The sequence below is a fragment of the Spinacia oleracea genome, chromosome 3 (genome assembly GCF_020520425.1).
Source record: "Spinacia oleracea cultivar Varoflay chromosome 3, BTI_SOV_V1, whole genome shotgun sequence".
NCBI classification, from domain to species: Eukaryota; Viridiplantae; Streptophyta; class Magnoliopsida; order Caryophyllales; family Amaranthaceae; genus Spinacia; species Spinacia oleracea.
Window position 1 is genome coordinate 116495520 of NC_079489.1, and position 72089 is coordinate 116567608.

At 38.7% G+C, this 72089-nt stretch overlaps 3 protein-coding genes and 1 long non-coding RNA gene across 4 annotated transcripts; 1 reads left to right on the forward strand and 3 right to left on the reverse strand.

Moving 5' to 3' along the window:
• Positions 1 to 24190: 24190 nt before the first annotated feature.
• On the reverse strand, positions 24191 to 26172 carry LOC110789025 (uncharacterized). The gene is made up of 3 exons (XM_056838444.1): positions 25750 to 26172; positions 25247 to 25315; positions 24191 to 24411 (listed from the first exon to the last, which is right to left on the reverse strand). Exons 1-2 carry the CDS (start codon positions 26125 to 26127, stop codon positions 25268 to 25270), a joined length of 426 nt encoding a protein of 141 aa, XP_056694422.1. The 5' UTR covers positions 26128 to 26172; the 3' UTR covers positions 24191 to 24411; positions 25247 to 25267.
• Positions 26173 to 27113: 941 nt separating this feature from the next.
• Positions 27114 to 28049, reverse strand: LOC130470013 (uncharacterized). Its single transcript, XM_056839565.1, has 5 exons — positions 28005 to 28049; positions 27670 to 27882; positions 27502 to 27594; positions 27277 to 27375; positions 27114 to 27164 (listed from the first exon to the last, which is right to left on the reverse strand). The coding sequence occupies exons 1-5, from the start codon at positions 28047 to 28049 to the stop codon at positions 27114 to 27116; spliced, it is 501 nt and encodes a 166-aa protein (XP_056695543.1).
• A 295-nt stretch (positions 28050 to 28344) lies between these two features.
• Positions 28345 to 34220, forward strand: LOC130469311 (uncharacterized). Its single transcript, XR_008929760.1, has 5 exons — positions 28345 to 30414; positions 31069 to 31193; positions 31280 to 31380; positions 32118 to 32311; positions 33774 to 34220. It is a non-coding gene; the product is annotated as an uncharacterized lncRNA (long non-coding RNA).
• Positions 34221 to 38336: 4116 nt separating this feature from the next.
• Positions 38337 to 41806, reverse strand: LOC110778990 (uncharacterized). Its single transcript, XM_056839566.1, has 5 exons — positions 40165 to 41806; positions 39495 to 40044; positions 39109 to 39408; positions 38928 to 39033; positions 38337 to 38846 (listed from the first exon to the last, which is right to left on the reverse strand). The coding sequence occupies exons 1-5, from the start codon at positions 41804 to 41806 to the stop codon at positions 38337 to 38339; spliced, it is 3108 nt and encodes a 1035-aa protein (XP_056695544.1).
• Between the last annotated feature and the right edge of the window lie 30283 nt (positions 41807 to 72089).

The following is a 72089-nucleotide window of genomic DNA, read 5'->3' on the forward strand; positions in this document are numbered from 1 at the left end:
TGCTGTCCCTAAGAAAAGCGGAATAACAGTTGTTGAAAATAATAAAGGCGAGCTTGTCCCCACTAGAGTTCCTAATGGTTGGAGAGTATGCATAGACTATAGGAAGCTTAGTCAAGCTACTAGGAAAGACCATTTCCCTTTGCCTTTTATTGACCAAATGCTAGAAAAGCTTGCTAGACAATCTTATTTTTGTTTTCTAGATGGTTATTCTGGTTACACTCAAGTTCCAATAGCTCCTGAAGATCAAGATAAAACCACTTTTACTTGTCCTTTTGGTACATTTGCATTTAGGAGAATGCCTTTTGGATTGTGCAATGCCCCTAGATCTTTTCAAATATGCATGATGAGTATTTTTTCTGATTTTATTGAAAAAGATATGGAAGTGTTTATGGATGATTTTACTGTATTTGGTGATTCATTTGATAGATGCCTTCATAGCCTGTCTCGAGTTCTGAAAAGATGTGTTGAAACTAACCTTGTGTTGAATTTCGAAAAGTGTCATTTTATGGTTAAACAAGGTGTAGTTCTTGGACATATTGTAAGTGCTAAAGGTTTAGAGGTTGACAAGGCTAAAATTGATGTCATTAGTTCATTACCTTATCCTACTTGTGTTCGTGAAATTAGGTCGTTTTTAGGGCATACTGGCTTTTACAGACGTTTTATTAAAAATTTCTCTAAAATTGCATACCCTTTGTGTGTTTTACTTGGTAAGGATGTTGTTTTTGACTTTAATGATAAATGCAAGAAAGCTTTTGATGATCTGAAAGATAAACTGACCTCTGCTCCTATTATTAGACCACCTGATTGGTCATTGCCTTTCGAAATCATGTGTGATGCTAGTCTTACGTGATCCATTATGCTTCTAAATCACTTGATCCTGCCCAATGCAATTACACTGTGACTAAAAAAGAAATGTATGCTGTTGTTTTTGCTTTGGAAAAGTTTAGACCTTATTTGCTTGGCACTCATGTGATTATATATTCTGATCACGCAGCTCTTAAATTTTTGTTGAAAAAGAAAGAGTCAAAACCTAGATTGCTTAGATGGATGCTTTTGTTGCAAGAATTTGACCTTGAAATTAGGGATAAAAAGGATGTAGAGAATCTGGTTGCTGACCACTTAAGTAGGATTGTTCCTAGAGATGATTGGCCGTTAATGACCAAGTTCTTTCCTGATGAACAATTACTTTCTTTATGTCGTATTGATACTCCTTGGTATGCTGATATGGTGAATTACTTAGTCACTAGAACATTTCCTCCTACATTGTCTAGAGCTCAAAAGGAAAAGATTAAATCTGAATCAAAGTATTATTTTTGGGATGACCCATACCTTTGGAAATGTTGTGCAGATCAACTCATGCGCAGGTGTGTCGATAAATCTGAGTTCACTTCTATTCTCAATTTTTGTCATTCGTTGGAAGTTGGGGGACATTTTGGTCCTCAAAGGACTGCATATAAAGTCCTTCAGTGTGGTTTTTATTGGCCTATGTTGTTTAAAGATGCTTATATTTTTGTTAAGTCTTGTGAACCATGTCAGAAAACAGGTAATATCTCTAAGAGAAATGAAATGCCACAACATGGAATTATAGTTTGTGAAATATTTGATGTATGGGGCATTGATTTTATGGGTCCCTTCCCCTCATCCTTTAGTAATCTTTACATTGTTCTTGCTGTGGACTATGTGTCTAAATGGGTGGAGGCTATTGCCACCATAACTGATGATGCTAAGACCATTGTCAAATTTGTTAAGAGTTACATTTTTAATAGGTTCGGCATGCCAAAGGCCATAATTAGTGATAGAGGAACTTGTTGTGGGAAATTTTACGGTGCTGACGTGGCACGCGCTCCTCGGAGGTATCAAGTATGACCTGGCACGAACTTCTGGCAACCTGCAAAACAAGAATATTCCCGTAGGAATATTCCCTCCGATGCTTAAGTAAGTGTAAGCTAGAGAGATAAGTAATTTGTAGAGAGAAGGCAGAGCAAAGATAGGTTTGTTGTTGTTGGGCAAGAATTGAATGCCCTTTTACCTAGGGATCTGCACTATTTATAGTGCTAGGGTTTCTCGGAACTGGTCCTGCATGATTGGGTGTTTACGCAAGATTGGGACACGTGTCCTGCATTAGTTCTGGAGGCTTGTTTAGGCCCAATGTGGACCTTTTAATCGCTTGGGCCTAGGCCTTGTGAAATTTGAGAAATGCCCGTAGGCAAGCTTTTGGGCCCTTTCTTCTGGGCTTTGATGGTGCTGTCAGGTGGTATTCTTTTAGGCCACATCATTTGCCCCTCAAGGAGGATGCCCCTTGTCACTGTGGGGTAGGCTGCTTGATCGGAAGGAGCGCCACGTGTGAGGGCTTTTCAGAGCTTAGATTTTCCTTTAAAAGCTTCAATTCCTCTTTCGTTTTTCTTTTGTTACTTCGGAGCGATTTTTTCTTTAGAGAGAGAAAGTGAATTTTGTTCTGCAAAAGATCTGCTGGTGCTTGCGCTTGAGTGTTCTTGATTTTGCTGTCCAGTGTTCTTGAGGGTTTAGAGGATTTACCAAGACTTCTCATCAGTTTGATCATTTTCTGGTAAGTTTTCTATCAACACCTTGTTGTTTGTATGCTTGTGGCACCTCTCTCGTTTATTGTTTATAGTATTCTGTGGAGGCGTCTTGGGGGTTATGACACCTATCTCTTTCATTCTTTTGCTAAAGTCAGACGTCCTGTCCCTTATGCAGGACGGCATGGCTCGAATTAGACAGACAACTAACGTGCGTGCATGGGCTGCACCGCGAGAGGGGGACGATAGGGTTCCTTTTTCGAACCCGTCCCAAGGAAGTAGGAGTGGAGTCCATTCTTCCCATAATACAGGAGACGGGGCTATTAGAACAACACATTCTCATAGGAGAAGGAAGAATGTGGCTTCCCGTCCCCGCGTTCCACGCGAGGACTTTGAAGATGACTCCTCTAGCTCCTCAGACGAGGAGTTTGCAAAAAAATCTTCCTCCTATGGTCCGGGGGAAGGAGGACGTCAATCTGTTTCTGTCGGATATCTTTCCCAGCATGAAATGGCTGCGGTACCCGAGGGAGCAGGGACGTGACTTTGAGCGTTTTCTGCTCTTGCCCCCAGGTTTTAGCCTTAGGAGCCCTCGGCCTCATGACTCCGTGGACCAACTCTCCCAAGGAGAGGTAGCCGTTTATACTGTTGCCTTCAGGTTGGGCCTTAGATTTCCATTGCACCCCTTTGTGATGGACGTTTTAGAGGGGTATGACATTGGCCTAGCTCAATTGACGCCCAATGTTTTTGGTTTTATCGCCAAGTGTGCTTTGAGCGGCGTCACCCCTTCCTTTCCTGCTTTCCTTCGTCTCGTAGTTATTGCCCCTTCCTCTCGTTCTCCCCAGGGGTGGTTCACCCTCTACAGCCGTCGGGGATATAAGACGGTGGTGGGTAAGACCTCTAGTTGGGTTTGGTGGAGGAAGAGGTGATCTGTTGTCCGAATAGAAGACCTCTCTCTTTCCAGACGTCTTTCTCGTTGGAACCGTCGGCCCCGTTATTTGTCTAGAGCTGACGCCTACCCTCGCCTCTCGTCCAGGGAGTGGGGACTAGTGAAGCCCTTGTTCCAGGCTGAGATGTATCGGCTGTCATCAAAAAGCCATGCCTGGGTGCCTAATGCTTGGCTTCCCCATGTCGGCCAGTTCACCAATATAGTCTTTCTTTCGGCCGTTGGTCTTTGTTCTTATTTGAGTAGAGGTAGTTCCCCAGTAGATTTTCAAACATGTTTCTTCCATCTCTTTTTTTTTTATTTTTTTTTACTAACCCTTGGCTTTGTAGGTTCTGCCATGGATCGCTTATCTCCCGAAGACAAGGGTGTAGTGGAAGTACCCGCTTGGCTGTCCGAGGTATATACCGAGGACATTCTCAAGGTCGTGGAGGCCAAGAAGAAGGACTCCTCCAAGAAGTCCAGTGAGGGTGCCTCTGGCGACGTCGCCAAGGTAATATATATATATATATATATATATATATTTTTTTTGCTTCTGTTCATTTCCGGTCATGATTTGGTTGCTGATTTCTTTTATCTTTTAGGAACCCGCCTTGCCGGCTACGAAGAAGCGTCCGGCATCTTCGACGGAGGCTCCTAAGCCAAAACGGCCCTTCTTTAAGAAGATGGGTCCAGCCGACGCTGTCACCAAGCCGTCGGTACCAAAACTGTCCGCTCCCCCGGCTGAGGGGGAGGTTCCTCCTATTCAGACGCCCATTCCTCCTCCTGAGGAAAAGGAGGTTCCTTCCCAGGTGGACACCAAAATGGATGGTACTGCCGGAGCAGCTGCTGACGAGGCAGCAGTCGATCAGACTGCGGCGGCTGACGCCACCACCTTGTCCAGAGAGGACAAGGGTAAAGGCAAGGAGACGGAGGCTCCTTCTACTGATAATGCCTCTACTCCTCCTGCAGCTTCGCCAATTGGTTAGCGTCTCTGTACTTTAAATCTGTTATATCAGGTTGGGATTTGCACGATGTTTGTTAATCTTTGGTGTTTGGTTCAGTTGAGATGTTCAAGCGGATGCGTCGGGCCGAGGTGGCGAGCATCCCTCCTTCTGCCGGTTTTAGCTCAGAGGCGAAGGATAAGATCCTTGCCGATGTGTATGTGGCCATCCCTGAGGAATACGTGAGGTCACTCCCCGGGATTGACTTGGGATTCTTTGGGTCCATTAAGTCTCTCGTCCTTGATGTGAGATACTTACCGCTGGATTTCTGTGGTTATGATTATATGTGTACGCTATTTTTAATTCTATATTGTCTTTTGGCAGCTTTTCATTCGCTGCGCTGAGAGTAGGAACTACCGCTTTGATATGCACAATGAGATGCTCAAGCACAAGGACCAGATCGAGAATCATGAGCAATATGCTGAGAAGACGGCCAGGTTGATCAACTTGGACGCGGATAAGAAGATTGCTCTGAAGACGGATGAGCTGAAGAAGGCCGAGATGGACGCTGAGAAATATGAAGAGAAGCTGCGGGAACATGAGGGGAGGCTTACCGTGCTGAGAAAGGAGTACTCTTCCGTCTTAGAGCGGGTGACTGATTTCTCTTCCAAGGTGAACATTCTGGAAGGTCAGCTCAAGGCCATGCAGGGGAAGATCGAGGCCGTGCGCAAGGAGGCTGCAAGCTCTTTTAAGTTGGGCGAGGAGTCCATCTTGGAGAGTGCCCAAAAGGCGTGGGATCAGTCTATGGACGGGAAGGATTTTTCCTGGTTCAAACGCCGTATCTCCCACCAGATAGCTGTTTCGACGGCTAGGCGCTTGGGCTTAGATCCTCCTGAGTTCGTTAGTGACGGGGAGGAAGACATAGAAGAAGACGAGGTGAACTCCCCTAAGGCCAGGACGTCCAGGACAGGAGTTCCATTGCCCCTCATCCTTGAGCAGTTTTTCTTGCAGTTGGTTTAGACGACGCCGTGGGCGTTTGTAATAACTTTGGTGCCTTCGGGCATTTATTTGATTTGGTTTGTTTGCGCTTTGGGCGCTATGTATAAACAATTTGTGCCGTTGTGCACTGTATTTTAATTCTATCAGTTCGGTACTGATTTCTTAGAAATTTTTCTTTGGGTCCAATTGTTGGACAGAAACCTCAGTGTTTTAGGTGATCAGCCTAATTTGAGGCGCTAATCTAGGCCACTTCTCAGGCCGTCAAACGATTAGTCTTTTTAGACAGCATCCAAGGGGGAGGTCTTATGTCTGAATGTTTTGCGAGCCTAATTTGAGGCGCTAATCTAGGCCACTTCTCAGGCCGTTAAACGATTAGCCTTTTTGGACGCCATCCGAGGAGGAGGTCTTAGGTTTGATTGTTTTGCTCTTGTTTGAGTCTTTTTTGGGCGCTTTTCAAAGAAAAGGCGTCATGCTGGATGTCTAAACCCTTCGTGTTTATTAGCACGGGGTACATCCAAATCCCCCGTGTTTATTAGCTGGGTATTGTTTATTTAGCGGATAGGGACGCCAGTTTCGGAATTGTTTTCTGGTGAGTTTCTTTCAACAGAGACTTGTATTCGTCAGATAAGTGTTAATTTACTAAATTGCTTGTTACATTCACCGCGTCTTAGACGAGTATTTACAGGCCGTTTTGTGGGCTCTGGGTACAATAGCTAGGCCGTTTTGTAGGCTCTGAGTACAATGGTTACCCTAATGATGTTCTACTCAGCCACTTTCTTCAATTTTGACCGCTTCTATTTGGACGGGTCCAATTTCTTTGGTGACCTGGGGTTCATCTTCATGCTTTCGTTTTCCTCTGACTTTAGCAGAATCTTGCTTCCATGCTGACGGGTTGAGGGTCGTCAGGTAACAATCCCTAGCCTATTGTTGATCTCCATGTATGGTGCTTATAACTCCATCATCGCACACGAACTTCAGAAGCATCAGATGGGTGACGACTACAGCCTTGATCTTGTTTAAGGTGGGTCGTCCCAGGATGACATTGTATGCCGTCAGGTCTTTGACGATTAAGAAGTCCACCTCCATTTTCCGCCCATTCTTCCTATCTCCAATTCGAACTGGCAGAGTGATAACGCCAACAAGATGAATGATACTCCCTCCAAAACCAATGATGGGATAGTGAATTCTTTCGATGGCTTTGGGATCGTGTGCTAGGCGATTGAGGCATTCTAGACTCATTATGTCGGACGAGCTTCCCGTGTCTATTAGTATGCCTTTAACTCTCATGCTAGCTATCTTGAATTCAACCACAAGGGGATCATCGTGCGGCGTGGCTATCAGTCCACCGTCTGACTCACATATTTCAATCTTTGGGAATGGATCCATGGGTGCTTTTGCTGACAGCAGCCCTTGTCCTAAGCGGCGGGCATAATCCTTCTGTCCTCTCATGGTAGGTCCTCCAGCGGCCGGTCCTCCAGATATGACGGCTACAAACCCTCCGTCGCTGTGTTGTCCCTTAGTCGGCGAAGCAGGGGACTTGTTCCTTTTGTATTGGTTTTTTCCAAAGCCATGAGCATTCTTCCGTAAGTAGTTCTTGAGATGTCCTTTGGAGGCAAGACCATCTAAAGCCCTCTTCAAGCTTCTACAATTCTTGGTTTCATGTCCTATATCTTCATGGAACTGGCAATATAATTTGGGATCTCGAGTCTCAGCAGGGGACTTCATGGGGAAGGGTCGATCAAGGTCGTACCTTGCCCCCACGTCTTTTAGTATGGTGAGAAGGTTTGTGTTGTACTCAAAATATTCCCGTTCTTGCGGTCGTTCTCTCTTGTGCCCCGGAAAGTTGGTATCATGCTCTTCTGAGAGAGCCCATGTGCCATTTACCCGTGGAGGTTTTCGGGCCACCTTATCCTTCTTCCCGGAGGAGTCTGTTGTTTCTCCAATCCTCCCTTCCTTTGACGCGCTGCATATTTCCGTTGCATGGATGAATGCTTCAGCCTCGTCTAGGACCTCTGCCATAGTCCTTACACTCTTCTTAACTAGGTCAAACTTGAAGGAGCCCTTCTTCAATCCTCTGATAAAATTATCAAAAGAGACACCATCGGGCAAGTCTGGGATCTGTCCCGCCTCCAGATTGAAACGCTTCACGTAGCTTCTTAGGGACTCGTCCTTCCCTTGCTGGATCCGTCCTAAATGCATGCTAGTTTTCCTTTCTTCCTTGTGTGCCATGAACCTTGTAGAGAACAAAGTCTGTAATTCGCTAAAAGAGGCAATTGATCCTGGAGGCAGCCGCTCAAACCATTTAGACGCTACTCCCTTAAGCATGGCTGGGAAGTACTTGCACCAAGTGGCTTCATTGGTTCCCTGTACGTACATGTGGTGGCGGTATGCGACAAGATGCATGTCGGGATCGGTGGTCCCGTCATAAGCTTCAATGGTAGGGGTTTTTACTTTGAGTTCCTTCGGGGCGTTCATGATTTCGTCAGAAAAAGGGGTACTCATGTGCCTTATCGTCAGGTTGTTGAGTCCTTGCTATGATAGGTTGGCTCACGGCGGCTTGATAGCAGGCGGGGGCGCATGCTTACCCTATGGGGCGTCATCTGGGTTGGTCCACGTGTAGTGGGATAAAATGGCGGGTCTTCCATCACAGGGGTGGACCCGGTGTCTGATAGTTCAGATTCAGCCTCATAGTGTTCTTGACGCCTTGCAGCTGGTCGCAAGACGGCTGGGGGACTTCCCCTAGATGATGGTCGTATGACCGGGTCCCTTCGAGGTAAGAAGGTGGGTAGGTCACGGTCATCTTCTGAGTGCTCAGGCACAGGGCTAACTCCCCTGCTTGCTTGTGGACGAGAACCTTCTCCAGCTCTCCAGACGTTGGACCTGAGCGGCATTCTGCTTATCCGATTGACGCCTAGACTGAGGGGCCTCTGCGGAGCCGTCCTCTCAGCGCAGTAGATCAACATGTTCTTCCGAATTTCCTCTTGCAGTGTAGTGCTCATCTGTTGTCGGAAGGTCTGATTCATTTGCTATTGGAATCCTGTTAAAATCTCGCGTAGGGAGCCCACTGATACTGGCAAATCTAGATTCTCATCCAACACGACATCTGGGACGTTAGGGCTTAGATGGCCGCCTGGCGGGGACGCCTCGGTTATTGGTTCTTCTTCCACCACCACCTCAGCTTGCATTCGTCCTGGTGTGTTCCCTGCATTTGCAATTCGATTGGTCTCTTCAATGTGCCGTCTCTCTTCTTCTTCACCAGCATGCTCTCTATCAGGGTGTAGTTCGGCCATGACATTGTACCTCCCCACAGACGGCGCCAAATGTTGTGGGAACTTTTACGGTACTGATGTGGCACGCGCTCCTCGGAGGTATCAAGTATGACCTGGCACGAACTTCTGGCAACCTGCAAAACAAGAATATTCCCGTAGGAATATTCCCTCCGATGCTTAAGTAAGTGTAAGCTAGAGAGATAAGTAATTTGTAGAGAGAAGGCAGAGCAAAGATAGGTTTGTTGTTGCTGGGAAAGAATTGAATGCCCTTTTACCTAGGGATCTGCACTATTTATTGTGCTAGGGTTTCTCGGGAACTGGTCCTACATGATTGGGTGTTTACGCAAGATTGGGACACGTGTCCTGCATTAGTTCTGGAGGCTTGTTTAGGCCCAATGTGGACCTTTTATTCGCTTGGGCCTGGGCCCTGTGAATTTTGAGAAATGCCCGTAGGCAAGGTTTTGGGCCCTTTCTTCTGGGCTTTGATAGTGCTGTCAGGTGGCATTCTTTTAGGCCACATCAGAACTCATTTTTGCAATAAAACTTTTGGTGCTCTTCTTGAGAAATTTCATGTGACACATAGAGTAGCAACTGCTTATCACCCTCAAACAAACGGTCAAACTGAGGTGTCTAATCGGGAAATCAAATCAATATTAGAAAAAATGGTGAGCCCTTGGAGCCTTAGGCTAGATGACGCATTATGGGCCTATAGGACAGCTTACAAAATGCCTTTAGGGATGTCACCATATCGACTTCTTTTTGGGAAAGGTTGTCATTTACATGTGGAAATCGAGCATAAGTCTTATTGGGATGTTAAGCAATGTAATATGGATTATGATTTGGCTGGGCAGCAGAGAAAACTTAGTTTGCAAGAGCTTGAAGAAATCAGATTAGAGGCTTATGAAAATGCTCAAATGTACAAAGACAAAACTAAGGCATTTCATGATAAAAGGATAGTCAAAACTACTTTTTCTGTAGGACAAAAAGTTCTTTTATACAATGCTCGTTTGAAATTATTCCCTGGCAAACTTCGATCTAGATGGCTTGGTCCCTTTGTTATTACTAATATATTTGATCATGGTGCAGTTGAAATTAAAGTGTGGATTCTGGTAAAGTATTCAAGGTGAATGGTCACAGATTAAAAGCATTCTATGAGTATGAACAAGCAGGTATGATTGAAGAAATAAAGCTTTCAAAAGACTAAAGAATGTTATACGTCGAGCCAACGGCGGGAAATAGAGGCGCTGCTTGGGAGGCAACCCAAGGCTTAGAGCTATTTATTTTCATTTTCCTATAATTTCAATTTTTTGTTTTCGTTTTTGTTTTCTTTTTCTCAGCTTTAGTTAATAACTTAATTTTTAATTTTAGCTAAAAAAAAAAAAAAAAAAAAGGTGGACGGGTTATTTTTTGTGCTTTTCTAGTACAGGCAGACCGAAACAAGAGGGACATGATTCCGCTTGCACCTGATGCTATTTTGTTTATTCTTTCCACAGATTTGTTCAGGTCGTTTTAAACTCTCACACAATGCAACCACCTAACTTCTGAAATCTCTGATGCCATTATCGTGGGGTGTGCTACGGTTTGCTGAACAACATAGTTCTCATCAGATCTCTAATACAACTTCACACCAAATATGTAGATCTTGTTTTCTTCTAGCACCTCCCATAACCAGCTAAGTCTCTTCTAACTTTTCTACATTTTTTTTTCCATTTGGGACAATGCAAAGTTTCAGTGTGGGGGGGAGTGGTTAGAAATCGTCATTTTTAAAACGAAATGCTGTCAAAATTTCAGTAAATGTCTCTCTGTCATATTTAAGCATACTGTACTTGTGACATAGGAAAATAAATGTTGGTTCTTTTGATTTCCAAACCAAATGACTGATAAGTGGGGGAAAAAAAGTTTTATGGTTTTGTCACAAACTAGCTTGCATTGGATCAATATGAATGGTATTAAAGATTGCATAAACCCCTCTTTGACATGGTTTGTGCTGCATGGTTTCGCTTTCCCTTTGTGCGATGAGACCCGAAATGGAGGGCCACGAACCTCGTAAGACTCACTTATTTATTTTCCTCCTTATTGATCGCCCAACTTGGTACTTGCATTTTAGCTTCCCGAGATCGATGACCAAAGTGTAGAGGAGAAATGATTGAGGCATTTTATTTTTCATAATTAGAGCTTCCAGATATTTAGGCCTTATTCACAAAATTCCATTTTCTTAGCCCCGTTGAGCTTCAATATCATTTTTTGGCAAACCGTACATTACAAGCATGTGACCTCCAACATATTTTACCTTAAGTCTTGCTAAGTGGAGTAATTATTATTGTTAGATTTTCAAGTATTATGTTACAAAAGAGGTAAAAAAAAAAAAAAAAAAAGGTGGAGGATACGGTTAAACAAAGTCGTTCGGGTATAGTATTACTTGTATAATTGGAGTTTCTTGTGACCTTAAGGTTATATATCATGTATTTTTGCTCCACTTAGCTTGAATATTTATACCACCACATTTCTAAATAAATTTCCTACCCTTAACCCTAGCCCCGTTACAACCATATAAAAGTCCTATTTGATCTTCTAAGTACACTTTTGGTCCCTAAATGGTGAAGAGTAAGATTTTGTGCAAGTCCTGACGAGGGTCATCAAATTAAGTGAGGCATGAGCTAATATGGTTGCGCATCTATAAGGGAAGATTCAAACTTAGGGGAAAGGAAGCGGTAAGATTGGTTGGTCAACTAGGGTGCTAAATTCTTGTTATATATTATTCAATGATCCATGCTTGTTGGTAGTGATATAAAATACATTTTGAATTAAAATTCTTAAAAATATTCACTTTTCTCATTGGTTTGGATTGTCCAAAATAACAGGGTTTTATTTCTTTATTCGCATAGTACACCTTAGTGTTGTTTATTTTGATCGAGGACGACCAAAAGCTAAGTGTGGGGGAATTTAATAAGTGCATTATTTACCATATTTTTATTCCCTTATTTTAACGATGTAGTCATCTTTTATTTATTATTTTAGGTCTTTAATTACTTTTAATATTATAAGTATATTTTTTCTTAGTCTTATAATTTATTGTTAAAGTAGCTTAAATAGTACTTGGTTATGTAACAGGTGCTAAGCTCGTGAGAAGCCGTAGCCCGTTATTTGGTCACGGGTCATTACCAATTACAACAATAAGGGGAAGTGTAGAAGAGTCCAAACTTGTCAAGTGAAGCCCATGTTTAAAACAATTGTGAAGGAAGAATGGCCCACTCAAATTAAAGAAATCCCATAAGATGGGAATCTCACATTAATACGTGAGGTAATTAAGAGTCATCACTTTGACTCATTCTTTCCTATCACCTGCCTTTCTCGCTATTATCGCTACCACAACCCTTCATCTCCTACTTCTACTCCAAAGATAGATACGAATCAGTTGGAAACAAAAGCAAAAATCTCGGTTAATTTCCTTGTTCTCCACGCACTTAGAGGTATAAATTCACTTTCCCTGTTGAGTTTCCATACACAACAAACACGGCAAAGAATAAGAGGCTTTGATAGATTCCATTGGTGAATTGACGGTATTGAAGGTGGGCGACCTCCATTGACGGCGAACTCGAAGGCAGCTGCTGCGGTGTAGTTCCTAATCAATGAGTTTTCTCTTTCTCTATTTTCAATTGAGAGTACTTGTATTGTTCTTTTTTTGGATTTACAATTCATTACACTCAAATTTAATTTTAGTTTTCATGTTCCTGGAAGTTTGTCTTACTCGAAATAACGCTGAGTATTTTCTGATTAATGTTGAGTTTGGTATTTATTCAATTCATATGATTGTTGGATTCATTTATCTAGGTTTAATCTTCATATTTGTGATAGTGCACGATTACAGTGTGGAGTAATTAGACTATGCTAGATTACTACTTGACGCGGCGTTAAGCGGTTATTAGAGTAAACGACTTAGTATTATTAGGAGTGAGCTGATCACTTTAACTTTATTAAGTATATGGATTGTTCTAATGAAACTAGTTTATTAGGGTTAGATTTATTGCGGCGGTAAGTTCACAACCTATTTCCCAAACTAAGTGTTAAATGAGATTAGGCTGCTTGGAAAATGGACTTTAAATTGTCTGGCCTTCCTATAATCAAACCATACCAATTGGGCTTGTTTGCTTGGCACTTGTAAATAACTAGTTTAGTTAGTTCTTTAGCTTTTACATAGATCTTTTAAGTGAGTTTTAAATAACCACCTCTTTGTGAATAGGTATATAATTGTATATGCTAGGTATGCTATAACTATGTCGGATTGGATGTAAGACTCGTTTGTTTAGTTAAACTTTGATGTTAGAAATTAGTAGTCTCTTCGTGGGATCGACCCTTTCTTATCCTTTTACTACTTGTTAATATTTTTGAAGGTCTAAGATAGGTTTTTAATTTAATACGGGAAACGACACGTATCACAAGTAAGGGTTGGTTTGTATATGGGTTCATATGTGGATGAGATTCCTTGTGATGTTATTCCTATGGATGCTTGTCATATTTTGTTGGGTCGTCCTTGGCAGTTTGATAGGGACGTGGTTCACAAGGGGAGAAGCAACGAGTATGAACTGAGAGACAAAGGCAAGAAGATTGTGCTAAAGCCTATGTCATTACAAGCGGTTCGATCCATGAGTGTGCAGCAAAAAAAGAAGCCGAATCTCACCATGTTAGCTACTGAACGAGAGATTGAGCAAGCTCTAGATCGTGGAGAGTTGGTGTATTTGCTCGTGGCTAAGGAAAGTTCGATCGAAGGCCAAAATTGGAAAGAAGGCAGTCCCATTGCCGAGTTGCTTTTTGAGTTCAAGGATGTATTTCCCGACAAATTACCACCAGGTTTGTCTCCTATTCGTGGTATTGAACATCAAATTAATCTTGTTCCAGGAACTTCTTTGCCTAATAAGGCTGCTTATCGTTGGGATCCCGAGGAAACAAAGGAGTTGCAAAAACAAATTGATGAACTTGTGAGTCGAGGCTATGTTAGAGAAAGCTTGAGTCCATGTGATGTTCCGGTGTTGCTTGTGCCTAAGAAAGATGGGACATGGCGTATGTGTGTTGATAGTAGGGCTGTGAATAACATTACCATCAAGTATCGTTTTCCAATTCCGAGACTTGATGATATGTTAGATGACCTCCATGGTTCGAAGTTGTTCTCAAAAATTGATTTGCGGAGTTGTTATCATCAGATTCGGATGCGTGAAGGAGAAGAGTTCTTTCAAGCCCGGTTTGTACTCACCATTACCAGTTCCGGTTCGTCCATGGGAAGATGTTTCTTTATAGTGGCTTTGCCTCGTACTCAAAGAGGTAAGGATGCTATCATGGTCGTTGTTGATAGATTTTCCAAGATGGTTCACTTTGTTGCTTGTCACAAAACGGATGATGCTTGTAATGTGGTTGATTTGTATTATAAAGAGATTGTTCATTTGCATGGAATTCCCAAGACTATTGTTTCGGATCGTGATTCCAAGTTTTTGAGTTACTTTTGGAATACATTGTGGAGAAAGGTGGGAACTAAATTGTTGTTTAGCGCTTCACATCACCCTCAAACTGATGGGCAAACGGAGGTTACAAATCGAACCTTGGGAATGTTGTTACAAGGGTTGGTAAGTAAGACGCAAAAGGATTGGGATGTCAAGCTTGCTCACGCTGAATTTGCTTATAATTGTTCTCCTACTTATGCTACTGGTCATTCTCCATTTGAAGTGGTATATGGGATTAATCCATATTTTCTATTGGATCTGATTCCATTGCCAAAAGATGACTTGGTTCACAAAGATGCCGATGCCAAGTTGAAATCTATGATGAAATTGCACTAACAAGTTCGTGACCGTATTGAAGCTATCAATGCCTCTTATAAACAGAAATTAAATAACAATCGCAAGCCTCGGGTGTTTGTCGAAGGTGATTAGGTTTGGGTTCATTTGAGGAAAGAGCGTTTTCCAAGCAAACGCAAGAAAAAGCTTATGCCTAGGGCTGAAGGTCCTTACAAGGTGGTTGCACGTGTGATGATAATGCTTACAAGATCGAGCTTCCGGGAGATTATGGTATCCATGCTACTTTTAATGTAGTTGACCTCTCACCCTATCTTGATGATTATGGCCTTGCTGAATTGAGGTCAATTCCTTTTAAAGGGGGAGGGGGTGATACGGTCAAGGATGAAGGTGATGGTCAAGGTGACGGTCTTATGCTAACAATTGGAACAAAACCTGATTTAGGTTCGATGGCTCATTTTGTGTGCATGGTGACTTGGATTGAGTGAGTCGTTTGATGGTCAGTTGAATCAAGTGCGTTTGATGCTCCGTTTAATCAAGTGCGTTTGATGGTCCGTTTAATCAAGTGCGTTTGATGGTCCGTTTAATCAAGTGCGTTTGATGGTCCGTTTAAGCTGATCTTTATTTGTTTTCGTTTAATTCAGTTTAATAAGGGGACAATTGTTTTAATCCCATTTAAATTCAGTCTAGTACTTAGCTTTAAATATTGCTGTTTGTAAGGAGGGTTTTAAGCCTTTGTAACCTCTAAATTGGTGACTGAATTAGGAGACTTTTAGAGTTACTTTTGGAATACATTGTGGAGAAAGGTGGGAACTAAATTGTTGTTTAGCACTTCACATCACCCTCAAACTGATGGGCAAACGGAGGTTACAAATCGAACCTTGGGAACATTGTTACGAGGGTTGGTAAGTAAGACGCAAAAGGATTGGGATGTCAAGCTTGCTCACGCTGAATTTGCTTATAATTGTTCTCCTACTTATGCTACTGGTCATTCTCCATTTGAAGTGGTTTATGGGATTAATCCATATTTTCCATTGGATCTGATTCCATTGCCGAAAGATGAGTTGGTTCACAAAGATGCCGATGCCAAGTTGAAATCTATGATGAAATTGCACCAACAAGTTCGTGACCGTATTGAAGCTATCAATGCCTCTTATAAACAGAAATCAAATAACAATCGCAAGCCTCGGGTGTTTGTCGAAGGTGATTAGGTTTGGGTTCATTTGAGGAAAGAGCGTTTTCCAAGCAAACGCAAGAACAAGCTTATGCCTAGGGCTGAAGGTCATTACAAGGTGGTTGCACGTGTGAATTATAATGCTTACAAGATCGAGATTCCGGGAGATTATGGTGTCCATGCTACTTTTAATGTAGGTGACCTCTCACCCTATCTTGATGATTATGGCCTTGCTGAATTGAGGTCAATTCCTTTTAAAGGGGGAGGGGATGATACGGTCATGGATGAAGGTGATGGTCAAGGTGACGGTCTTATGCTAACAATTGGAACCAAAGCCGATTTAGGTTCGATGGCTCATTTTGTGTGCATGGTGACTTGGAGTGAGTGAGTCGTTTGATGGTCAGTTTAATCAAGTGCGTTTGATGGTCCGTTTAATGAAGTGTGTTTGATGGTCCGTTTAATCAAGTGCGTTTGATGGTCCGTTTAATCAAGTGCGTTTGATTGTCCGTTTAAGCTTATATTTATTTGTTTTCGTTTAATTCAGTTTAATAAGGGGACAATTGTTTTAATCCCATTTAAATTCAGTCTTGTACTTAGCTTTAAATATTGCTGTTTGTAAGGAGGGTTTTAAGCCTTTGTAACCTCCAAATCTATATACTCTACTAAAACACAGGGCACTCATTCTGAGGCTGACAAGTGTCCTGCGTAATATTTTTTTTATTATTTTATCAAAAACTAAATCCACACTAAAATTAATAATAGTCTGATGCAAGATGATTCTACAATTATTTATGGAACATCAAACAAAATTTGTATCTTGTCGGATATGGAATCAAAAGTAAAAAATATTTTCGTAAATCTATATACTAAATCAAACGTTAAGATCTTTTCCAAATAAAAGACTCACTTATGGTGTACATATAAGTTTTATTGTTAATAGTCAAATTTGGAATCTTATTTTCTTATCATGTAATAGTCAAATATTGCTTCTCATTGATTTATCATATTCTATGTATATAGATATTGTCGTACAATCTGTATGCCAATAGAAAACTGATACCAAATAATTACTTATACTGAATTGTCTAGGGTTTGTAGCGTACTACGTATATTAGTTAGGAGTAGCATTAAACACATATTTTCTATATCTTCGATTTATACTCTATTAAAAGGTAGGGCGCTCGATGTAAAGTTGACACGTGTCCTTATCTTTTAGTGTTTATTATTTACTTTTTTAAACTTACATATATATCAAATAATTATTTAAGGTAATCAATATCTTTTACAAATCCATTTTATCATATACGGAGTATTTGGAAAAATAAGATAATTTTATTACTTTGTCATACTTAACAAGGTCGCCGGCGGGCCTGCTAAATCGTCGCCTCACCATTTCATAGTTGTCTTTTCTTTATAGATCGGGTAGGTGTTTTCCTGCAGAGAAGTGGAGGATTTAAGCCGCCATCGCCGCTTTTCTCTCTTCTTCGTTCGTAGCTATTCTCGTCGTCGCCGGATTTTTTTGTAGACATAATCATCTCTGCCGTCGTTTTCAAGTGGAGAGTAGTTGATCGGATCTCAGTTTAACCTCGGCGTCCTCTCACCAAAGCTTTCCCAAACGCCGCCGTCGATAATCTCGCCGGTAAAGGTAAAGTTTAGGTTAGGGTTTCTTGTTTGGTTTAGGACTTGCTAGTTTAGAGGCTTGTTTGATCTGATTTGGGATTGGCTTCTTTTACCGAACCTATCCTGGTCGCCGTCGTCTTGTGGTGTCGGATTAACCCGATCTTGACGGTAAAAGGTAAAGATTTAGGTTAAGGTTCCTTCTATCCTTGTCGCCGCCGTCTTGTGGTGTCGGATTAACCCGCTCTTGACGGTAAAGGTAAAGATTTAGGTTAGGGTTCCTGTTTGGTATTAGTTTTAGCCATTTTCCTTGAACTATTAGTCGAGTTCCCTAATTGAATTAGGGTTGTTGCTGCTCCATGTTTTGATCGTTACTTTGGCATAGTTGATTTGTTGGTGTGCTAGGTTAGTTCAATTATGTTTAGTTATAATTGGTTATGGTGGGTAGTAATGCTTTGTTTCTCGTCTTTTCTATTGGATGTGGTCCTATATAAGGTTGTTGCAATTGTTGGTAAACAAAGGTTTTCAAGTGTGTGGGTTGTGTTAGGTTGTCCTATGTGGGATAGCCTATTTTGGAAGATTGATGTAGGAAGGTTGGGATTACTTTCAAAGTTATTGGACGCAGTAGGAATAGTCGGTTTTTGGAGGTTGGGGAAAGAAGGTATGTGTGGGAGGGGGTTATGGTTTACATGGGTTATGGTTGTCTGTTTGTTGTTCGGATTAACTATCGTTAATTCTCAGTTTAGGTTAGCGAGGACTTTGTTTATCGCTTTCAAAACCTTTTATTTTAACGCTGCTCCCCATTATATGGGGATTCATAGCATGCTTTCCAAGTCACTTTCAGTGGCTCGTGTAGCTTGTGAGCAATTCGCAAGCTCTTTGCAACCAGCTCGTGTCGTTACTACTCTTCTACTTCTTTCTTTGGTTTGTAAGGTTTACAGGTTTTTAAGGGTGCTTCCAATTGGTTATCCCACCAACAATTCAATCTTGTTCAAGGAAATAACTCGCAAGGGCTTTGAAATACCACATGTAATACGTCGTTGTAAACAAAGTCAAGACAGCAATCCAGGGTCCAACGGAGAAGAGCTTGCTACCACTTTAGTTTTAAATAGTTGGGTTAGTTGGTAATGTAAACTTTGTAAGTTTCTTTAATGTTCTTAGTTTAAGTTGTAATGTGTGAACTTTTAAGTTGCAATATTAAGCCTATGTCAAAAAAAAAAAAAAAAAAAACAAGAATTTCCTAATATAATGATTTATTATTTTGTCAACCTTAAATAATTATTTTTCCAAACAAATTTAGAATGACCAAATACAACTAAAAATGTATAATACTCCCTCCGTATTTATTTAAGGGATACACTAGGCCGAGCTCGAGTATTAAGAAAAAGAATTGAATAAAATAAAATAATAATGACTAATTTCTAAAAATCGTCTCATTTCTATAAATTATTAATTATAATTTATACCAAGTAATATATAGTAATAAATACTTCATAAAAAATATCTTTTGATATTCTAAATAAAAAAAAATCATTTTCAAAAGTAACATATTAGTATGGTGATAAAAAAAAATTAGTATTACAAGAAAAATTGATAGCATTATTAACATATTTAAATGTGTAGTTTCACGAATAATAATATTGGCGAAATTAAAATATGACTATTATTAAATTATACTTATAAAATTATCATTTCAAAAATTCTTTTAAGAAAATGTATAAAGCGAAGTATATCTTATCGAGTATATAAAATTGGTACGTGCTTCCTCGAATACTATGAAAAATATGACCACAATATATCAAATTCTACAATTGGTAGACTATGGTTTGTAATCATATGTGCATTATAGTCATGAAGCCCAATTTAGTTTGGGACGTTAGTATTTTTGGAAAGGGCACACAATTATACTATTACTTTATTTTTCTCACTACTAAAACCTAGGGTCTCACACCTCTCTCATTCAATTAAAAAAATTATTATCTGTCACTCTACCTACTTTCTCAATAAAATAATATTTGATAACCACACTTCAAAAATTATACTAAAATTATGTGTCATGATAAGTGAATACTTTAAATTGGGACGCGGGGAGTGGTTTAAGAATTATTTTTAAATCAATAAATATATGCTAAAAAGTATAAGGGTTAATATAGAATGAAAAGGTGGTGTTTAAGATGAATCATTGATCATATTTGATATAAAATTACTTAAATAACACAATCTGCATTAAGGATTTGTTAAGTTATTGTTAATAGTATTTTTTTTTTAACAGTAGAATAATAGGTTAATGTAACGAATGTAATATCACTTATGTATAAAATTTTGTACAAAATTAACATTTTGATACGTAAATCGTGCTTCTCGCCTTGGTGGATTATGGGGATAAAAATGTATATGTCAAGCGATGATGGATTTTAGGGGTACTACGTTCTATTCACATTATTTTCACTTATTCTTTTATGAACTTATCTTATCTTATCTTAACTCACTTGGACTTATTAAAACTTATCAAACTTATTTTAGTTATAAATTATAATTGGTCAATCCTTAATTTTCTAAAATTTATCTTATCTGAAATTAACTGAACTTAATAATGTGAACTTAAATGGACTTATTTTTAAAAATAAATGAAAATAAGGTGAACAAAACATAGCCTTAGACTGGAACCGCCTGCATATATAGCTTATCTTTCATCCAACTTATTATGAATATATCTATATCTTTTCATGACTAACCTCAATATTATACATTCTGTTGGGTTAAAATATATTTAGACAATTGTATATAACTATAGTTAAAATATATCTATATCTTTTCATTACTAACCTGCAAAGTTAAAATATGTATTCGTATAGTCACTTTTAAATATATTTTTATCAATATTATACCTAATAATAAAATCAATTTTAATAATAAGTGTATATCAATATATTCAAAAGTTAACTGAAAAGATAAGGTGGATTATTAATGAAATATAGGGATGTCAAATTGTTAGTGGTGAAGGTTTGTGAGAGACCCACCTGCATCCACCCCAAGTGGGAGGGGATAGAGAAAAGTTTGGTGGGTGAGGGAGATAAATAATTTATTCACCAGAGTGATGGACGATGATGAATTTTAGGCTGGATTGTGTGTGTCGCTGATCTTTCATCTAAGGGAACGGATTATGTATATATCAACACTTTTTTCACTATTAACCTACATATTATAATGATTTGTTTATTTTCTCAATTACTCTAATCAGACAACCGAATTACTCAATACTCTATCATAGAGTTCTACAATTCTAAACTCTCTTACAAAAAAACTCATCATCAGGTTTAAGGAGGGGGGGGGGGGGGGGGGGTTGAGGTGGGTGATGGAGGAGGGATGTATTTTATTTTGTACCTCGCGGACAAGGATTTAGATAGGGATGGGTACCATACCCATCGTGTATTGGCGTGGACAAAGATGAAATTTCAGGTGGGTAAGGACGTGGAGGGACCATCTCGCACCCGCCCTGCCTTGAAGTCATCTCTAGCTGAATAAAGTAGATGGTCGAGTCTCCGTAGATGTTAGTGATCGGCAATGAGTTAGATGGTGGATATGACTATCGAAGTAAAGGTTGGATGAACGTAACTTTATGTATGACACGGATGATGAACCGGGATGAAACTAATTTTATTTATGTACCCATATATATTTTATTTTATTTTGATAAATATGACTGAGAAATGGTCAATAACATATTAATCCATCATTAATTTTGATTAGAAAAATATATGTAAGTTCTATTATGATAATAATTGTCTATAATTATAGTTTAGATTTCATGCAAAATTAATATGAATATTATAAACCGTGCATCGCCCGGGTAATATACTAGTTGGTGACTGAATTAGGAGGCTTTTAGAGCTTTGTAACCACCGGTTTTAAAGGCTCTTAAATGGCTTTTAAATGGCTGTTTAAAGCTCTTGTAACCACCGGTTTTTAGCTTATTGTTTAGGCTATTTATAGCCAGCTTGTTGAATGGAATAAAACAACCAATTTTGAAGAATAAACACTTGTTTTCAGTTTACTTTGAATTATTGATTATAATTCAATCTTTTCTTTGTTTTGGACGTGTTTCCTACTCAAAGAGCCGATTGTGAGTCAATAGGTCTTGCCTTTCAATCACGTTTGACAAGCTATAGGTCTAGCTTGTTAATCAACTATCCTTACTCATACAACGAGTTTTTAAACTCGTGCCTAAGAAAGTTGTGAATAACATTACCATCAAGTATCGTTTTCCAAATCTGAGCCTTGATGATATGTTAGATGAGCTCCATGGTTCGAAGTTATTCACAAAAATTGATTTGCGGAGTGGTTATCATCAGATTCGGATGCGTGAAAGAGATGAGTGGAAAACGGCTTTCAAGACAAAACATGGTTTGTGTGAATGGACCGTCATGTCATTTAGTCTCACTAATGCTCCTAGTACGTTTATGATGCTAATGAACGAAGTGCTTAAATCATTTTTGGGCAGATTCGTTGTGGTATATCTCGATGACATCTTGGTGTATAGTATTAACGAAGAGGAGCATCTGATTCATTTGAGGGAAGCTAGAGAAGTGTTCGTTCCTTGTTGATAATGTGGTATTCTTGGGCTATGTGCTTTCGAAGGATGGGGTGTCCGTGGATCAGTCCAAGATCGAGGCTATCAAATCATGGCCTAGCCGTAAAACTATAAGTGAGGTGTGTTCATTTCATGGTCTTGCTTCATTTTATAGACGTTTTATTCGTGATTTCAGTACCATTACTAGTCCTATTACTAGTTGTTTGAAGAAAGGTGCGTTTGTATGGGGAGAGGATGCTCAAAAGGTATTAATTGTAATTAAGGAGCGTTTGTGTGCTGCTCCTATTTTGGCATTGCCGGATTTTTCTCAACCTTTCGAGGTCGAGTGTGATTCTAGTGGTGTGGGAATTGGTGCTGTTTTGATCCAAGGTAAGCGTCCCATAGCTTATTTTTCGGAAAAGTTAGGGGTGCTCGTTTGAATTATTGCACTTATGATAAAGAGTTTTATGCCATTGTTAGAGCTTTGGGTCATTGGAGTCATTTTTTGCGTTCTAGTCACTTTTTCTTGCATTCTGACCATGAATCTTTGGAGTATATTAATGGACAAAAAAAATTGAGTCCAAAGCATGTTAAATGGGTTGAGTTCTTACAATCCTTTCATTTTTCTTCGAAGTACAAAGAAGGTAAGAGCAATGTGGTGGATGATGTATTATCACGGAGATATACTTTGCTTGCTACACTTGATGTTCGTCTATTGGGGTTTGAGACCTTGAAAGACTACTATAGACTTTGGAGTTGCATTTGAGAAATGTGCAGTTGGTGCCTATGGAGAGTACATGTTGCAAGATGGGTTTCTTTTCAAAGGCAATCGTCTCTGTATTCCCAAGCACTCAATTCGTGAGCAGTTCGTGAGGCTCATGGTGGAGGGTTGGCTAGTCACATTGGCATAGCTAAGACCTTGGAGATATTGAGGGAGCATTTCTTTTGGCCTAAAATGTAGGGCGATGTAACGAACATTGTGGGTAAGTGTGTGACTTGTCATATGGCCAAGAGTTCTTTCAAGCCCAGTTTGTACTCACCATTACCACTTCCGATTCGTCCCTTGTGAAGATGTTTCTATGGATTTTATAGTGGCTTTGCCTCGTACTCAAAGAGGTAAGGATGCTATCATGGTCGTTGTTGATAGATTTTCCAAGATGGCTCACTTTGTTGCTTGTCACAAAACGGATGATGCTTGTAATGTGGCTGATTTGTATTATAAAGAGATTGTTCGTTTGCATGGAATCCCAAGACTATTGTATTCGGATTGTCATTCCAAGTTTTTGAGTTACTTTTGGAAACATTGTGGAGAAAAGTGGGAACCAAATTGTTGTTTAGCACTTCACATCACCCTCAAAATGATGGGCAAACGGAAGTTACAAATCGAACCTTGGGAACGTTGTTACGAGGGTTGGTAAGTAAGAAACAAAAGGATTGGGATGTCAAGCTTGCTCACGCTGAATTTTCTTATAATCGTTCTCCTACTTATGCTACTGGTCATTCTCCATTTGAAGTGGTATATGGGATTAATCCATATTTTCTATTGGATCTGATTCCATTGCCAAAAGATGACTTAATTGGTTCACAAAGATGCCGATGCCAAGTTGAAATCTATGATGAAATTGCACTAACAAGTTCGTGACCGTATTGAAGCTATCAATGCCTCTTATAAAAAGAAATCAAAAAAGAATCGCAAGCCTCGGGTGTTTGTCGAAGGTGATTTGGTTTGGGTTCATTTCAGGAAAGAGCCACTACAAAAAAACGCGTCACTTTTTGACGCTTTTCTGGTAATATTTCGACGCAAAATAGCGTCGATAATTCACATTTCGACGGTCTCACAGACCGTCCCTATATTTACAGCCGATATTTTTTGGCACATAAAAGCGTCGATAAATACAACACGTAGGGACTGCCTAGGTAGTCGAAATTTTTTGTCGGTTTAAAGCGTCACAATTTGCACATTTTTCGACACTTTTTGCCGTCCATATTCCGCTTATTTAGACTGATTTCCCCGTCGCAATACAGAACTACTCTTATAGGCGTCCCTATTCTCCTAAGTTCGCACCAATACTCAACAAGTTTCGACGAAGTACTCCGTTGTTTTATGCCTTTCTACTTTCCCTCCAAAATAATATAGACTCTTTTGAGAGTCACAATTTTCCGCTTATTTTATTTTTAATTTTTTAGTAAAAATAGTATTTGATCTAAACCATGATGCTATTTGTTTATATTGAATACACATGGATGCACAACCCGATTTAAATTTGAATATGTATAACATTATAATAGAATCTCAAATTAATTTATACGTAAAATAAATTAGCTTACAAAAAGTGAAGCTTGGAAAAAGTTATAGTAGTATCCATTCATTCATTTGCATTGTCCAATAAAACCAAATTAAAAACAATATTTCTAAAACAACTACAATCCTAGCGTCACTTTTCTACATTAATGAAGATAGTCCAAAGATAAAATAAAAAAATCTTAACTACGTACTAATTAAGCGAGAAAATCCTATCGACATGCTAGAGCTTAGGTTGTAGACAAATTGTTGATCTCTTATCTATATTTCACCATCATCACTTGGATCATCAATAATCTGCAAAGAAAGTTTAATATGTCAAATTATCGATCCATAAACTTTACTAACACATCGATCAAATAATCTTAGCATGTGAAATTTGAGAAATAAGAGGCTTCACAACAAACTAAAAGATTAGAAAGATGTAACATGAGCACTAGCATAGTCAAAGAACAATGGACCTTCAAACAACAAAAACTCCTAGTGCATTGAAATCAAACTAAAAGAAGAAGCTATATAAAGCTAGAACATGTACTTATCATGGAAATAACTACTAATTAAGACAACAACAAGACGTGTTATCCAAATCATGATTTTATGGCTTCGTTTAACTGATCTCAATCACATCTATAATTAGATTGATATAATTAAGTGTACTATAAGAACAACCTGCTTGAAACTAAACTACAAAACAACTAAACTACAAAACGGGCATAAGTTGAATGGAAGAAACTAGTATGCAAGAGTAAGGAAAGTCCCAAAAGTACATTCATTGTTTGGTTCGTTGGTTGTGTAGAACAGATCAACAACCACGAAACGGATCATAAGATGGAGAAACATTTGTTCTTTGTGATTGTTGTGTTTTCCCTGTATCTCTCACTCAGTTCAAAAATGTTGTGTTTTACAATAAGCAATTATTATAATAATTGGTGAATAACCCATCATTTCCTGAAACACTTTCATACTTATACTTCATAACAATTTATCTACCAATCTAACACAAAACCACCTTCCTTCTTCCACATCACACTCACAATATGCCACATGATCCAACAAATAATCACTCAAATCCTCAAATTATACGAATCCAATAACTAAGACCAACCAAATGAACAATGCTCTAAGAAATTACCTTGCTTTTAATGTCCTTGTCTCATGTGTCAGCATTCTCTTCACCATTGCCACCAGAATCATCATTATTCTGCAAAAGAAACATTTTAATATGTTGCATTTCCCATTGGCCTCATTAAATATCCAAATACGAATACGAGATAATGGAGGGATTATAGTGACAATAGGAAGCTGAACATCAGAACAGAACAGTTGTGATCTGATCAGAACAGATCAGTTCTGAACATAACAGAACAGATCAGTCTGAACAGAACATAACAGAACTGATCTGTTCTGTTCTGTTCAGAACTGATCTGATCTGTTTTCCAATTGTTTGAACAGATCAGATCAGTTCTGAACAGAACAGAACAGAACAGATCAGTTCTGTTCCGATCAGTTTTGCTTTGTTCTGATCAATTCAGTTCCGTTCAGTTCGCATCTACATTTATAAACTGCATTTGTTTTATTGGAATGCAAATTTTATTTACTCCGAATTCAGTATATTCTAATTCAAGAATAACTAACCATATGTATTGTTGATTCCGCACCATCTAAAAGGGCGGATGAAACATTTCCTTTGCGTACTTCCTTCAAAACTTGTCCCAAAAAAGAAGCAATCATTTTAAAGGATTGTGTTGTTTCATCAAACTTGGAGTTCAGGACTTGATTTTGTTCTGCAAGGTCCGCATTTTGCTTCTTGACAATCGATAGTTCGCCTTTCATGTTCTCCATTTCCATAGCATTGTTGCTAACACAGGTTGACCCTTCTTTCCTAAGCACCCCTTCGACTCCAAATATGTCACTTTTCTTCACTCCAAAGCCATAATTCAGAGGACGTTTAGGTACTTCACCTTTATATATAAGCTCAGTAAAGACCGTATTCTCAATTTCAACCCTAGACATAGATGAAGAAGAACTGGCAAGGTTTTCTTGGACCTTATTGTTTGCTTCTTCCTGTTAAATAATATGAAAAGTGTAAGCTCGAGATGATAAAATATCACAAATGCAAGCACATAAATTCATCTTAGGCCAGTAATGTTCTATTATTGGATGTTGATATGAATGCTAGATTGGGTGATTTTGGGTTAGCTAGGCTTACATTTGCTCACATTCTAAACCAGAAGCAGATATTGTAGAGAGACTCGTTGAGTTTTGAAAACTAGACGTTATACTTGGTTTTCTATTCTACATTACTCTCCCAACAACCAAAGAAAAGAGAGAAAAACAAGTAAAGAAATAGAAACAGAATCAGAGAAAAGAAAAGAAAAGAACTTGCAAATTTGCACAAGCTTTGGTTGGTTCATGCACACATATTTGGTTGCTTTGGTTGCAAATTTAAGTAACAGTTTTTACAGCTTTGGAAAATCAATTATGAACAATATGAGTGTAGTTTGCAAAAAAGATTTGGGAAATCATAGATTGCAATGTCAATGCGTTGCTAGTTGCCTTTATAGATGAGGCCGGGATAGTTCTTTGACACAATTATTATTTGAGTATGTTTAATTGTTTATCTATGTGCTATCTCTTGCAACTGCATTACATCTTTTCACTCCAAGTCTCCAAGGACTCCAACTGTTCTTTTTCCATCAGTTTGGTGATTGTGTAAACAAAAATAAGATAGGTGTGATCATAAGTGTACAAGGCATATCATTGCTCATTGCTAGGTGTCATGCTGCTATTGCTAGGATGAATGTTGTTTGTCCTTCCATTTGTTTTGCCTTATGATTGTCTGTTTATTTTAACTTGATTTGTTTTTATATATTTTTAACACCTTTTCAATTTGCTACAGCACAAAACTATTGATAGTGTCCTAGAAAGTGGTGAAAGGTTGGACAGCTTGGTAGAAAAGAGTTCAGATCTTAGTGTTGCATCACAGGTGATTCACAAAACTAAGATATAGCCAAAGCACCTGCCTGCTTCCATTTGAAAGATGAACCGTACTAAAAAAAAAAAACGCACCAAGCAGAATAAAAGAGCATGCCAACAATCAGGACTAAATTTACTTTAAAAGACAAGATTGTAAATATTGAATTAGCTCAATGCAATGTATACCACAAATTGATGAGAGAGTGTGCCCTCTTTAAAGCTTCCATCTTCTTTGGCATAAACTGTTTTGTAAAACGCCAATTCGCTAAACTTTCCCTTCTTTTTCTGCAATGTTAGGAAAAAAAATATATCAACATACTTATGTGAACAATATTCATGTTTTAAGTTCCTATCTGATTAATACCTATAGCAACTGAAATGCAACAAATCAAATAAGGTAGAAAGTCATACCAAATCTTCTCTTCGATTAGCAAAGCTTGTAGCACCACTGTCGTGCTTATGTCCTTGTAATGCTCGGGCATTTTTTCCCATTTCACATTTTTCCTAATTTCATGAAACCAATGTTAACATGAATAGGCGAAACACTTGCTAAATTTAGGATAGTTCGAGGTCACAAACCTGGGTCTTTGGTAAAAGCCAATAATCGACCAAATCCGTCCAACTCCTATCGGAGACTCCATCAGGTTGTTTGGCATAGTTCTGTTCTCGAGTTCTGTTCACTGGATCGAAATAATCCTTCTTCAAAGTGTATCTATGTTGCTTCCATGGCTTGTCAATACGCATCAAAAGTGCATCGTTAACTATCTTCCCTTCGGGTATCACAAAATGATTCTTCAAAGAAAAAAGAAAAATCAAGTTACACCATATTTCATCTCCAAAACACCACATTGGTAAACGATTTTGTAGAAAGAAAAATGCATGACTCGACATATTATTATTAATGGAATGTATACTTCTGTTAGAATGGCCACTAAAGCTCTCAACATCTTCATAGTCATATTTGAGTGCTGTTATTAATGAATTTATTAGCATTACACTTCTGATTAGTGACAAAGAACTAACATTTTATACTTAAGATGGAAGTCTTACTGTCCTAGGAAAGTAAACAAGCTAGATTAGAATGTAGACAGATCATTCCTCATTGTATAATCACCATTCACCAAGCTTATAAAGGAGATAACTTACTATAACAGAAGAAAAATGAATTGTAATCTGCTGATTAGATTAAAAACTTGCAGTGTACTCTACATTGATCAATTCACATTAAAATATTATCATCCTTGTAAAGGCGTATCAAAAGCGACCAGTCTAACGGAACATGAGCAGAATAACAGGGTCAGAGGGAGTATAGTAGGGTTGGGGAAAAATTAGTGTGAACAGATTGGAGAAAGGACAGAAGGGTGTTAGTACAATACTGCTTTAATGCACGAGACATAAGTGTGTTTTTACCCTACATTTACTCAGAATTAAGTTCTGATCAGTTATATCCTGATCTGATCAATTCAGTTATGATCAGTTCTCATCAGAATGTTCTGATCTAATCAATTAGTTCCAACCAGAATAGACTCTGTAAAAGAAGAAGCTGAAGTCAATGATTTGCTTATTGAAGCCAAAAATGGAGATGACAAAAATTGAAGCTGCTTGAATTGAGAATTCAGTTGCAGTGCAAATGTGGTCTGATCCTCAAGGCATATAAAACTCTCATTAAACACACATTTTTCGTTTCTGGAATATGGAACTAGCAACTCAGGCTGTGTTCGGCATCATGGCCGTTTTTCGTTTTTTAATTTTTTAATCAAAAAAACAAAAATAAGGCTGTTCGGGTATGTTGTTGAATAAAACGACTTTCGAGGCTTTTTCACAAAATCGAAGCGGAAAATCAGAAACCACTAAAAGTGGTTTTGTAAGTTCCGTTTCAGTTTTCTCCTACAAAGAGTACATTCCTTCTCTCCAATCTCCATCTTGGTTCCCGGCATCGCCTAATTATTCTCAAGATCCAAGGTTCAAGTTGGCTAGTATATAGCCTAACTATTCTCAAGATTCAAGGTTCAAGTTGGTATGGAGCCATGGAGTTCTTCTCGATCATCTTCTTCAACATCCTCTTTTTTTTTTTTTTTTTTTTTTTTATTTCCCCTTGAAATCATCTCCACTGTTTCATCCTTTTGTTTATTGGAACTGAAAATTTTGTTGATGAATTGAGTTTGGTAGTTTGTTTGTTCGTCTAAATTGTTTGTCCATCTTTGTTCTTTAATTTTTTTTTTCAATTGTCGCTGTCGATTATTTGAGTTTGGAATTGGTTTGTCAATTTTGTATTTTTTATTTTGGTGTTGATGTTTGAAGGAATAGATTTTAGTGAATAGTGGTTGTTAGTCTTATTACCACTTTCCAAACTGCATACTGATAAAAGTTAATTCGGAGTCATAGTATTAGATTAATACTACTGATTGAATGTGTGAAGTAGTTCCAATTTCTGGATTGTTTGAGTAGAGGGAAGTCAAGCTCTATATTGTTAATTTTTTTGTTGAAATAGTAAGTGGTCATAATTAAGAAAAGCCATAGTGAATTAGTGACCTATTAATTTAGAACGGGATGTCTTATGAGATTAATCAATTTAACTGCAAATGCTTCGTATTCGACATAGCGTCCATATACAATTGCTTTTGATTTTTTAGGTAAAAGCTAGACCTCTTTGATTTGTAAAGTGCTAAAATTTTTAGAGGATCAAATAGGGATGACCATTTTAGGGGACTATTCAAGAAAACTCATAAGGTATATTCATCCCTTTTGTTGTTAATATAAAAAACTATCAGAAGCTTGAATATCAGCATATCCTTGAATCTGTATCCTAAAATACTTAAATATAATAAATAATTATGATACTATAATAATAATAACAATAATAATAATCTCTATTATATAAGCCAACTCCTGAGGGCTTTTTTGTAAATTAACTTTTCGTGTCCCCCATTAAAATTACAAAAACACCCTTCAATGTTTAACAGTGTACACCAGACCCCACCTCTGAATTAAACCCCAGGCTCCCTTCAACGCGCTCTCTCTCCTAACTCTATCGCCCTTTCTTCGTTCATCTCTCCCGTTCTCTCTCCTCTCACACTTCAATTTTTTGAATTGTCTGCTCCTCAGATCTCTCCCATTAACCTATCCACAGCACAATCATCAGAGAGTTTACCGGCATCTTAGGGAGCGCCTTACAGATCTTTTCTAAACCTTTGTTCGCTGGAGCGGCGGAGAGGAGAGAGGCGAGGATGACAACGAAGTCGGCGGCCACCGTATTCTCCACAGCTTCCTTAGCGCAGCCACCGTATTTTCTTTTCTATTTCCATCAGAAGTTCAGATCTGAAGGTAAAATCTTCCCTCATTTCCTTTATTATTTTCATGTAATTATATATTTGTTGTAATATGTTTTCTTCAATTTGTTTATGTGAAATTCCACCATGATTAGGCGTAATTCTTCTAATTCTTCACTATTGCAGTACAATTTATTGGGTTTTCAATTAGGGGTTTTTTCCCCTCCCTTTCGATTTCGAATTTTTTGAATTTGGGTTTTTTTGCCCTCCCTTTTGATTTCGAATTTGTTGAATTAGGGTTTTTTTGCCCTCCCTTTAGATTTCGAATTTGTTGAATTAGGGTTTTTTTTCCCCTCCCTTTTGATTTCGAATTTGTTAAATTCTGATTCTTGACGTGATTTTGAAATAGGTTTTGGGTTTTGTTGAGTTTGTCGGGTTTGTTTCTGTTGTTGCAACACCAATTTTACAATCTAGGGATTTTAATTGCTATTTTGTTTTCGTTTTTGCAATTTTAATTACTAATTGAAAGCATATTTATAACGATGTTTTGCTTTTGATTAGGTTTTAGAAATCTGATTTGGATTCCTAATAAGTTCTGCCTACAAGTCTCTATTTAAATCTGATTTGGATTTCAGAATCGATTTTTTTTTACAATGTATGATTGAATATTGATTTTTTGGTGATTCAATTTGATTGGTGGTTTTGTTAGGCGAATGCGTTTGTGGAAGGTGTGACACAAAATCGGCGTCAAATCGATGAACTGGAGAGATCTTCCTGCGTTGATGGTGGTGATTTGACGACTGATGGAGTTCCTATTGATTTTTATCTTATTAGGTGGGATTTAGAAGGATCTGTATTTTACTACGCATTCAGATCTTTGTTTAGTGAATTTGATTAGTTTTTTGTATTTCTTTTTGCAGATTTGTCAAAGGATTAAGCTATATATCCGACTATGTCGCCTTTGAAGGAGATTGTTGATGGTATTCATAGTTTTGTGGCTAAGGTTGAAGATGACCTCAAGGTAAAAGTTTCAATCTTTGTATTGATTATTTTTGTCTTTATTTTAAGGTTGTTTTTGTTACCAAGGATTTGGACTTTAGGGGTTATTATGCTATGATTTGTAATCAGCATCTTTGTGAATGCATAAAAACATGTTTAACTTAAATTTTAGGTCTGAGAACACATTGATCGTTGTTGAAGTACTAGCTTTTGTGTTGTTGTCATCCTGCTACAAGTACTAGAGTGTGTAAAAAATGGAGTATAACTACGGCTTTTCAATATAACATCAAATTGGTTTGGATTCTGGTCGGATCAGAGATTTGCCTTCTCTACACTTAACTAAGCCGAAAGAAACGATAGATAGGAAACCAATGAAATCAGTTGCTTAAGAGATCAACTAATTACTACACCTTCCAATCAGTCCTGCATCCAGATTGGTGGAAGTTAATAAAACAGAGATTGTTCGTAATTTTGTAAACCAAGGGTCTCCCAAAAACCCGCCATTTGACAATCTAACATTCTTATATTAGGTCAATAATCCACATTACCTTCAGTTGAGGAAAATAATATTGCATAAAATAACTATGCAAAAACCCTAACTCTTCTTTGTTTACTTACATTTAGTATATCCATTAGAGTTATCCGGCTCTGTGAAATTTTCGGCCCTTTAGGGGTTCTCTTTTCTTTTAAATTTTTGGCTATGTGAAACTTAGAATTCGTGTATATTTAATGTGTTCTCTAATCTATTTGAAATTTCAGGTATCCACGAAAGCTTTTTCGCCCCTAGCCATGGAAGAACTGCATAACTAGGGTTCCAGTGAACCAACTCTGCAACTCCAACTTCCTCTCTCCTAAAACCTCACTCTCTCTCCTCAACAACGGCACGAACGAAGCACACTGCTAAGAATTCCACCGGATGAAAAGCCCTACCGTTTCCCTTTCTTTGAGATTGTGTAAGTGTATTTTTCATAATCAATTTCAATTGCCATTTTCAGAATACTTGCTGCTTTTAACATCTGGCTTTGATGGCTGTTTAACAACATTTAAATTGACATCTTTCTCCAAGCTTTGCATGCCTTCATTGACATCCTGGCAAGACCTCTCTGAGGTAGAATAAATGGTTTCTGATTTCTGAAATTAATGGTTATTTTATGTAATCTGATTCTGCTCCTTGTATGCAACTTTAAGGATGCATGAAATCTACATAAACCCCCTTTGGGTTTGCTCTTTTCTGAATTGTATTTTTGTTTGAGAATTTGATTCATCTACTGTATTCAAGTTCTTTAGAGTTAAACATTTGATTGATTAGGCTACAGTTCTTAGTTTTTTTTTCTGTTTTATCAATTGACTAGGGTTTCCGATAAATCTCAATTTTTTCCGTAAGGTTTTTGTGATTTTTTTGTTTTGAAATTTGACGTTTTTGCCCGAAGTTGTTTTAAGTTTAGAACCGGTGAATCTCGGGGATTTGGTTATATTAGTGAATTAAGCTTATATATATATTTGCTTATATTATTGGATTTGCTTAAATTGATGTGATGTGTGTTGATATTGTCAAAAATGGGGAAGGTTTCAAGCAGTTTGGTAACGTTGGGGCTGGATTTAAGAGACTAATGATTGTAGGAGACATAGCCAGGAGAGTAAACCCGATGGTGGGATGAGTGTTTTGGTGAGTATGAAATACTTAGTGAAGTGCTTGCACTGCCATTTTAACTCCGCCTTAATTATCGTGCTCTCTATGGTGTTGTTCTTTGACTGTGGACGGTGGTTACCGGTTCTTCGTCTCTGGGTTGAGACAGAAGTGATAAAGCTCTCAGCTTCCATAATAGGATTTTAGTTCTTGATCTTGAGTGCCTCTTTCAACCTTTTTGGCAGCTTTGGTTATTATGTAAGTCTGCTTAATTTGACTCATTGTGCATGCTTATGCCTACTGTCTTGAGCTGCTTAATTTGACTCATTGTGCATGCTTATGTCTACTATCTAATCCTTCAATCTTCAAACTTACATTAATGGAGGTACACATTAATACAACAGCTCTATATCATGTTCCAACTGTTTGAAGCTTTTTGAATAGTTGTGCTATCAAATAGCAGGAAATTTGGCAATTGATTGATTGGCGTAATTGATTTTTGTATTGGGTCATTTTACTAGAGGAATGCCTGATTTTAGAAGTGTCGAATTCTACTTACCTTTTGCTGTTTGTTTTCATGCCGGTTGTTCCACTCTGTTGTTTCTGCAATATTGCGTTTTGTTTTTGGGGAATTCAGAAATTCTTAATTGGAATCTTCTCAAATCTGCATACAGAGTACTAAGTATGTTGCAAGATTCCAATTGATAGTACACAGTCACTCAATTTCTTTCATTTCTTGAACCTTTTGATTTCAAATTTGTAATATTTGGGGGTTTAATTTGTTCCAGGATCCCACCTACGGAACAGAACAAGAAATTAAAAGGCATGGGGAAGAAGAACGGGGAGTCAGGATCTGCAGTTGGGATGAGCAACTCTTTGAGTAAGGTATTTCAGAGTTGTAGTGCATGGCTGGATAAGTTAATGAAGCATAAGCGTGGCTGGGTTTTTAATACCCCTGTTGATGTGAAGGCCCTTGGTTTACATGATTATTTCACAGTAATTAAGCATCCAATGGACTTGGGTACTAATCTAAATACCAACTGGTACAAATATCCCAAGGACTTGAGTTTGATTGATCGAATTTAGGAATTTATATTTTAGTACTAAGATTTAGATTCTTTGTCATGTAAAGGCATGATTACTCGGTTTCACTATTTAGATGTATAATCGTATAATATTAATTTTTTAAAATACGAACTTTGTGAACATTTATTTTTATCTAATATTTATATTTAGTTGTTGTAATAAAATTTTAAGTTTTTATATAATTTCGCACGCATCGCGTGCATAAAATACTAGTATCCTCAAAGTGAAGCTTGGGCCTAGAAATGACATAAGAGTAATAGTTGTGTATTGGTTTTAGTTAACTGGAACCTAAAACTAAAACAGTTTTGAGAAAATAGAAAACCAAAACTGAAATCAGTTTCCTATTTTTTAAAAACATAAAACCGAAAACTGACAATAATGCCGAACATGCCCTCAGGTGTATGATTTTATTTGGTGTAAACATATTTTTTGTTCATGTTGGCTATATATCCAGTTTAAGTTTCATATGTGATAATCTTGTATGTTTGTGGTATAATTGTTGTGACATATTTACAGAAGAAAGCAAAAACAGCAGCATAACCAAGAAAAGAAACCAACCAGAAAGTCTTAACCAACAAAGCAACCTACCAAAAATAAATCTACAATTATTCCAAGTGTTAAGAACGATAAATACACATACCCGAATAAGTGTAATAATATTGGCTTTTAACTGCTTGTTCACCTCACGCCAACTATGTACTCCCACTGGACAAAATCTATCTATTTTTGCAATATCTCCGAGGAAACTCACAAGGATGGAACCACCTTTTCGAATAGGTTGGTTGAATTCATTGAACTTGACAATGTATTTGAATCCCTTTGCATCTTGCCAGACTTCTCGAGGTGGAACTGATCCTTTCACCAGGTATCGTATTCCATCAACATCTGCCACAAGAGTTAAATGAGATTAAAAAATTACCAAGACATTTTATACTTTGCATATTTGATGTAGGACATGTTTACCTATAGCTATGGCCTCTTCCTTCTCATCAAACTCCCTTGAAGCTGGCCAATTTGGAATAATAATCCGACGTCGATGTTTTGATTTTTCTCAGGAGGATCACTTCCTTCTCCTTCACCCTCAAAAGTTGATTCTTCCAAATCCATTTCTCTTTCACCATCAGAAGCTGATTCTTCCAATTCGTCCCAATTGTAATTGGGCATAACTTCACACTCAGCATGATTGGATGGAGGAGACCGCCTCCTTTGAAATGCATTTTCACTCACATGCACCTGACTAGAAGCAAGCTTCCCGACTCTCTTCTTCCCTTCCATGGTGTCTGGTGGTGTAGGAGCTCATGTCATCACAGGTTTTGTTGCTCCCATGGGTGCAGCAAATACACTTTTCTCTAAATGTGGCTTGACATAAGGCTGTTGGGTAGCTTTGAGAGGTTGTTGGGTAGCTTTGAGAGGCTGCTGGGAAGCTTTCTGAGGCTGCTGGGAAGCTTTGTGTTGGTCCAAAGAGGGTTGCAGAGTAGCTTTGAGAGGCTGGAAAAGGTGTGGATTCGTCGTTGTTGCTTTCTGTGATTCTCTTTCAATCAGGTTCGGAAACAAAGGTCCCCTTGACCATCTGCTTTGTGCCACTTTTGTTTGTGATTGTGATTCTCCTGTAAGAGTGGACGGCATTGATCGTTGTGAGGGGTTAGAGGATGGTTTTGACGGAGTAAAGGGTGGTTTTGATGATGTCTTAAGTTGTGGCTTTGATGGCATGGTAGTAGACTGTGGCATGGATAATTGCCGTGCAACCATGGAAGGTGATGATGTAGATGATGTGGGTTTTTTAGCAGTTGTTGGTTGCTTGATAGGTTGTGATATGCTCCCAAACGACTGTGACATTCCAAGTGTTGGAGGGCTGAACGGTCCCCAGTTTTGGCTGGATGGATCAGAAGATTTGGGTGACTTTGATACAGAGCCCTCATCAGTAGCTAAAAGGGATCGTTTACTCCTGTAACTCATATTTTAGTTCCTGCTCAACAAGTAAAAAACACAATTAGTGATAAAACAAACTCAATTGTTGTAAGAATGTAACACTAAATAGGATATAGGTGTTCACTCATAATGAAAATCAGTTTAAGATTTTCAGATACACAAGATTATAATGAGCAGAAATTAGTTAAGAGTTAGGTAAACTTGAGTCATCAAATGATACATTCAGATCAAATAAAGCATATTGAGAGTGCAAAGTCAGTTTTGTATAACTGATGTATAGTAAAGTTTATGCTAATAACTTCATTCTCAGCATAATTTCAATGCACTTGAGCATAAACAATTATTTTCTACAATAAAACAAAAATCAAATGGAAGGGAGCAATATTTCATGATTTTGTAAATGACAAAAACAGGAACGAAAAATTGTTGTACTGAAAGTTTTTTTTTCCTAGAATACAAAATTTGCAACAAAAAATAAAAGCATGGCACTCAATATATCAGGGAAACTACATTACCAAGACTATAAAATCTGTACCTCATCTTGCCTCTAAAATCTAAATGAAAGCCAAAATCATATATCAAACCATTGCATCGATCATAAACCCCCTTCATTGTAATGTGCACCTCATTAACCCACTGTCTAGTTCTCCCTCCCCCTCCCACACACCAATATGAATGACAGTGCAGAAGGAGAACAGAAACCAGAACTCTATCTACTGCAGTGCTGATACTGGAAAAGAATTCAAACATCAGAATCCAACTGAACTGAAAGAGATTTCACATCCACAGATCCACTTGATTGCGAAAAGCGCAGACAAATTGATTAAGATCCATGCATCATTCAGGATGTGAAGTTTTGAGAGTTGTCAAACTAATACTTCAACTACGATTTGTCTATAGACTTACAGAAGTGCTATCCGCCTTCCCCTCCTCCCAGTATGTCAGGCAGAAGAAAAATCCAGAACAACAAGAAAACAAGCCAACGACCTTTAACCGGACTCTAAAATAAGATTCTTTTTTTCTAAAAAGAACTCTGTTAGCAGTTATGTTTCCCATAAAGCATTTATCCAAAGTCAATTCTTTCAGATTGAACAGACACAACCAAAACTGCCAACTTAGTTAAATTATCATTTAAGGCAGACCCTGGCCATTCATAAAACGACTGTAACACGCACCGTTCGGTTAAGGCATACAAAGTCACATGATTAACAAGCAAAATCCAAACTAACTCAACAGTACCATTGAGCCTCGGCTATTTCATCAACCTAGAAAGCTGCTATAGCAAAACAAACACTAGGAAAGAAAGCCTCTATTCCTGCACTTGTAGTAAAAAAGACTTGAAGCTTCTTAACACTTGTAGATATTAGGTTCAACATAACAGTAAATGATGTACATTAGCTTGAGCTCAGAAATTAAAGACTCGAGGAGCACATTGTGGGACTAAAGTCTCCCCCAACTCAATCAAATTACCAGGCTACAAAAGTGAATAGTCAGTTCCTGCCTAACAGGATTAAGGTTATTTCCTAATTCTTTTTTTTTTTGTTTCAATTCATTCACTCGTCTTTTCCGTTTTCATTGCTCAAAAAAGATGTTGAAGTATCTTAACTTTGTAGTGATGATCTTCCATGAGGCATGCAAGATGGACAATGATGAATGCTGTATTCTTTTTTCCAATAAAGAGGTTAGAAATCACAGTAACTTCCTTTTGAAAATACTACCTCCATCTAAAATAACTGGTCCTTCTGTCACATTCCCTCGTGCTCAAAGAATTAAATCCTTTAGCAGTTCAGAATAAATAAGCTGACTGTTTCTTAAAACTTAAAGAGACCACTCGTTTAGCTATATTGAAATGAGAAACAGGCCCCAAAAGTAGTCTGATATAACACATCTGCACCAAAAAAAATATATAACACATCTTGGAGATAGACATTGAGAAGGTCTTTGTAGCTTAGATTTTGTTTGATCTTCAGTAACCTAGAAAAATATTATCCTAAGTTTTGTTTGATCGTGATGGTAAACTAGAATTCACTCACTTGAAGGTCCAAAATTGTATAATCACCAACGAATTGGAGAACAAAAACTCAAAATCTCCAATAATAACACAATAAAATCAATTAACCAAATCCCTACCGCCACGAGAACTATATTCACAAAAGATAAACTTTGAGACAACAAAAATGAAAATAATCTTCACGGTAACGGCGCCAATGTTGAAAGAAAACATAGATCGTAATTACTATATTATAAATAAAAGAAAATAAGTCATTAGATGGAATCAATACAATACAAATAAAAAGCAATATCAAAAGGGTTCATTTGAAAAAAAAGCTCTATGATCAATCGGCTCCACCCTCTTCCTCTACTGGTAAAGAATCACCTAAATCAAACAAGTCTCTAGGCTTATTCTTAACAACATGCCACCACCCTTTTTGTATCTCATCTTCTATGTAAACAACTTGTTTTGCTTGAGATGAGAATACAAATGGATCATCTTGCAATAATCGTCCGCTATGCATCAATTTAGAAAAATTGACACATACTCCTCCATTTGGATAGGCTCTTACACCCCTATAAATGTCTACCCAATCACAACAAAACAATACAACTTTATAATCTCCATAGTAATTTAATTCATAAATATCTATCACTTTTCCATAGTACGCCTCTCCATCCGCTTCAACCATAATTCCAGAATTTTGTGTCAAAAGACGACAATCGCGATCCGTGGAAAGGAACTTATAACCATTGATCATGAATCCTTTTAATTTTCTACCATAATAATTCAAACCACCGGCCAACGCTCTTCTTAGTTTTCCATCTTCGGTGGTTACATCTATGCAATGTACCTACGATGGTACATCATTAAATCAAAATACATTTTTTTCAAACAAAGAATTATTTGTTCACATTAAAAGAACTTAAGTAACCTTATTTTGCAGCCACCCTCCAAATTCATTGATGATCCAATTACTTTCATCACTCTCCGTGACAGAATTTCGTAAGTTCATTTGACGCTTCTCCGTTAAAAATTCACTTCATAGAAGAAGAAAAAACTTAGAGTGGTCTTTAACAATTGATAATTCAAAAGAAAACAGACATAATACTTACTCTAATTCCCCTTTAATCTCATCACAGTGAAGTAAAACGTAGCGATGAGCTTGCTTTAAGGTTTTGTCATCAAGGCGAACGCTAACCTCCTTCCCAATAACTCGACCACCAGAATAAAACAAGTAATCATTGGGATTTGGAATGTCATCATCCATCCTTTTAGGTATGTTGAAGATAGTCGTAACACCTTGAAGATATCTCGAACAAAACCTAATTGTCTCCTCTAAAAGGAAGCCTTCCGCAATAGATCCTTCAGGTTGGGCTTTATTAGTTACATGTGATTTCAAATGGGACAAGTACCTTTTAAATAAAACATTTATACTTAAATTATAATAAATAAAAAGTATTTAATGAAATAATATAGCTCAGACATATAAGATATTAACCTTTCAATGGGATACATCCATCTGTATTGCACTGGTCCACCAAGTTTAACCTCCTCCACTAAGTGAATCAACAAATGGACCATGATTGTAAAAAATGAAGGCAGAAACTCCTTTTCCAACTCACAAAGAGTCAAAATAATTCCATCTTGAAGACCATCTAAATCATCTAGATCAATACTGGTAGAGCACAACTTCTTGAAAAACGAAGATAATCTAGCCAACAAGTCAATCACCTTTGTAGCATTAGAAGCTCTTAAGGCGGCGGGGAGGATATCTTGCATTAGAACATGGTTGTCATGACTCTTGAGGTTAATCAACTTCCTTTGCTTCATATTCACACAACTAGAAAGGTTGGATCCATATCCATCCGGAACTTTAAGTTTCTGCAAAACATTTAAGAACCTCTCTTTCTCCTCCGTAGACATAGAATAAGAAGTCGGAGGCATGTATTCGCTTCCATTATGATTGGTAACAAGCCAAAGGTGAGGCTTTATCCTCCAATGCTTAAGGGCTACTCGATCATCCCTACTATCTCTACTCTTATCATTACCTAGAAGAGTTCCCAAAATATTCGCAGACACATTTTTCTCAATGTGCATAACGTCTAAATTATGCCTTAGAAGATTATGCTCCCAATACACCAAATCATAAAATATGCTTCTTTTTGTACCATAAGCATTTTCATCTTGGACATCATTGTTATTATTGTTATCATTATGACCTCTTTGTCTACCTCTTTTTTTTTGTGGTGCCTTCGAATTTCCATAAACATACTCGACCTTTTCTTGTTCCCTCAATATATCAGTCCCGCTAGGACGAGATGGAGCTTCACCCCACTCGTTAGTTCCGAACTTCTCACAAAACATGGAACCTTGAGCTCGATATGGGTGATCTGCGGGTAACCATTTTCTATACATACAATAACATATCTTGCTCCCAAATCTATCAGAAGGCGTGAAATCTATGCATACTGGACATGCATTGTAACCTTTTGTGCTCAAACCAGAAAGCATTGAATAGGTAGGAAAGTCATTAATAGTCCAAAGCAAAGCCGCTCGCAAATTAAATTTCTCTCTACCAAAAGCATCAAAAGCTTCAACCCCCGTCCACAACAATTTCAATTCATGCACTAACGGTTGCAGATACACGTCAATATCAATTCCGGGACTTGTTTTTCCGGGAATAAGTGTGGATAAAATGAAAGAAGATGGTTTCGTACATAACCATGGTGGGAGGTTATAAGGAATCAACATCACCGGCCACGTACTATAAGAGGTGTTCATTAAACGATAAGGATTAAACCCATCACTCGCAAGACCTAATCGAACACTGCGAGGGTCTAATGCAAAATCGCTATGACGCTCATCAAATGCTTTCCAAGCTAAGGCATCCGATGGATGCCTCAAAATCTTCTTATCATGTTCACCCAATCTCTCTGTATCATGCCATCTCATCTCTTCCGCTGTTTCTGATGACATGTAGATTCTTTTTAGCCTCGGGATAAGAGGAAAATATCGCATTACCTTAGCTGGCACACTTCTCTTCAATGTATTTGTATCTCCATCACTTACATCGCCACTCATACCCTTAGTTCTCTTCCACCTTGATGTACCACAAACATGACACTTGTCTTTCTCTAAAAATTCCCCCCAATACAACATACAATTATTCGGACAAGCATCAATCTTTTCATACCCAAGTCCCAATTCTTTTATCATTTTCTTACTGTAATAATAATACGAGGGAAAATCAAGTATTTGAGGAAATGCATCTAAAATTAGCTTTAACAGCATATTAAAAGATTCAATAGACCAGTGATTCATACACTTCAAGTGAAACAAGTGTAAAAGAAAAGATAACTTTGAAAAATTGATACACCCCTCGTATAATCTCTCCTCAGAAGCTTCAAGTAACTTCTTATATGTCGCATCATATTCAACATCTGTTTCATATGTCACTGGTTCATCAATCCATTCATCATCCTCTTGTGCTTCAAAAGTTTGGCAATTGGGAGGCATATTAACACTAAAAGCTGATCTTAATAGTCCCCCCATATTATCTCGACCAATAAACCCACTTTGATTACCGGGGAATCCTTCACTAGTACTCCCTCCATCACTCTCAAACATACGCTGAACCATATCCCCTTTCCCATGAAAGATCCACTTCTTATAAGACTTATAAAACCCTTTAAACAAAATATGTCTCTCTACTTCATTTATCGGAAACCATTTATCCACCTTACAGTTCTTACATGGGCATCTAATTTTTCCTAGGACTAGATCTTGCTTGGCAAACTCAATGAATTGCATACATCCATCGATATATTAAGGGTGCCCAGTGGGTAGATCGATCCAACTTGTATCCATATCTATATGAAATAAATTTAGTAATAAGATAAATAAGTAATAATATAATTCATGTAATATGAAATATTTTATAAGTGCTTACTAGAACGTTATGATCTTCCTTAGAACCTTCATATAGCATATAATTCAAATATGAAATAGTTAAAAATATAATTTACATAGGAGATTAATTAAGTGAAATATTAAAATTATGATGTCCGTCGTTCTTCATCGCCATTGAAATTCTTCCCTTCGATGAGGTTTTCTCTTTCTACAGTTCGTCAAATTTATAACCTATCTTATTTTGATGTTCTTCTATTTTGTAAATGTAACCCTATAATTTACAATCAATTAATTTAATGTAGTTATAATTTGTAATTTATAGGTGTTTCCTGAGAAAGAAGAAGATGAAGGTGTGGGTTAGTCTTTTTTTTTTTAATTAATGGTATAAGGTGTTATGTAAATAGTGTATCCCTGGGTATGCTAATTATGTCTAATGAATCAAAATAAGAGATAAATTATTTGTCAAATTGGGTATTTCTTAATATTTTGGGTTGTTTTTGGTTATAAGCATAACTGAATTTAGTCTTAGCATAAGTTTGATTTGTTTGGAAATGTTTCACACACGAAGTAATTTCTATCAAAATGATGGTGTCTTGCAATATAATACGGAGTACTAAATATTAATTTTCTTTTAGTCCAGTATTTATTTATTTTCTCAAAATCAAAACAAAAATAAAAGTACTAAATAATATTTAAACATTAAAGAAAATTTTAGGCCAGAGATATTAGGTAGTAGTAAAATGTGATTATAATTTATAACTTTGAATTTTTCATAACACATTTGTTTAATTAAACTTTTTTACATTTTATTTATCCCGTGCATTAGCACGGGCATACGCTAGTTATAAATAAAACGGTTTTTTCATGAAATGCCCCCGAGGTTTGCAAAAACGCACCAAATACCCTCGTGTCTTTCGAATCACATAATATACCCCTATTTTTGCCTAAGTTTGCACCAAATACCCCTAATCCGACCTTCCGTTAGTCCTCCGTTAAGTCATGTTTATAATTCACAGAATGCCCCTATTTTTAAACTTATTGCACAATATACACCTATTTGTAAACTAAGTTGCACTAAATATCCAAACTGCTTTTTTTTCTTTTTCTTTTCTCTCCATCCCTTCCTTCTCTTTTCCTGATCCATCTTCTCCGGTGCACTCCATTGTTCTACAACCGCCAACATAAGAATCAACGTGCAAACAATCAAATTCGAAAAATCAATTACTTCCATTCACACTAATCGCCCACAAATTGGACTGAGATTGGAGAAACAAGAAGGGCGGACCCAGAGAAGAACATACAGGATTGAGCTACTTAAAACACAAAGGCTGCAAGAATTAAACCACTTTATCAAAGATATTCATATCAACAACACTTACAACAACATTTACAGAGAATTCCTTAACTAAGTGCTTCATACTATCTTAGTAGTAAGTCAGAAACCCTAGAATTAGAATTCGATTCTGGAAATCCACCACCATAAATCCATAATCAATGTCTGCTTCTACATTGACTCCCAATTTTCTTCAAACAGTCTCCACTCAATTTTACTCACTCTCCCAATTCCCAATTCCCAACACCCTCAACTTCTCGAATTTCATTCAATTGCAAATCAAAATACCCAATTTCGTCAAAATCAACTTCAATTCTAACCCTAAATGCAGCACTTTTTGACCCTTTTGTGCTTCAAATTGCAGAAACTTTTGAAGACTCTCTCTCCTCTTCATCTTCTTCAACTCCCTTACCTTTGCAGAAACTAAGGGATTCGTCCTCCGAATCCCTTCTTTCTCTATTGCTCGTTGCACTTGAGTGGGTCAATGAATCGACGGTGCAACCGAGGATGTTGAACCCTGGGCCGAGATCGGCCTCCGCCGGCGACCAGAGAACGGAAATCGGACGCCGTCGGCTATCAGAGAGCAGGAGGAAGAACAACTTCGTTTTTTGCACCGCCGCGAAACTTCCGCACCACCGGAGAATCGACAACCTTCCCAATGCGGCCACCGGAGAACGACCACCCTCCGCGAAGCCAAGTCGACCACCATCAACATCTGATTTAAGTGATCCTCCGGATCACTGTCGGCGACCAGAGATCGGCCTCCGCCGGCGACCAGAGAGCGGAGATCGGACGTCGCCAGCGACCAGAGAGCAGGAGGATCTACCCAGAATTACTGGGTTTCGAGTAGGTTGAAGCTTGAAGAACAGGGGAGAGGAGAGAGAAATAGAAGAATATGAGATTTTTTTTTTTGAGTTTCTGTCAAAGGGAAGGTAAGTAAATGGGGTCATAACACAATTAAGGGCAAAATAGTAAAACTCCACTAACGGTAGACTAACGCCGTTAACTGTTAGGTGCATCTCATGAACAGTACGGATAAATAGGGGCATATTATGTTAATCGAAACACGCGAGGGTATTTGGTGCGTTTTTGTAAACCTCGGGGGTATTTCATGAAAAAACCGTAAATAAAATGAATGCATACTTAGCACCAAATACAAAATTAAAATAAATTGAATGCACTACATATTGGCAGCAACTTAGGTAGTAAATCAGGTAGAACATAACCAAACAAAAAATCAAAGCGAAGAAACAACAAATCTGCTAGATCAGGAGAACAATACAATAGTAGCAGTAGCAGTAGTAGTTCAATATCACCATCAAGCAATAGAAACAGAAGCAAGTTGTAGCAGTAATAACATCAGCAAACAACCAGTAACATCACCATCATCAAAAAATCAAAGCGAAGAAACAGCAGCAAGCAGTAGCAATAGTAGTAGTAGTTTAATGTCACGATCAAGCAATAGAAGTTGAACATCACCAACAAGTAGTACATCACATTAACTGAAACTTAGCTAAAAAAAATAGAAGAGAAAGAGTTATGCACCTGTGAGAAGAGAAGGCAATACTAATCAGCTTGGTCCACTAGTCCTTACAAACCTTCTGATGAGCTACGCACACACAAAAAAGGTTTAACGAATTAAAGTTCTTGTTCAACAAGTAAAAAACACAATCAGTGATAAAATAAACTCAATTGTTGTAAGAATGCGACACTAAATAGGATATAGGTGTTCACTCATAATGAAAATCAGTTTAAGAATTTCAGATACACAAGATTATAATGAGCAGAATTTAGTTCAGAGTTAGGTAAACCAAATTAACCAATCCGACGACCCTTTACCATATCTAGTCTGTACGAGTACTGTAATGACTATAATGACAGCACCAGGAGATCAGTGAACAATCTTCTGGAATAACTAAAGAATAAAGCAACTTAACTAGTTGATTTATGAACTGTTTTCTGGCTAAATATAAAGGTAGACTTTGACTAGCTGATATATGAACTGCTTTTCGCTTAAATAAGATGGAAACAAGATTGAATGCTGGAAACATAAGATTGAATACACAGGCAGTATTTTTACAGATTGAAGCAAGCTATATTGATAAATAATATATAGTTCCTGTTCCAGAAACATTTGATAAGCTAGAAGGAATCTTTTGATCATCCTGAAATCAGACACTTTGAAGCAGTGCTTTACTGCTGATTCCTTCATGCATTCTCGTTTGAACAGCTTTTACAGCTGCTACTCGTGCTGCATTAGCTGCTCTACTAGAAACTACAGTATACTACTCGTAAAATATTGCATAACACGCTTTAAGACTTACTGAGTTCAAAATTCAATAATTCTGCAAATATCAAACAGAGACCATATGCATCACGCTCAAAGCACAACTGAAAACAATATTTGATATTGCAGAAAATTCATCACAGAATCATCAATCCGGTGTCAACTCCTACATCCAAAAACACTAATCATATTGTACAACAATTCCAACAACATACCAAATATAAAAAATTCAGATTAGAGTGCAGAAACGGATGCACGGCAAGCAACCAACACAAAAGCTAAACAACAGCAACAGATGTAACAGCCTGCATCCAACAGACATGCAAAACAGGATAAAAAAAACACCTAAGGACCTAAACCAGCAAGGAGAGCCTTCTGCAAGCATCTCAAATAGGAAATAAGCACAGAGCACCAATCTATAGAGTCTGCTGCCAAATACAGCTTGTAATCAAAACAAGAAGCAACCAAAAAGACAAAACAACTAACCGAAAATCGACAACAACAAAGACGAATAATAACTCAAAACAAGAAAGATAGAAAGGCATAAAAAGTCACATGATTAACAAGCAAAATACAAACTCACTCAACAGTACCATTGAGCCTCGGCTATTTCAACAACCTAGAAAGCTGCTATAGCAAAACAAACACTAGGAAAGAAAGCCTCTATTCCTGCACTCGTAGTAAAAAAGACTTGAAGCTTCTGAAAGCATGAATGTCTAGTTCATTTGATTATGTTAGGCTAATTATAAAGAATGCAAAAAATCATAGGTCTTTGTAAGGAAGAGTGCCAAAATTGCAAACAACTTTCTCACAGAGATTGAGGCACTTAACAATGAAAGGAGACATGCGAACAAGATTTGCTATGAGCATGACAGGGCAAACAGATATTCAGTGGAATAGTGAGCCTAGCCTTCTATTCTAGAGAAAATCATTATATCCCGGTCAAAGATAGCTTCCAGTTGAAAGCTCTCCCTTTAAAGAGAAACTTTCGACTTCCAAATGAAACTGACAAATTTTTATTAGTTAAAAGAGGCACCTAATAGGCTAATATGCAGATTTCTCTCTTCCCCAACCCCTCTCCAACAGTAAATCACTGTCTCATCTAACTGCCTTGCATCTCAACCCTAATCGTTTCGGCAAAAGCACCTAAATGACAATTACATGCTTAAACAGAATTTTCCAGAGCTACCCCATAGTTCAACAGATTTCATGAAACGCATTCCTACATAAAAACCATTTACATACATCCTCCGTGCTTTGTATTACCATAATAAGGATGGAAAAGAAAAAAAAAATCAAATTTTGCCCAATACCTTTTGGTTTGAAGGAAGATACATGGGCTCCATATTACTGGTATGATCAAAATCTTCAGTTTTTAAATTTCATCATTTGAGTGTTATCATCAAAATCTTCAGTTTTTAAATTTCATCATTTGAGTGTTATCATCAAAATCTAATGTCATGTCGAGTGACAGGAAAGCATCTAAAATATAATATGCCTCGACTATATTCCTAGTTTCAGTTTTATTACAAATCAAAGTTAGTTAACATCCCCCCAACAACCTTCCCTCCCCATCTTTCTGGAAGACCTCATTCTGTTTAATAAATAACAATAAAAAGAAGAGTCCTGTTAATAACACTTAAGCTGCAACAAAATCAAACAACACAACTCCTCAACAAGCTTAGGTAGACCCTTTAAAAGTCTCTCTACAAAGTCACATGATAGCTTAGCCTTCTATTCTAGAGAAAATCATTATAACTAATCCCGGTCAAAGATAGCTTCCAGTTGAAATCTCTCCCTTTAAAGAGAAACTTTCGACTTCCAAATGAAACTGACAACACATTGTGCAATAGGGGATACTGAGATGACATGACAAAACCATAAACAGCATAAAACACCTAAGATCAAAAACAACGTTCAAACACACAAATTTTGCAACAAAAGTGTAAAAATATAACAAAAAAAACCTTGAAGAATTTATTGGAGTGAATTGGACGAATATATCTCACTAACCAAATATCTACCACGATATGTAGGCAATTCTTTTTGCAATTACAGCAACAAACAAATATGGGCAACAAAAGTTTTAAAAAAACTAACCTGGAAGATCTAATTACTGTCAATAATTGAGCGAAATTATCCCGTACACCAAGGAAACAGCCCCAAATCAACCAGAGGATGCTCGAAGTTCTCCACAAAAAATCTCCAATTAGAAATAACACGAGCGAATTTATTTTCGAATTTGATGGTAGAATTGTGAATTCAGTTGGGATTTTCCATAAATATGTAGAATGAAGAGTGAGATAAAAGTGGGTGAACTGAGAGAATTGAGGGACTCTGTTGGGCTAACGTACAGGTTGAAGACGAAATCCAAGGAATTCGTTAATGTTGCTGAAGGTGGGGGGGAGTGAAGACGGGAAAATCTGATGAGGGTGGTTAGGTTTCGCAGCTAGCAAGGTCCTTGAGGAGGTTGAGAGAAACGTGGGAGGTGGAGTGAGTGTAAAGCGGGATTCTCCCAAATTTTAGAGACTTCGGCGGGAGATATTTTGGCCGAAATTCACTTGGTAACAGACACGTGGGTTCCTCGTGTCTTCATTTTGCAAATATCGACGCTTTATGATGTCGAAAAATATTTCAACAGTATAAAGGGTCGAAATTTGCAAATTCTGAATTCGCGCTCCATAACCCATTGTGACTATTCCACACAACGTCGAAACTAATCCGTCTAAATATATAACGTTTTTTGTAGTGAGCGTTTTCCAAGAAAACGCAAGAACAAGCTTATGCCTAGGGCTGAAGGTCCTTACAAGGTGGTTGCACGCGTGAATGATAATGCTTACAAGATCGAGCTGCCGGGAGATTGTGGTGTCCATGCTACTTTGAATGTAGGTGACCTCTCACCCTATCTTGATGATGATGGCCTTGCGGAATTGAGGTCAATTCCTTTTAAAGGGGAGGGGATGATACCGTCATGGATGAAGGTTATGGTCAAGGTGATGGTCTTATGCTAACAATTGGGAACCAAAGCTGATTTAGGTTCGATGGCTCATTTTGTGTACATGGTGACTTGGATTGAGTGAGTCGTTTGATGGTCAGTTTAATCAAGTGCATTTGATGGTCCGTTTAATCAAGTGCATTTGATGGTCCATTTAATCAAGTGCATTTGATGGTCCGTTTAAGCTTATCTTTATTTGTTTTCGTTTAATTCAGTTTAATAAGAGGAAAATTGTTTTAATCCCATTTAAATTCATTCTTGTACTTAGCTTTAAATATTGCTGTTTGTAAGGAGGGTTTTAAGCCTTTGTAACCTCCAAATTGGTGATTGAATTATGAGGCTTTTAGAGCTTTGTAACCACCGGTTTTAAAGACTCTTAAATGGCTTTTAAATGGCTGTTTAAAGCTCTTGTAACCACCGGTTTTTAGATGAGTGTTTAGGCTATTTATAGCCAGCTTGTTGAATGGAATAAAACAACCAATTTTGAAGAATAAACACTTGTTTTCAGTTTACTTTAAATTATTGATTATAATTCAACCCTTTCTTTGTTTTGGACGTGTTTCCTACTCAAAGAGCCGATTGTGAGTCAATAGGTCTTGCCTTTCAATCACGTTTGACGAGCTATAGGTCTAGCTTGTTAATCAACTATCCTTACTCATACACCGAGTTTTTAAATCCGTCTCATTTGTGGTATCAAAGCTGCTGTTCGTGATTCTTAGGAGCTAAAATGGAATTGACGATCCTGACTTTCTACAACATCTTCAAGAAGCCTTGAAGAACGTTCGAGATGGGGGATTTTGAAGGCATCCTAGACGTGATCCACTACGGGTTGTGGATGAATTCAAAGTCACAGAACTTCCTGAATTTGTTGGTGTAATAGATCCGGAAGCTTATTTGGAATGGGAGCGCAAGATAGAGCGAATGTTCGATTTCAAGGACATTGATGATGAGAAGCGTTGTAAGTATGACATATTGAAGCGAGGATGAGAAGCTTCATTGTGGTTCGGAGGACTGAAATCCAAGAGAATTCGTGATGGGAAGGAGAAAATCGCCTCTTGGGAGTCTTTGAAACGTAAGCTATGTAAAAGGTATGTGCCAACAACTCATAGAATAACGACTTATCGTAAAATTGCTGAATTGAGGCAAGGAAAAATGAGTGTGGATGAATATATTGATGAGTTTGGAAAGTTGTCCTTAGTGGGGGAAATTGAGGAGATTGAGAAACAAAAACTGTCTAGATTATTAAGGGGTTTAAACTACAATATTGCCAATACCTTAGACCTTTATCCATATTCTGATTTTGATACTCTTTGTGGACTTTGTTTAAAATTGGAAAACCAAAGGAAAGCAAAATATGGGGGAGGGTCAAGTATGGATGGTAAGGCTAAGTCTTGGTCTAAATCCGAACCTATCTTGAAACCATACACATCACCTAGTGCCGTAGGTTCAATTAATTCTACGGCTGCCCCAAAATTAGTTAACGCAACCAAAGAAACAAGTCTGTCCAAGGTGCTTTGTTTTAAGTGTCAAGGGTTTGGGAATTATCAAAATGCGTGTACAAATAAACGGGTAGTGACCTTGAGAGAAGCTGTTGAATGCCGTGAGGAGTTGTTTGAAGAGGAGAAGAGGTTGGGGGACGTATTTGTGTTTGATGAGCGTGGCGATGAAGAGGAGGAGGAGGGGTATGAGGCTCCAGTTTATGATTCAAATCTGGTTCTTAGAGCTCTACAAACCCAAATTGCATCTACTGATTTGGACCAACGAGATCAGTTGTTTCATACTAAATGTCTAGTGAAAGATAAGTGGTGTAGTGTGATTGTTGATGGGGGGATTTGCACCAATGTTGATTCTAGTGAGATGGTTTCGAAATTAGGCTTAAACACTACAGCCCATCCAAGGCCATACGCACTCCATTGGCTCAATCATGGTAATAGTGTGAAGGTGTCGAAACAAGTAAGGGTTGGTTTGACTATGGGTTTGTATGTGGATGAGATTCTTTGTGATGTTATTCCTATGGATGCTTGACATATTTTGTTGGGTCGTCCTTGGCAGTTTGATAGGGACGTGGTTCACAAGGGGAGAAGCAACGAGTATGAATTGATAGATAAAGGCAAGAAGATTGTGCTAAAGCCTATGTCATCACAAGCGGTTCGATCCATGAGTGTGCAGCAAAATAAGAAGCCGAATCTCACCATGTTGGCTAGTGAACGAGAGATTGAGCAAGCTCTAGATCATGGAGAGTTGGTGTATTTTCTCGTGGCCAAGGAAAGTTCAACCGAAGGCCAAAATTGGAAAGAAGGCATTCCCATTGCCGAGTTGCTTTTTGAGTTCAAGGATGTATTTCCCGACGAATTACCACCAGGTTTGCCTCCTATTCGTTGTATTGAACATCAAATTGATCTTGTTCCAGGGACTTCTTTGCCTAATAAGGGTGCTTATCGTTGTAACCCGGAGGAAACAAAGGAGTTGCAAAAACAAATTGATGAACTTGTGAGTCGAGGCTATGTTAGAGAAAGTTTGAGTCCATGTGTTGTTCTGGTGTTGCTTGTGCCTAAGAAAGATGGGACATGGCGTATGTGAGTTGATAGTTGGGCTGTGAATAACATTACCATCAAGTATCTTTTTCCAATTCCGAGACATGATGATATGTTAGATGAGCTCCATGGTTCGAAGTGGTTCTAAAAAATTGACTTGCGGAGTGGTTATCATCAGATTCAGATGCGTGAAGGAGATGAGTGGAAAACGACTTTTAAGACAAAACATGGTTTGTTTGAATGGACCGTCATGCCATTTGGTCTCACTAATGCTCCTAGTACGTTTATGAGGCTAATGAACGAAGTGCTTAAATCATTTTTGGGCAGATTCGTTGTGGTATATCTCGATGACATCTTGGTGTATAGTAAGAATGAAGAGGAGCATCTGATTCATTTGAGGGATGTTTTTGAAAACCTTAGAGCTCACAAGCTCTATGGGAAGCTAGAGAAGTGTTCGTTCCTTGTTGATAATGTGGTATTCTTGGGCTATGTGGTTTCGAAGGATGGGGTATCCGTGGATCAGTCCAAGATCGAGGCTATCAAATCATGGCATAGTCCTAAAACTCTAAGTGAGGTGCGTTCATTTCATGGTCTTGCTTCATTTTATAGATGTTTTATTCGTGATTTCAGTACCATTACTAGTCCTATTACTAGTTTTATGAAGAAAGGTGCGTTTGTATGGGGAGAGGACGCTCAAAAGTCATTTGATGTAATTAAGGAGCGTTTGTGTGCTGCTCCTATTTTGGCATTACCGGATTTTTCTCAACCTTTCGTGGTCGAGTGTGATTCTAGTTGTGTGGGAATTGGTGCTGTTTTGATCCAAGGTAAGCGTCCCATAGCTTATTTTTCGAAAAAGTTAGGGGGTGCTTGTTTGAATTATTGCACTTATGATAAAGAGTTTTATGCCATTGTTAAAGTTTTGGATCATTGGAGTCATTATTTGCCTTCTAGTCACTTTGTCTTGCATTCTGCCATGATCTTTGAACTATATTAATGGGCAACAAAAATTGAGTACAAGGCATGATAAATGGTTTTAGTTCTTGCAATCCTTTCATTTTTCTTTGAAGTACAAAGATGGTAAGAGCAATGTGGTGGCTGATGCATTATCACGGAGATATACTTTGCTTGCTACACTTGATGTTCGTCTATTGGGGTTTGAGACCTTGAAAGACTGATGGTGACTTTGGAGTTGCATTCGAGAAATGTGCAGTTGGTGCCTATGGAGAGTACATGTTGCAAGATGGGTTTCTTTTCAAAGGCAATCGTCTTTGTATTCCCAAGCACTCAATTCGTGAGCTACTAGTTCGTGAGGCTCATGGTGGAGGGTTAGCTGGTCACTTTGGCATTGCTAAGACCTTGGAGATATTGAGGGAGCATTTCTTTTGGCCTAAAATTTTGGGCGATGTAACGAACATTGTGGGTAAGTAAGTGACTTGTCATATGGCCAAGAGTTCTTTCAAGCCCAGTTTGTACTCACCATTACCACTTCCGATTCGTCCCTTGTGAAGATGTTTCTATGGATTTTATAGTGGCTTTGCCTCGTACTCAAAGAGGTAAGGATGCTATCATGGTCGTTGTTGATAGATTTTCCAAGATTGCTCACTTTGTTGCTTGTCACAAAACGGATGATGCTTGTAATGTGGTTGATTTGTATTATAAAGAGATTGTTCGTTTGCATGGAATTCCCAAAACTATTGTTTCGGATCGTGATTCCAAGTTTTTGAGTTACTTTAGGAATACATTATGGAGAAAGGTGGGAACCAAATTGTTGTCTAGCACTTCGCATCACCCTCAAACTGATGGGCAAACGGAAGTTACAAATCGAACCTTGGGAACGTTGTTATGAGGGTTAGTAAGTAAGACACAAAAGGATTGGGATGTCAAGCTTGCTCACGCTGAATTTTCTTATAATCGTTCTCCTACTTATGCTACTGGTCATTCTCCATTTGAAGTGGTATATGGGATTAATCAATATTTTCCATTGGATCTGATTTCATTGCTAAAGGATGAGTTGGGTCACAAAGATGCCGATGCCAATTTGAAATCTATGATGAAATTGCACCAACAAGTTCGTGACCGTATTGAAGCTATCAATGCCTCTTATAAACAGAAATAAAATAAGAATCGCAAGCATCGGGTGTTTTTCGAAGGTGATGTGGTTTGGGTTCATTTGAGGAAAGAGCGTTTTCCAAGCAAAAGCAAGACCAAGCTTATGCCTAGGGTTGAAGGTCCTTACAAGGTGGTTGCACGTGTGAATGATAATGCTTACAAGATTGAACTTGCGGGAGATTATGGTGTCCATGCTACTTTAAATGTAGGTGACTTCTCACCCTCTCTTGATGATGATGGCCTTGCTGAATTTAGGTCAATTCCTTTTAAAGGGGGAGGGGATGATATGGTCATGGATGAAGGTGATGGTCAAGGTGACGGTCTTATGCTAACAATTGGAACCAAAAGCTGATTTAGGTTCGATGGCTCATTTTGTTTGCATGGTGACTTGGATTGAGTGAGTCGTTTGATGGTCCGTTTAATCAAGTGTGTTTCATGGTCTGTTAAATCAAGTGCGTTTGATGGTCCGTTTAATCAAGTGCGTTTGGTCCGTTTAAGCTTATCTTTATTTGTTTTCATTTAATTCAGTTTAATAAGGGGACAATTGCTTTAATCCCATTTAAATCCAATCTTGTACTTAGCTTTAAATATTGCTGTTTGTAAGGAGGGTTTTAAGCCTTTGTAACCTCCAAATTGGTGACTGAATTAGGAGGCTTTTAGAGCTTTGTAACCACCGGTTTTAAAGGCACTTAAATGGCTTTTAAACGGCTGTTTAAAGCTCTTGTAACCACCGGTTTTTAGCTTATTGTTTAGCTATTTATAGCCAGCTTATTGAATGGAATAAAACAGCCAATTTTGAAGAATAAACACTTGTTTTCAGTTTACTTTGAATTATTGATTAAATTCAACCTTTTCTTTGATTTGGACGTGTTTCCTACTCAAAGAGCCGATTGTGAGTCAATAGGTCTTGCCTTTCAATCACGTTTGACGAGCTATAGGTCTAGCTTGTTAATCAACTATCCTTACTCATACAACGAGTTTTTAAACTTGTATCATTTGTGGTATCAGAGCTTCTGTTCGTGATTCTTACGAGCTAAAATGGATTTTGACGATCCTGACTTTCTACAACATCTCCAAGAAGCCTTAAAGAAAGTTCGAGATGGGGGATTTTGAAGGCATCCTAGACGTGATCCACTACGGGTTGTGGATGAATTCAAAGTCACGGAACTTCCTGAATTTGTTGGTGGAACAGATCCGGAAGCTTATTTGGAATGGGAGCGCAAGATAGAGCGAATTTTCGATTTCAAGGACATTGATGATGAGAAGCGTTGTAAGTATACCGTATTGAAGCTAGGAGGAGGAGCTTCATTGTGGTTCGAAGGACTGAAATCCAAGAGAATTCGTGACCGGAAGGAGAAAATCACCTCTTGGGAGTATTTGAAACGTAAGCTACGTAAAAGGTATGTGCCAACAACTCATAGAATAACGACTTATCGTAAAATTGCTGAATTGAGGCAAGGGGAAATGAGTGTGGCTGAATATATTGATGTGTTTGAAAAGTTGTCCTTAGTGGGGGAAATTAATTAGATTGAGGAACAAAAAATGTCTAGATTTTTAAGGGGTTTAAACTACAATATTGCCAATACCGTAGACCTTTATCCATATTCTGATTTTGAAACTCTTTGTGGACTTTGTTTAAAATTGGGAAACCAAGGGAAAGCAAAATATGGGGGGAGGGTCAAGTATGGTTGGTAAGGCCAAGTCTTGGTCTAAATCCGAACCTATCTTGAAACCAAACACATCACTTAGTACCGTAGGTTCAAGTAATTCTACGGCTGCCCCAAAATTAGTTAACTCAACCAAAGAAACAAGTCTATCCAAGGTGCGTTGTTTTAAGTGTCAAGGGTTTGGGCATTATCAAAATGCGTGTCCAAATTAACGGGTAGTGACCTTGAGAGAAGCTGTTGAATGCCGTGAGGAGTTGTTTGAAGAGGAGAAGAGGTTGGGGGGCGTATTTGTGTTTGATGAGAGTGGCAATGAAGAGGAGGAGGAGGGGTATGAGGCTCCAGTTTATGATACAAATCTGGTTCTTAGAGCTCTATAAACCCAAATTGCATCTACTGATTCGGACCAAAGAGATCTGTTGTTTCATACTAAATATCTAGTGAAAGATAAGTGGTGTAGTGTGATTGTTGATGGGGGGAGTTGCACCAATGTTACTTCTAGTGAGATGGTTTCGAAATTAGGCTTAATCACTACAGCCCATCCTAGGCCACACGCACTCCATTGGCTCGATGATGGTAATAGTGTGAAGGTGTCGAAACATGTAATGGTTGGTTTGACTATGGGTTCGTATGTGGATGAGATTCTTTGTGATGTTATTCCTATGGATGCTTGTCATATTTTGTTGGGTCGTCCTTGGCAGTTTGATAGGGACGTGGTTCACAAGGGGAGAAGCAATGAGTATGAATTGAGAGACAAAGGCAAGAAGATTGTGCTAAAGCCTATGTCATCACAAGCGGTTCGATCCATGAGTGTGCAACAAAAAAAGAAGCCGAATCTCACCATGTTGGCTAGTGAACGAGAGATTGAGCAAGCTCTAGATCATGGAGAGTTGGTGTATTTGCTCGTGGCTAAGGAAAGTTCAACCGAAGGCCAAAATTAGAAAGAAGGCAGTCCCATTGCCGAGTTGCTTTTTGAGTTCAAGGATGTATTTCCCAGCGAATTACCACCAGGTTTGCCTCCTATTCGTGGTATTGAACATCAAATTGATCTTGTTCCAGGAACTTCTTTGCCTAATAAGCCTGCTTATCGTTGCAATCCGGAGGAAACAAAGGAGTTGCAAAAACAAATTGATGAACTTGTGAGTCGAGGCTATGTTAGAGAAAGCTTAAGTCCATGTGATGTTCCGGTGTTGCTTGTGCCTAAGAAAGATGGGACATGGCGTATGTGTGTTGATAGTAGGGCTGTGAATAACATTACCATCAAGTATCGTTTTCCAATTCCGAGACTTGATGATATGTTAGATGACCTCCATGGTTCAAAGTTGTTCTCAAAAATTGATTTGCGGAGTGGTTATCATCAGATTCGGATGCGTGAAGGTGATGAGTGGAAAACGGCTTTTAAGACAAAACATAGTTTGTATGAATGGACCGTCATGCCATTTGGTCTCACTAATGCTCCTAGTACGTTTGTGAGGCTAATGAACGAAGTGCTTAAATCATTTTTGGGCAGATTCGTTGTGGTATATCTCGATGACATCTTGGTGTATAGTAAGAACGAAGAAGAGCATCTGATTCATTTGAGGGATGTTTTTGAAATCCTTAGAGCTCAAAATCTCTATGGGAAGCTAGAGAAGTGTTCGTTCCTTGTTGATAATGTGGTATTATTGGGCTATGTGGTTTCGAAGGATGGGGTGTCCTCAGTCCAAGATCGAGGCTAACAAATCATGGCCTAGTCCTAAAACTATAAGTGAGGTGCATTCATTTCATGGTCTTGCTTCATTTTATAGACGTTTTATTCGTGATTTCAGTACCATTACTAGTCCTATTACTAGTTGTTAGAAGAAAGGGGCGTTTGTATGGGGAGAGGAAGCTCAAAAGGCATTTGTTGTAATTAAGAAGCGTTTGTGTGCTGCTCCTATTTTGGCGTTGCCGGATTTTTCTCAACCTTTCGAGGTCGAGTGTGATGCTAGTGGTGTGGGAATTGGTGCTGTTTTGATCCAAGATAAGCGTCCCATAGCTTATTTTTCGAAAACGTTAGGGGGTGCTCATTTGAATTATTGCACTTATGATAAAGACTTTTATGCCATTGTTAGACCTTTGGATCATTGGAGTCATTATTTGCGTTCTAGTCACTTTGTCTTACATTCTGACCATGAATCTTTGAAGTATATTAATGGGCAACAAAAATTGAGTCCAAGGCATGCTAAATGGGTTGAGTTCTTGCAATCCTTTCATTTTTCTTCGAAGTACAAAGATGGCAAGAGCAATGTGGTGGCTGATGCATTATCACGGAGATATACTTTGCTTGCTACACTTGAAGTTCGTCTATTGGGGTTTAAGACCTTGAAGGACTGATGGTGACTTTGGAGTTGCATGTGAAAAATGTGCAGTTGGTGCCTATGGAGAGTACATGTTGCGAGATGGGTTTCTTTTCAAAGGCAATCGTCTTTGTATTCCCAAGCACTCAATTCGTGAGCTACTAGTTTGTGAGGCTCATGGTGGAGGGTTAGCAGGTCACTTTGGCATTGCTAAGACCTTGGAGATATTGTGGGAGCATTTCTTTTGGCACAAAATTTTGGGCGATGTAACGAACATTGTGGGTAAGTGCGTGACTTGTCATATGGCCAAGAGTTCTTTCAAGCCCGGTTTGTACTCACCATTACCAGTTCCGGTTCGTCCTTGGGAAGATGTTCCTATGGATTTTATAGTGGGTTTGCCTCGTACTCAAAGAGGTAAGGATGCTATCATGGTCGTTGTTGATAGATTTTCCAAGATGGCTCACTTTGTTGGTTGTCACAAAACAGATGATGCTTGTAATGTGGCTGATTTGTATTATAAAGAGATTGTTCCTTTGCATGGAATTCCCAAGACTTTTGTTTCGGATCGTGATTCCAAGTTTTTGAGTTACTTTTAGAATACATTGTGAAGAAAGGTGGGAACCAAATTGTTGTATAGCACTTCACATCACCCTCAAACTGATGGGCAAACGGAGGTTACAAATCGAACCTTAGAAACGTTGTTACGAGGGTTGGTAAGTAAGAAGCAAAAGGATTGGGATGTCAAGCTTGCTCACGCTGAATTTGCTTATAGTCGTTCTCCTACTTATGCTACTTGTCATTCTTCATTTGAAGTGGTATATGGGATTAATCCATATTTTCCATTGGATCTGATTCCATTGCCGAAAGATGAGTTGGTTCACAAAGATGCCGATGCCAAGTTGAAATCTATGATGAAATTGCACGAACAAGTTCATGCTCGTATTGAAGTTATCAATGCCTCTTATAAACAGAAATCAAATAACAATCGCAAGCCTCGAGTGTTTGTCAAAGGTGATTTAGTTTTGGTTCATTTGAGGAAAGAGCGTTTTCCAAGCAAACGCAAGAACAAGCTTATGCCTAGGGCTGAAGGTCCTTCCAAGGTGGTTGCACGTGTGAATGATAATGCTTACAAGATCGAGCTTCCGAGATATTATGGTGTACATGCTACTTTCAATGTAGGTGACCTCTCACCCTATCTTGATGATGATGGCCTTGCTGAATTGAGGTCAATGCCTTTTAAAGGGGGAGGGGATGATACGGTCATGGATGAAGGTGATGGAGAATGACCAGTAGCATAAGTAGGAGACCGATTATAAGCAAATTCAGCGTGAGCAAGCTTGACATCCCAATCCTTTTGCGTTTTACTTACCAACCCTCTCAATAGCGTTCCCAAGGTTCGATTTGTCACCTCTGTTTGCCCATCAGTTTGAGGGTGATGTGAAGTGCTAAACAACAATTTGGTTCCCACCTTTCTCCACAATGTATTCCAAAAGTAACTCAAGAACTTGGAATCTCGATCAGAAACAATAGTCTTTGGAATTCCATGCAAATGAACAATCTCCTTATAATACAAATCAGCCTCATTACAAGCATCATCCGTTTTGTGACAAGCAACGAAGTGAATTTTTGAAAATCTATCCACCACGACCATAATAGCATCCTTACCTCTTTGAGTACGAGGCAAAGCCACTATAAAATCCATGGATACATCTTCCCAAGGGCGAACTGGAACCGGCAAAGGTGAGTATAAACCGGGTTTGAAAGAACTCTTGGCCATATGACAAGTCACACATTTATTCACAATGTTCGTTACATCACCTAACATTTTAGGCCAAAAGAAATGTTCTCTCAATATTTCCAAGGTCTTGGCTATGCCAAAGTGACCAGCCAATCCTCCACCATGAGCCTCACGCACTAGTAACTCACGAATTGAATGCTTAGGAATACAAAGGCGATTACCTTTGCAAAGAAACCCATCTTGCAACATGTACTCCCCATAAGCACCAACTGCACATTTCTCGAATGCAACTCCAAAATCACCATCATCATGATAATAATCTTTTAAGGTCTCAAACCCCAACAAACGAACATCAAGTGTAGCAAGCAAAGTGTACCTTCGTGATAATGCATCAGCCACCACGTTGCTTTTACCATCTTTGTATTTCGAAGAAAAATGAAAGGATTGCAAGAACTCAACCCATTTAGCATGCCTTGGGCTCAATTTTTGTTGCCCATTAATATACTTCAAAGATTCATGATCAGAATGCAAAACAAAGTGGCTAGAACGCAAATAATGACTCCAATGATCCAAAGCTCTAACAATGGCATAGAACTCTTTATCATAAGTGCAATAATTCAAACGAGCACCCCCTAACTTTTCCGAAAAATAAGCTATGGGACGCTTACCTTGGATCAAAACAGCACCAATCCCCACTCCACTAGCATCACACTCGACCTCAAAAGGTTGAGAGAAATCTGGCAGCGCCAAAATAGGAGTAGCACACAAACGCTCTTTAATCACATCAAACGCCTTTTGAGCGTCCTCTCCCCATACAAAAGCACCTTTCTTCAAGCAACTAGTGATAGGACTAGTAATAGTACTGAAATCACGAATGAAACGTCTATAAAATGAAGCAAGACCATGAAATGAACGCACCTTACTTATAGTTTTAGGATTAGGCCACTATTTGATAGCGTCGATCTTGGACTGATCCACGGACACTCCATCTTTCGAAACCACATAGCCCAAGAATACAACATTGTCAACAAGGAATGATTACTTCTCTAGCTTCCCATAGAGTCTATCAACACACATTCGCCATGTTCCATCTTTCTTAGGCACAAGCAACACCGGAACAGCACTTGGACTCAAGCTTTCTCTAACATAGCCTCGATTCACAAGTTCATCAATTTGCTTTTGTAATTCCTTTGTTTCCTCCGGATTGCAACGATAGGCAGCCTTATTAGGCAAAGAAGTTCCTGGAATAAGATCAATTTGATGTTCAATACCACGAATAGGGGGCAAACCTGGTGGTAATTCATCCGGAAATACATCCTTGAACTCAAACAGCAATTCGGCAATGGGACTGCCTTCTTTCCAATTTTGGCCTTCAATTGGACTCTCCTTAGCCACGAGCAAATACACCAACTCTCCATGATCAAGAGCTTGCTCAATTTCTCGTTCACTAGCCAACATGGTGAGATTCGGCTTTTTCTTTTGTTTCACACTCATGGATCGAACTGCTTGAGATGACATAGGCTTTAGCACAATTTTCTTGCCTTTGTCTCTCAATTCATACTCATTGCTTCTCCCTTTATGAATCACGTCCCTATCAAACTGCCAAGGACGACCCAACAAAATATGACAAGCATCCATAGGAATAACATCACAAAGAACTTCATCCACATACGAACCCATAGTCAAACCAACCCTTACTTGCTTCGACACTTTTACACTATTACCATCATCAAGCCAATGGAGTGCGTATGGCCTAGGATGGGCAGTAGTGATTAAGCCTAATTTTGACACCATTTCACTAGAAGCAGCATTGGTACAACTCCCCCCATCAACAATTACACTACACCACTTATCTTTCACTAGACATTTAGTATGAAACAACTGATCTCGTTGGTCTAGATCAGTAGGTGAAATTTGAGTTTGTAGCGCTCTAAGAACCAGATTTGTGTCATAAATTGGAGCCTCATACCCTTCCTCTTCCTCCTCATCACCACTCTAATCAAACACAAATACGTCCCCCAACCTCTTTTCCTCTTCAAACAACTCCTCACGACATTCAACAGCTTCTGTCAAGGTCACTACTCGTTTATTTGGACACGCATTTTGATAATGCCCAAACCCTTGACACTTAAAACAACGCACCTTGGACAGACTTGTTTCTTTGGTTGGGTTAGATAGTTTAGGGGAAGCCGTAGAATTACTTGAACCTACGGTACTAGGTGATGTGCTTGGTTTCAAGCTAGGTTCGGATTTAGCCCAAGACTTGGCTTTACCATCCATACTAGACCCTCCCCCATATTTTGCCTTCCCTTGATTTTCCAATTTTAAACAAAGTCCACAAAGAGTGTCAAAATCAGAATATGGATAAAGGTCTACGGTATTGGCAATATTATAATTTAGACCCCTTAAAAATCTGGAAAGTTTTTGTTCCTCAATTTCCTCAATTTCTCCCATTAAGGACAACTTTTCAAACTCATCAATATATTCAGCCACACTCATTTTTCCTTGCCTCAATTCAGCAATTTTACGATAAGTTGTTATTCTATGAGTTTTTGGCACATACCTTTTACGTAGCTTACGTTTCAAAGACTCCCAAGAGGTAATTTTCTCCTTCCCTTCACGTATTCTCTTGGATTTCAGTCCCTCGAACCACAAAGAAGCCCCTCGTCCTAGCTTCAATATGGCATATTTGCAACGCTTCTCATCATCAATGTCCTTGAAATCGAACATTCTCTCTATTTTGCGCTCCCACTCCAAATAGGCTTCCGGATCTGTTCCACCAACAAATTCAGGAAGTTCGGTGACCTTGAATTCATCCATAGCCCGTAGATCACGCCTAGGAGGCCTACGATACCCCCCCATCTCTAACGTTCTTCAAGGCTTCTTGGAGATGTTGTAGAAAGTCAGGATCATCAAAATCCATATTTCAGTTTGTAAGAATTACGAACAGCAGCTCTGATACCACTAATGATACGAGTTTAAAAACTCGTTGTATAAACAAGGATAGTTGATTAACAAGCTAGACCTTTAACTCGTTGATCGTGAATGCAAGACAAGACCTATTGACTCAGAATCAGTTCTTTGAATAGGAAACGCGTCCAAAACAAAGAAAAAAAAGCTGAATTATAAACTATAATTCGAAATGTAACAAACAAGTGTTTTAATCATCCAGTTGGTTCTTTATTCCAATCAAGAAGCTGACTATAAATAGCCAAAAACCAACAGCTACAAGAGCTTTAAACGGCTAATTAAGAGCCATTTAAGAGCCTTTAAAACTGGCAGTTACAAGCTCTAAAGCCTCCTAATTCAGTCACTAAATTGGAGGTTACAAAGGCTTAAAACTCTCCTTACAAACAGCAATAATCAAAGCTAAGTAATGACTGAATTTAAATTGGGGATTTAAACAAATATCCCTTTATTATACCGACTTTAACCAAAGCAATTAAAAATAATAAGTGCGTACAATCTGTTTAAACAAGCGGGCCAATGTGATTAAACGGACCAGTTTGATTAACGTACCACCTTGATAATAAGGACCATATAACGAGCTCACTCAATCCAAGTCACCATGCACACAAAATGAGCCATTGAACCCAAATCAGTTTTGGTTCCAATTGCTAGCATAAGACTATCACTTTCATCCATAACCGTATCACAGGGGTAATCATTTCTTACCCCTCTATAAATAAGTGACCATTTTGAGTGATTTTCCCCCTCATTTCTAGTGATCATTTGAGAGCCATAGGAGAAGGCGATTTTCGGCGTCTAACATCCACCAAGAGCCACTGTAGCGCCGCCACAATCTTCAAAGTCCTGTTCTTGCAGTTCTTCATCAAGTTTCTTCAAAAACTCTCTTCGATCTATCAGGTAATGTTTTCTTTGGAAAAATTTGTTTGTTGGTTTTGATCCTTCCCAATTCTCTTTTCTTAATGATGTGAGGGCTACGTCAAACTGAGGGCGTCAACCTGCCCTTTGACGTCTTCTCATTTCAAGTAATGCCCCTCGTCTTGAGCAAGTCTTTAGCCTGTGCAGGGTATCATGGTGCGAATAGAAGATGATCTGAAATTCGAAGGGGAATCTTCTTCTCCCATGGAGGAGGACGTCCCCTCAAACGAGCGCGTCGACGTCGCGCCGGCTGGCACGTCAGGTGGAGAGGAAGGTCACCTCCACCCCAGCAAGATCTTCCCACTTCAGTCGTGGCTGACTTTCCTTACCGTCAAGGTGTAGGGATTATGGGAGGTCCCTGAATCTGGGTTTCGAGTATAAGTTCCGCATGCTGGCTGGCATGGACTGCACCAGCTTTGGACTAGTGGAAGGGGAGTTTGCCGTGTACAGCTCCTTTCTGAAGCTCGGCATGAGATTTCCCCCTCACCCTTTTGTGGTGGAGTTATTGGACGGCTTCAACATTGGTCTGAACCAAATGTCTCCCAACTCTTGGGCTGGTGTGTTTGGTTACATTGCCCGTTGTGAGCTTGAGGGTATTACTCCCTCCTTCCCAGCATTCCTGAGGATCGCCTCCATGTCTCAAGTTCCCAAAGCTGCCGCGGGTTGGCTGATTCTTACTTACAAGGGAGTTTATCGGACGGTGATGGGCAAGGCGTCCAAGTGGCATCACTGGAGAAAGAAGTGGGTGGTTATCAAAACCACCAACTTGGAGATGTGCGAGAGGATGAGGCGCTGGACTATTAAGCCCAACTTTGTTGGAAAAAGCGGCTCTTTTCCTCCGGTCTCCGCCACTCTCTGGAATCGGGTCTCGTCTTTGTTCATGGCAAAGCCGCTCATAGTTAAGGACAAAACGACTTACATACCCGAGGGGTGGTTGCCTCATTTGGATCAACTGGCCGATCCCGTTTTCCTCTCGGATGTGGGCTTGTGTCCGTATATGCCGAGAGGTAATGTATCTATACTTCAGATCTTTCACTGTTTAATCAAAACTTTACTCTACTAATGTCTTTATTTGCTTTTCAGACGAGGCCATGGAGAAGCTGGATGATGCATCCAAAGGCCGGGTGGATATGCCGTCCTGGCTGGCGAAGGTACTTCACGCCAGCACCTTTGAGGCTCTGCAGCGTCAGAAGGCGGCTGAACAAGCCGTCCCAAAGCAGATGGTTCATCCTCCTCCTGCTGAGGAGAAGAAGGTACTGTTCAAGCCTTCCTAAGTATGTGATTTCTTTTGATGTTTGCAACTTATGTGTTTTTGTTTCTTCAGAGTGCGAGGAAGGCGGTCACGGACGCGGTGAAGGAAATAATGTCCTTGGTCCAAGTATGCATTTAATATTAAGTCTAATAAATGCGGTTCAGTATTAATTAACAAGTTAATAATTCAGTGAGATCAAGTGAGCTGAATGCCTAGCTAGAGGCCGCTTCAGTTCAAGTGGAATTAATGATATTAATCCACAGCTTACTCTTGACTGAACCCGTAGGGTCACACAAATAGTACGTAAACGGATCAAGTATTTAATGGCATTAAATACTCCATCTATGGATATTCGGAATCGACGGATCTTGGTTTCAGTGGGAGCTGAGATCGTCACAAGCAAGAAATGAATACTCCGGAAACGATGATATTACCGAAAACGGAAATATGGATCGTATCGGAAATATAAATATTATCCAAGTCGTAGATGTTGCCGGAAACGGAAACATGGTACGTATCGGAAAATATTAATGGAAATGGAAATATTGCCGGAATCGGAAATATTGCCGGAAACGGAAATATTGTCAGAATCGGAAATATTATCGGAATCGGAAAATAATTCCGGAAACGGAAATATTAAATATTTATTCGAAACGGAAATTAATTCCGGAATCGGAAATATTAAATATTGTTCGTATCGGAAATGAATTCCGGAATCGGGAATTTAATCGGAAGCGTATCGTACGAATTAGCATCGGACGAGGCTCGCTAGACGAAGGCCCAGCAGGAAGCCAGGCCATCGCCCAGCAAGCCACACGCATCACCAACATACGCCAAGCCTCGACCAGGCCCAGCGCAAGCCAGGCCCAGCTAAGGCCTTGGGCGCGCGCGCGGACACAGGCAGCGGGCATGGGCCGAGGCGCTTTGCGCTCAGCGTGGGCCGCAAGGCCTGCGCGGGTGTACGGTGCTCGTGCGATGCTCATGTGCGAATCCTAAAGCTATCGGGATTCGATAAAAGATTAAATCCTAAACCTATTAGATAAAGTTTATTTAAATAGAGTCCTAGCAGGATTCTAATTAAATTAATTCGTATCCTAATAGGATTCCAGTTCCTTTTCCATACCTCTATAAATAGGTGCCTAGGGTCATAATTTATAGACACAGTTGAAGTATTCTAAAGGTAAGATTTTGAAGAAAAATCAGCCATAACACTTGCCCCTAATCAGCCGAAATCTATACTACCTTAAGGGCGATTCTAGTTGGTCAAGCTTAAGGCGGATCCGGACGTGCTGTGGACTATCTACGGAGGGACGACACTTAGAGTCCTAAAGACTTGTTCTTGTTCGGTTCGGGCGCAGCTAGGGAGGCCACGCAACAAAGTGTATGCATCTAAACTATGATAAATGATTATGTGTAAATAATATGCTTTCCTGGCTTTATGGTTTTTCCGCATGATTTATGTTTTGTCATATGAATCATAACCTATCAGTGGTATCACGAGCCTCTTATTATTTTCATAATCTAAATTGCATGAACATGGTTAAATTTTACAAATTTGCAAGGAATTAAAAGGGGTGATTAATTTTCGTAATTGTTAATTAATTGCAAATTGCGTTTATTTAATTATATGTACGCAGTTTTTCGGCAGTTTCTTCGTTACTCATCCAAATCGAGTGATTTTTGTGTCAATTCCACATGTAAAAGGCATTCTAAAATTTCGACAAAAAAAGTAATTTTCGGCCGAACCCAGAATTCCCAAATTCGAAGCCTAACTATGACTTTTCGGAGGTTTTAGTTTTTCGAACGCAAAAGTTTGTAAATTTAAGATGTTAAATTAAATATTTGCGATTCTTGTTGATAAATCTTGAATTTTTAATTGACCTACAGTATATTTTTAACAAGTTTGAATGCCTAGCCTTGTTAATTATACAACCTAATTTGTAATTATGATTAATTTGTTGAAATTCGAATAATTTAGAATTAATTTGATTTTCATAATTAATTAATAATTTAATTAGATACCTATGATTAAAAACCACCATAAAAATTATTAATTTATGTTAAATTTTAAATTTTTATGACCTAGATTTGAATCCATGATTAATCGGAAATTAATTGATTAATAAATTTTCGATTTTTCGCCCTAAAATTATGAAATTAATATGTTTTATTAATTTGTCATTAATTTTGAATTAAAAATTTTAAATTTTTATGCAATTCGCTCATAAATCTTGCACGCACAAAGCAATGGACGCTACGTGTTACCCTTAAGGGGTGTTGTATAAGTGCGGGCATGCGACGACGAGCAAGGGAGCTCGTCGCCCATTCAGTACGAATGCAGCGAGCAAAGCGAGTGGCGCGCGAGCACAAGGTAGCAGCCCTGCCTTGTGTCGAGTGCTGCGCGCATGTGGGCAATGGGCGAACAGCGATGGCATGGCACGAGCAGAGGCGCGCGCGAGGGCGAGAGCTTGTCGCCCAGCGATCGCAGCTCAGTGCACCAACACGCGTGGCCTCGAGCGCTTGCTTGCGCGAGCGAGCGAGCACCATCGTAGCTGCTGCGATGCTATGGGCAGGCAGGCTGCGCGCAAGCGTGGCTTGGCTTGCTGCATTTGCGCGTGGCTGTTGCGATGATGTGCCATGGGCCAGCGATGGTCATGCATTCGACAGGGCTTGGGCGCAAGCCCAAGTGCTCGTCATGTTATGATTGTCGAGTTTTAAATTTTAATTTGAGATTTTCAGTTCATGTTTTTTTAATTAATTTTAAAATTAATAATTTAAATTGTTTTCTTGGATTTTAATTTTGAATATTATAATTATTATAAATTTTATTTATTCTAATTATTTTACTAAAATTAAAAACCTTGAATTAATTTAAAATTCGACTGAAAAATAAATTAAATAAATGGATTCAATTATAAATTTATATGAGCTTTAAATTTTAATTAAATTTGTATGTTTCCGGTTAGACTAGAAATACATTTTTATGTTTAAAATTAGTAAAGCATATGAATTTATTGGTTTAAGTGGGAGCCCTTTTTAGTCATAAACTCTTGATTAGGTCTACAAATCCTTTAAGGTTAAACAACTTGATTAGAATTAATAAGGACTGAATAATTGGTAGATTATTGGTGCCCTTGATTAATTGCTGCAAATGTTTATATGATGCATACAATGTGTTTTAACTAAACAATTATGTGGGCCATTCATGATAATGAATGGATGATGTTTTGCAGGTTATGAAGTGACTAGTATGGCCCAAATAAGGATAGAAAATATGGTCTGCGTACCATTAATTTGAATGTAATTGGTCTAAAGTACCAAATTTATTTTTCAATTCAAATATGGTCTGCGTACCATCAAATAGTTGTAATTAGTTTAATTATAGCTTATCCTATTTGGAGAAAATGGCGCCTCCCACGGTGAAATTCAAGACGAAGTTTCCATTTTCGAGACGGACTTTGAAGTTGAAGCTTCAAGATGAAGTCGGGCCATACTAGATCACATTTATCTTATGCATGCTTTAAGTTATTTATTGCTTTAAATATGTTTTAATTATGCATGAGATTGTGGCTTGATTATGTTGCATGATTAAGGATTTTAGTTCACTTAAAATCTAACCAACATAGTAAGAGCCTTAAGTTCCAAACTTAAAAATTGAGTTAAAAGGTGCAATCCCAAAATAACACTTACTTGGATATACTTTACATCAATCTTAGTAATAGTTTTCCGCCATAGCGAGGTGTTACTTATCGATACTAAAGGGGTAAGGTACACAAATAATTGTGAGTACATGTTAGTTTTGGTGAAACTCAACGATATAAGTAAGGAGTCCTTTTATGTCGTGGAAAAATCGATAGGTTTACCTAATAAGTTCTTAGACGTACCTATCAACCAAGAGTAGTTTTTAGACTATTAGCAAAAGGCTTTTGCTTACCTAAAAGATTTTAGAATTGAGTCTAAATACATAATGTGCTTAATTATTCAATGGATTTTAGGGTCTTGGAATCATTTTATTCACACCTGCCGGAACAATAAATTCGAATAAAATGCTAATAACTTGTTTGAATTGCATGATTGCTTTAATTTTCAAGTTATTACTCATGATAAATGTTTAGACTTTGCCTGCTTCAATGTATGTTTTAATTATTATTTATAATTAAATATCTTGCACTGCAGTAAATCCTTTTAGAAAGGTAACAGTAAATTTCCTCGATTGGTAGTGAATCCAAGAACGATTCACGGAAATGAGAGAAACTGAGCAATTTAAAATGTACGTTTCTTATATCGACTTTTATGTTTGTTTTGGAATATCAAAATCGAATGGCAAACCAATTGGTGCTTGTGAATTCAAAATACACTGTAGTTTTGAGATCATAAAGCATTGAGTTTAAAACGCTCAGCTTTACCAATGGAAATAATGCCCTTGGTCCAAGTATGCATTTAATATTAAGTCTAATAAATGCGGTTCAGTATTAATTAACAAGTTAATGATTCAGTGAGATCAAGTGAGCTGAATGCCTAGCTAGAGGCCGCTTCAGTTCAAGTGGAATTAATGATATTAATCCACAGCTTACTCTTGACTAAACCCGTAGGGTCACACAAATAGTACGTAAACGGATCAAGTATTTAATGACATTAAATACTCCATCTATGGATATTCGGAATCGACGGATCTTGGTTTCAGTGGGAGCTGAGATCGTCACAAGCAAGAAATGAATACTCCGGAAACGATGATATTACCGGAAACGGAAATATGGATCGTATCGGAAATATAAATATTATCCAAGTCGTAGATGTTGCCGGAAACGGAAACATGGTACGTATCGGAAAATATTAATGGAAATGGAAATATTGCCGGAATCGGAAATATTGCCGGAAACGGAAATATTGTCAGAATCGGAAATATTATCGGAATCGGAAAATAATTCCGGAAACGGAAATATTAAATATTTATTCGAAACGGAAATTAATTCCGAAATCGGAAATATTAAATATTGTTCGTATCGGAAATGAATTCCAGAATCGGGAATTTAATCGGAAGCGTATCGTACGAATTAGCATCGGACGAGGCTCGCTAGACGAAGGCCCAGCACGAAGCCAGGCCATCGCCCAGCAAGCCACACGCATCACCAACACACGCCAAGCCTCGACCAGGCCCAGCGCAAGCCAGGCCCAGCCAAGGCCTTGGGCGCGCGCGCGGACACAGACAGCGGGCATGGGCCGAGGCGCTGTGCGCTCAGCGTGGGCCGCAAGGCCTGCGCGGGTGTACAGTGCTCGTGCGATGCTCATGTGCGAATCCTAAAGCTACCGGGATTCGATAAAAGATTAAATCCTAAACCTATTAGATAAAGTTTATTTAAATAGAGTCCTAGCAGGATTCTAATTAAATTAATTCGTATCCTAATAGGATTCCAGTTCCTTTTCCATACCTCTATAAATAGGTGCCTAGGGTCATAATTTATAGACACAATTGAAGTATTCTAAAGGTAAGATTTTGAAGAAAAATCAGCCATAACACTTGCCCCTAATCAGCCGAAATCTATACAACCTTAAGGGCGATTCTAGTTGGTCAAGCTTAAGGCGGATCTGGACGTGTTGTGGACTATCTACGGAGGGACGACACTTGGAGTCCTAAAGACTTGTTCTTGTTCGGTTCGGGCGCAGCTAGGGAGGGCACGCAACAAAGTGTATGCATCTAAACTATGATAAATGATTATGTGTAAATAATATGCTTTCCTAGCTTTATGTTTTTTCCGCATGATTTATGTTTTGTCATATGAATCATAACCTATCACGCGGCACCTTCTTCCAAGCGCAGGGCTAGCGGCACAGGGAAACCCGTCTTCAAGTCAACGGCTTCGAAGGCATCCAAGGTGTTTGTTGTCCCTAAGACTGCATCCGCTTCTCCTAGCTCTCGGAAAGCTGGAGCGGCGGTTGATCCTCTTGAGGGAATTGCTGAAGCCGTCCGCCGGAATATTCCTCTGAAGGCGGCGGAAAGGGCTAGGAATTCTGGGGGTAAGTTTTACTCCAACATCGTAACCACATGCCGTTCCTCGTCTAGCAGTTCTATAGTCTCTCCCAGAGATTCTAAGGCCGTTGTTTTTCCCATAGAAATACCCGACCCTCAGAAAGACATTGATGCTGAATTAGATCAGATCCCTTCTTCAGGCGGATTCAACTCTCATGATCGGAGGAAGATAATGACTTTGATGCGCAATGCCATTCCTCCCAAGTATGCTGAGACTCTTCCTGAGGCGGCCGAGAATCAGCTTGCCACCATGCAGTCCTCGGCACTGGATGTGAGTTTCATTATGCCTTTATTATTTATATATTCTCGTTTTTCTTTTGTTTTTTACTCTTGCTGTTTTGTGCAGATGTTTATCATGCTGGACTCGCTGAAGAAGTGGCGCACTGCTTTGGTGCATGAAGAGGCTCGACACCGTCTTCTAGCCAGTCAGTGCGGCGATCAGCATTTTTCTGGGCTAGAGAAACTTCGTTTTGACAGGCAGGAGGAGATTGACGCTGTGACCAAGTCCCTGACCTCCCAACGTGTTGAGAATGCGGGCCGCCTTAAACAAATCGATCAGAACTTTTCTCAAATGGAGAATCTTTCTGAGAAGATTAAGGAGAAGGAAGCTGAGTTTTCTCGTCTTGTGGCTCAGTTTAAGGAGTTGGAGGCCCAGTTGGAGGCGGCTCGCAAGGAGGTTGCCTCGTCAAAGAGTGTTCTCGACCAGTCGGCCATGCTAGGTGAGAAATCAACTCGAAGGGGCATGGAGCTTGCATGGAATGCAGAATTTGCCAGTGAACGCCCCTTCAGCTGGTTTGAGAAGTTCCTCACCTATCAAATTGAGGTGGAGAAGGCTCAGAAGGAAGGACACACTCCTCCTGAGTTTGTTCCCAGTGATGACGACGAATGAGGACTTCTAGGTGCCTTGTGTTTATTTTAGGCTTGTTTTTGTGACGCCTTGCTTAGTGGCACTATGTGCATAATTTTGTAATTATGACTAATTTTTTGGAATGACTAGTCGTCTTTTGAACGTTTTTGCTCTTTAGCTTTTTTCATCTCTGTTTGTTTGTGATTGATTCTATGATTATGGCTGACGCCCCTAAATTGAGACGTCAAATGCTTGCCTTGGTCTTTTTGCCGAGGTCTTAGAATGATGGGAATTTGGGTGTCCTCCTACATGTCTAGCACAACAAAGTCCACATGTATACTCTAACGAGAATATCTTCTAACTTACGTAATGGGTATTTTACAGAACGGTCGTCCATTTGTATAGTAATACTGGTAACCTTCAGCTCACCCATGTTCAATTTCGCACAAACAGACAAGGGCATGGCAGACACTCTAGCACCTAGATCACATAAAGCTTTATCAATAAAAACAGTGTCAATTTACAAGGGATAGAAAAACTCCCGGGGTCCTTAATCTTAGGTGGAGACTTATTTTGCAATAGAGCACTACACTCTTTAGTAAAAGCTACAGTCTCAACCTCACAAAAAGCACATTTTCTGGTCAATATATCTTTCATGAATTTAGCATAGGCAGGAACTTGCAAAATTAACTCAGTAAAAGGAACAATTACATGCAAATTTTTTATCACAACAAAGAACTTACCAAACTGTTTGTCTAGCTTATTCTTGAGTTGGCGGTTTGGGAAAGGGAGTACAATCGGTGGTACTTGAATTTTAGTCCTCTTCTTAACCTCAAGTGTAACCTCTTTCTCTGGGCTACCTTTTCAACTACTACCTTATCTATGACTACCTTTTCAGCTACTTTCTCAACCGGATCACTACCAGGCACCCCAGAATCATCATCAACAACCATAGAAGGGTCATCATACCCATACCCACTACGTAGTGTAATAGCATTTGCATTTTGTTTATTCTCAGGTTGTGAAGGGAGTTGCCCTTAGGTCCTCCCCACGACTGGTGGCCATCTGAGCCATCTAATTGTCCAGGATTTTGTTATGAGCAACAAGAGCATCAATCTTAGCATCCTTTTGCAAGAGATATTTTTGCATATTAAGAATCATATTGCACATCTCCACTAACATAAGGTCAGACTG

Excerpts from the sequence above, each read along its gene's own strand:
- LOC130470013 (XM_056839565.1), bottom strand. The coding sequence starts at position 28,049 with ATGACTATGAAGATGTTGAGAGCTTTAGTGGCCATTCTAACAGAA. Across the intron at positions 27,883-28,004 it reads TAGTGGCCATTCTAACAGAA|AATCATTTTGTGATACCCGA; the intron begins GTATACATTCCA and ends TTTTCTTTGAAG. Across the intron at positions 27,595-27,669 it reads GGCTTTTACCAAAGACCCAG|GAAAAATGTGAAATGGGAAA; the intron begins GTTTGTGACCTC and ends TCATGAAATTAG.
- LOC110778990 (XM_056839566.1), bottom strand. The coding sequence starts at position 41,806 with ATGCAATTCATTGAGTTTGCCAAGCAAGATCTAGTCCTAGGAAAAATT. Across the intron at positions 39,409-39,494 it reads TGGATGTATCCCATTGAAAG|GTACTTGTCCCATTTGAAAT; the intron begins GTTAATATCTTA and ends TTTATTTAAAAG. Across the intron at positions 38,847-38,927 it reads GAGGGTGGCTGCAAAATAAG|GTACATTGCATAGATGTAAC; the intron begins GTTACTTAAGTT and ends GTACCATCGTAG.
- LOC110789025 (XM_056838444.1), bottom strand. The coding sequence starts at position 26,127 with ATGTCTAGGGTTGAAATTGAGAATACGGTCTTTACTGAGCTTATATAT. Across the intron at positions 25,316-25,749 it reads CGGAATCAACAATACATATG|AATAATGATGATTCTGGTGG; the intron begins GTTAGTTATTCT and ends TTTCTTTTGCAG.